Source organism: Pantherophis guttatus, chromosome 7, assembly GCF_059756535.1.
Source record: "Pantherophis guttatus breed Tessera chromosome 7, ASM5975653v1, whole genome shotgun sequence".
Lineage (NCBI taxonomy): Eukaryota > Metazoa > Chordata > Lepidosauria > Squamata > Colubridae > Pantherophis > Pantherophis guttatus.
Genome location: NC_142069.1, coordinates 9,521,451 through 9,593,539, shown reverse-complemented (window position 1 = coordinate 9,593,539; position 72,089 = coordinate 9,521,451). Strand labels below are relative to the sequence as shown.

The 72,089-nt window shown below is 40.8% G+C and overlaps 1 protein-coding gene and 1 long non-coding RNA gene across 2 annotated transcripts; one reads left to right on the top strand and one right to left on the bottom strand.

Annotated features, from left to right (window-relative positions):
• Positions 1 to 22,342: 22,342 nt before the first annotated feature.
• On the top strand, positions 22,343 to 22,955 carry LOC148112767 (uncharacterized). The gene is made up of 2 exons (XR_015728708.1): positions 22,343 to 22,532; positions 22,657 to 22,955. It is a non-coding gene; the product is annotated as an uncharacterized LOC148112767 (long non-coding RNA).
• Positions 22,956 to 36,437: 13,482 nt separating this feature from the next.
• On the bottom strand, positions 36,438 to 71,599 carry ETNK1 (ethanolamine kinase 1). Its single transcript, XM_034442597.3, has 8 exons — positions 71,158 to 71,599; positions 62,956 to 63,215; positions 60,975 to 61,115; positions 60,620 to 60,762; positions 54,624 to 54,707; positions 51,101 to 51,261; positions 43,231 to 43,304; positions 36,438 to 42,193 (listed from the first exon to the last, which is right to left on the bottom strand). The coding sequence occupies exons 1-8, from the start codon at positions 71,326 to 71,328 to the stop codon at positions 42,121 to 42,123; spliced, it is 1,107 nt and encodes a 368-aa protein (XP_034298488.1). The 5' UTR covers positions 71,329 to 71,599; the 3' UTR covers positions 36,438 to 42,120.
• Between the last annotated feature and the right edge of the window lie 490 nt (positions 71,600 to 72,089).

The following is a 72,089-nucleotide window of genomic DNA, read 5'->3' as shown; positions in this document are numbered from 1 at the left end:
AGTGGAATATGATTATCTTGAAACTCCAAAAAAAAGTGGTGTTATTAGCCATCAAACCTCAAAAATACACTTTTCCCAAAACGTTTCCACAATTTTGGCCACTACTGTAGTGTGTATGTGTGTGTGAGTGAGAGAGAGAGAGACAGACAGACAGACAGACAGAGACAGAGACAGAGACCGAGACAGAGAGACAGAGACCGAGACAGAGAGACAGAGACAGAGACAGAGACAGAGAGACAGACAGACAGACAGACAGAGAGAGAGAGAGAGAGAGAGACAGAGACAGAGAGACAGAGACAGAGAAAGAGACAGAGACAAACAGAGACAGAGAGAGACAGAGACAGAGACAGAGACAGACAGACAGAGACAGACAGAGACAGAGACAGAGAGACAGAGAGAAAGACAGACAGAGACAGAGATAGACAGACAGACAGAGACAGAGAGAGAGGGAGGGAGAGGGAGAGAGATTGCTTTAATATTAATAGAGCTATCCAGAAACAGATGGTTTTAATTACTTTTTTACAGATATATTGTTCTGGGACTATGAATTGAACCAACTTTGAGACAATGCTAATTTGCAGAATCATACTGTACATTCCAATTAATGTGCACTTTAAACAAATCATAGCAACTTAGCTATATAAAGCCTAGGTTTCCAAAAACAGATGAAGACTGAAATGGTTTCAACTGTGCTGTTATCCAGAGTGATGGGAACCAGGGGTGAAATGCTACCAGTTCGCACTGGTTCGAGTGAACCAGTAGTAAAAAAAGCTACCAGTTCGGGCGAACCAGTAGTAAAAAAAAAATGCTACCGCTTCATCCGAACCGGTATTTCCGATGATCAGCTGTGCCGCATGATTTATCATGCTTTCTTTTGCTAGAATCCTCCTTTCTAGCAAATCTAAATCGCGCGGCACAGCCGTTTCCCCCCTTCGCTGTTTTACTTACCTTCTTAAGCCTCATTTTCCCACGTGAAGCGCTCATTTGAAGTGCATGTTTGGCGTGCACTGTGCATGCATGTGTAGCATGCATTTAACGGCAAACATCGGAGGATTTCACCACTGATGGGAACCCACCATACTGCTCATATTCTTCGCATGGTCAGATCAGGCTCTAATAATCGAACAGAGGTTCTGAGTGAGTGAGTGACCCTTGAGGGACAGTTGGGATCCTGTCCACATTTTCACTAGAATCCTTCAAATGTCTTCAAATGTCTGAAACAGACAACAGGTTTTGAATATACCCATCTGAGTAAGCTACAGGGTGAAATTACTAGGCATAGTATTTCCCGTCAAATAGGAAGGAGACGTTATCCTCTCTAGAATTGGTCAATCTTTGCTCCACAATGGAATACAACTCAATGGCGATCTAGTCAGATTTCCATCCAAACATTGATTTAAGTCACCTTTTTATCAGATTTGTTACCCCAGTTGTCTTAAGCCCACATTTAAACCTTGGTTAGTTGACCACCAACAGGCAAGAGATATGGCTTCTGAAATTCTTATGTATCCCTTATAGAGTCATGGGAGTTTTATTGCATTTCCTTCTGTTCAATGAAGTAACGCGTTGCTGTGTGTTTCGGTTCTCCATTCATGTCACGTCCTTGGAAATGGGTTTACTGGGAAACCCAAGGCAGACAGCATACAATCTGATCTGGGTCACGTGACCCAAAAGAGGCGGGGAAAGGCCTAGAATGGCGGAATCAGCAATGGCTGGCTGGGGAATTCTGGGAGTTGAAGTCTACTCATTTTAAAGTTGCTAAAGTTGAAAATATCACTGGCCAAGACCATCGTCCTCTATTTCTCCCATCAGTTGCTCTACAGCTACTACAGATCGTCCTTGACTTACAACAGTTCATTTCGTGACCATTCGAAGTTGCAATGGCACTGAAAAAAGTGACTTATGTTATGAGCATTTTTCACACTTTTGACCATTGCAAGCACACTCATGTTCACATGATGTACATTCGGATGCTTGGACAACTGGTTCGTATTTATGACGGTTGCAGTGTCCTGAGGTCATGTCAGGGGTGGGGGGGGCAGAACCGGTTCGGTGACATCATATCGTCACCGCTACCGGCTCGGGAGAACCGGGCCGAACCGGGAGGAACCCACCACTGGGTCATATGGTCATCTTTTGAGACCTTCTGACAAGCAAAGTCAACAGGGAAGCCAGATTCACTTAACAACCTTGTTATCAACATAACAGCTGCAGGGATTCACTTAGCAAGCGTGGCAAGAAAGGTCGTAAAACAGGGCAAAACTCACTTAACAGCTGTCTTGCTTAGCAATGGAAACCTAACTGTAGTCATAATTTGAGGCCTAACTGTATACTGCTTTTGTCGCTTCACTTTTTTTTTCTCTATATATTTTCATCTTTAAGGTAAAGGTAAATGTTCCCCTTGCATGTATGTGCTAGTTGTTCCTGACTCTAGGGGGCGGTGCTCATCTCCCTTTCAAAACCTAAGAGCCAGTGCTGCCTGAAAATGTCTCCGTGGTCATGTGGCCGGCATGACTGAACGCTAAAGGCGCACAGAACGCTGTTACCTTCCCACCAAAGGTGGTCCCTATTTTTCTACTTGCATTTATTTACCTGCTTTCAAACTGCTAGGTTGGCAGAAGCTGAGACAAGTAATGGGAGCTCACCCCATTACGCAGCACTAGGGATTCAAACCGCTGAACTGCCAACCTTTTGATCGACAAGCTCAGCGTCTTAGCCTTTTACCAATTTAAACATTTTCAATATTTTTTTAAAAAAAAGGAAACAAGCACCCACTTTGGGAAAGGTGGCCCCCCCAAACATTTTGGCTCTGGCTCCTCCCCCCATACTTTAGCCCCGCCCTTCCTGAGCAGCCCCGCCCAGCCTTTCCCTCCTTAAGAAAATGGCTTCGATTGGGGGAATAAATCCCATTGCCTCCTTCCTATTGGACCGGTCTACAGGAAGCACCCGTTGGCATGAGATAGAAAGGAAGCAGTTAAAAGACTCTTTTTTTAAAAAAAAAAAGCCAAATGCAGCAAGCAAGCTGTATACAATTAACTGCAATTCAAATATACACCTTGTTCCAATCCGAGCCATTTATCAGATAAAAATAGTCTGCTACAAGAATGTCATGATTAATGAGGTGAGACTCCAGCTAATTACTGTTTCCTCCAGAAGTAATTAGGTTGGCATTGCTAATCAAGATGAATGAACACTCTGACCTGCTTTTTAAAATGTGAAACTATGAGACGCTGCCACCGTAACACCATTTAGTTGTGGCAACAAGAGTCTTTATTAGGCTGGTGGTTTTGATTAAATTATTTTGTTACACTCGGCTTTTGCACAAGCGAAGCAGATGAATCCTGCGATGTTCAAAGAGTTTGTCACCCTTAATTAAAGACTGCAAAGGTTCGGCGGACTCTGGAGGGCAACGCAGACGCAACCGCTCCCCTGTGGATCTCTTTTAAGTACGGGAGAACAGGTAAAGTCACGGAGTTTACCAATCTGCAAGAGACGTTCCCTCCGCTGGCTGTAATTTTTCAAGCAAAGTGGCAAGGACGGGCAATTCGGGGCGGGGCGGGGGAGTAATGCTCCTTCAACTTCAGCCGCAGGATGTCCCAGGAAACGGTGTGTACAGGGGTAGGGGTAAACAAAGCCCGAGTGGTCGCGAAAACCTCAGGGCCGCAAGAATTAAGGAAATGCGCCCTCTTTTTTCCGCCGGAAAGGTCGGTGAAGTCATTTGCCTCTAAGAAATATTCGAACCTTTCCATATAAGCGTCCCATACCTCTGTGGCTGCGTCAAAAGGGACGAACGTCGGCGGCGCCATTCGTAAACTTCCACTCCTTCATCGCCAGTATTATATTCTTAGCGTGGCATGAATTAAACGAGGTTGTGTTTCAACAGAACTCTTTATTTAACAACAGAACAGGCATGGTAACTGCGAACAAAAACTGAGGAAACAGTTTTAAAACAGCGCTTAAATACTGCCCCGCTGTCAGAGGGCTACCAATCAAGGCACACAATAAATCCTGCGTTTAAAAGGCCACGCCTCTTGGCCAATCCCCGGGTGGTGTCCCCAGTTGCCGGGTTGCCGCCGAACACAACACAACGTAGGGCTGAATTTCCGATTCTGGAACGGCGGTTCATCAAGTCCCATGTCCACCTTGCTTCCACTCTAAATAGATCAAGCAGGTACCTTCTTGTAATATTACAATTCTCATTGTCAACTTCAATGAGAAAACGAGTCAGGAAGCGATACGGAAGGAAAATAAAATGGTTAATGGTTGTCCTTTGTTTTTTTTTAAACTTGCCACCTACGTTTCTAGTATAAGAATAGCACTTAGCAATAACAGTTAGATTTATATGCCACTTTACAGTGCTTTACAGCCCTCTCTAAGTGGTTTACAGGGTCAGCCTATTGCCCCCAATAATCTGGGAAGGATGGAAGGCTGAGTCAACCTTGAGTCTTGTGAGATTCGAACTGTCAAATTGCAGGCAGCCAGCAGGCAGCAAAGTACTGCACTCTAACCGCTGAGCCACCGCGGCTCATCATAGAGGTTTAACAGCTGAAAGGGGCATGGAGGTTTTCTAGTCTGGCGTCCCCAAACCAGGTACCAGAGACCAGAATCTGGGTCCTCATTTACAGCCCACTCTGACAGAGTCAGCCTATTGCCCCCAATAATCTGGGTTCTCATTTTACCCACCTCGGAAGACTGGAAGGCTGAGTCAACCTTGAGTCTGGTGAGATTCGAACTGCCAAATTGCAGGCAGCCAGCAGAAGCAGCCTGCAGTACTGCACTCTAACCACTGCGCCACCACTCTTTTAAACCAGAAAGTCCAATTGCCTCTTGAAGAGAAACATCCTTAGAGGAAAGCTACAAAAAGAAAATGGCCACAGTTAGGCCAGCTTCAAGGTTGACACGCCCCCATTTTAATGTGTGCATTAAAAAACAGGCAGAGCTCTGGTTGCGCTGTAGCAGCCAAAGCATTCAAGGACTTCACTTTTCTATCTGTCTTTCCAGATAATGTTCTGTGATTCTGAGCAATTTAATTGATAGATTACTCACATCTTTCAACAGGACGTTCTAGATCTACAGTATAAGAGATTTATCTCATATGTACCAATGTTATATATTTGTGACTTTGTGTTTAATCCAGTTATAAAACATCACTCTAAATGGCAGTCCATAAATGCATTCAATAGTAACTGTCTTGTGTTTATGTGTTCCTACATTTCATTTCTTATATTGTTTTCCAATCATTATTATGTGTTAATTTTACTGTAAATATTTAATAAAGATTTTTTTTTAAATAGTAACTATCTAAATAATAAGAGAGTCTTAACATTCAATAGGAATTTGCTCCCAAATAAATGAAACGGCTGTAAATATATGTCTGATTTCCACATTAATAACAATATACCATCAGAAGACAATGTGATTAGAAAAATCATGGAGTGTGTGGAAATGGATAAGCTTATGAAGGACAGACAAGAAAAAGAAGAAACAGAATACTACCTAGTCTGGGAGAGATGGTATAAATGGTTGGAGGAAAAGGGAAAAAAGGACAAGGAAAGATTAAATAACGGTTGAATTAGGAGTAGAAATATAAGAACAAATGGGAAGAAACAAAAATTGTGGAAAGGAAATTGGGTACACGTTTATGTCTAATGTAAATAAAACAATTAGAAAAATATAATACATTATAGTGGTATATATATGATATACCTGTATTAGAAATATATGTATAAAAGATATACTAGGATAAGAGTGAGAAAATGTATAAATATGGATTACCGACGCGAAACTGTTAAAAAGAAGAAAGTGTTAATATTTCTTTTTGTTTTGTTTTTTTAAATGTTTAATAAAAATATAATTAAATATGACAGTCAATATCTTTATTTTTAATACTTTAAAGATGGGGAGAGGTGTATAATTTCCGTGACCCCCGTCACACAGAGGCTGCGAAAACCTCAGATTGCATTACCAGTGAGAGTTGCTACTTGTGTTTTTCCTGTGACAGAAGGCAAAAGTATTAAAAACATATGGTACAATATTAACCTTCTTTAATCCAATTAAGTGTTTAATTTCTCCCAGCCTTCTTCAGCTTCCATTCAAAAGCCAAGCACAGCCCCCAATCTTTAAAGAGCTGTGTGCCATTTAAAGAACCTGTCATTTCTGTGTATTAACGATTCAGTTGTGGAGGTGATTAGTAGTATCACGTTTCTGGGTGTGCGGCTGACAAACTGTGTGTCATTGGTGAAATGGCCACAGCAGTGCCTGTATTTTCTGCATCGTATGAAAAGAGCACATCTTTCTTCGTCTATACTTCCCACTTTTGATAGAGGGATGATTGAAAGCATCGTGTCGTATTGTATTATCATGAGGTTTGGAGGTATTACTGTTTTGGACTGGAAGGCTATGCAGAGAGTGGTGAGGACAGCAGAAAAGATTATTGGAAGTTCACTTCCTGCTATCCAGGACGTAGCACATAAGCGATGTTTTTTCAGGGTCCGTAGTGTTCTCTGGGATGCTACCCATCCTCTCCATGACCAGTTTTCTTTGTTACCTTCTGGGAGGAAGCTTTGTGGTATCCAAAGCAGAACATCCAGATTCTGTAATAGCTTTATACCATATAGAATCAATCTTGTTAACTCTTGTGACTCTTGTTTTTGCTATGTATTCCAAATTGTTTATGATTAATAGATATGATATAGATATGATATAGATGATATATAGATATAGATATAAGGTAGATACACACAGACACAGTCACACACACACACACATACAGTATATATAGTAAAAAAAGAAGCAGACATACTGCGAACTCCGGAACTTAAGATTTTAAAATTTTTAAAGAATTAAAATTTTCTTTTACTAAGCTTTCGTCAGCCATCTGCTGACATCATCAGAGTATTAAACTACCATTACAGAGATCTCTGCCTTTATATTCCATTAATCAATTTAGCCATTGCGTGTGTAATAGGCCCTTCCAACCGTTTCCCACTTGTAATCAGCTGTGTTGTTTTTGCTGTCGTCATGCTGGATGATGGAGGCTTGATTCCTACTGTTTCCTCCCTCCTAGCTTGCTTATCAGTGGGGGGGGGGTGATGTTAGCCTGTCAGCTACTGCAATTTGCTGCCTTGTCTGTGACCTTGTGGTCAGCCAGGTTTGTTTCTCATTAATCCTATCTGTTGCAGTTTGAAACAGCCCTGCCGGGTTACTCCGTGTTTGGTCAGGGCCAACCGTGCCATCACAGGCTGAGTCTGCATGCCCAGAGGTGGGTGGTGGGTGCCCTTGGTCTCTGCTCACCAATGGAAAGCCATCTCTGCTCCTCCTGCAGGGTCTCTCCTGGCGTCTCAAAGCCTGGTAATCCGGTGGCAGCTCGATATGCCTGTTGATAGAATTGCTATTGGAGAACCAGGCTTCCTTTAGTAGGTGTCCTCCTTTAGTCTTATCATGGGCAATAACCTCAGCCTCTTGAAAATCAAACATGTGTCCGTGCTCCTTCATATGCGTCCAGATCTGTGTATGTGTATTTGTGTGTGTGTGTGTGTATGTGTCTGTGTGTGTGTCTATACATATATGTATATATATATAGACACACACAAACATCTTGATTTATGTAGGAAAAACCCTGACTAGAACAGTAATGCACATATAGACCTACGAAAAAAGAACAAAATAAATATTTGACCGTTACAGGGAAGAGTCATGAAATGAGGGTGTGGCTAACTGATGAGGCCTTATAAGGCCAAAATAGATCTATCTTAGTCTCCCTTAAGTCTTACAGCAGGCAGCATAATGCTGCTTAAATGTCTGATAAAGCCTAGAAAATAGTGATTTGGGATGTCACTTAACTATGGCTATACAAACATCTTGATTTACGTATGAAAAACCCTGGCTAGAACAGTAATGCAGGGGTGTGTGTGTGTGTGTGTTTCTTTTTTTTTTTTGTAGGTTTTATGTGTATTTCTCTTTAGCCAGGTTCTACCTACGTAAACCAAGATATTATGCAGCCCTAGTTCAGTGATTTCAGTGAACTAGAGCTGCATAATATCTTGGTTTACGTAGGTGGAACCTGGCTAAAGAGAAATACATATATATCCCCCAAAATGAGCTACCCCCAGGGATACAACTGATCCCGGACCTCCGGATCTTTCGCCGGGCTCTGAAGACTTTTTTATTTCAGCAAGCTGGGCTGGCTTAAAATTTTTTTAATTGGTTAATTTTATGGGTAAGAGGTTTTAAATTGGGGGAAGCCAATATAGATTTAATTATGTTTTAAAGTATTTTAATGTTTATATTGTATGTTTTTTAATCCTGGCTGTTCATCGCCCCGAGTCCTTCGGGAGAGGGGCGGTATAAAAATTTAATAAATGAAATGAAAATCCCCCAAACTCTGATTACATTTTCATTTCAGGCTTGTTTTATATCAGAAATGAGACAGCATAAAGCCAAGGCATGCAGACAGGCTGGACAGTTCACAGTTATGTCGTCTAACACCTCTCACTCAGCATCGGTAGCCTGAAACAACCGCCTCATACTGCCTAATGGCAGGGTCAACCCTGAATGTTGGCTCTCCTTTCTTCTGCCTTACTAGTTCTGAGCAGCACCAGCTGACCCTGGCACTGCCAATCTCAAAGCATTTCCCTGTGTCCGGAGTCTTCTGGAAATACTTATGGATCTCAGCAACCAACAATCTTAACTTCGAAGAGATCTGAGATGGTAGCAATGCAAACAGATCTGCCTCTTTACCAAATAAATAAGTAGGAACATGGGAAGTGGGAAGCAGCAGGGGATGCAAACATGTCAATCAATGTGTGATAAGAATAGAAGTGTCATTAAGTGGAAAAGCTTGTTTTTACTTTCTGCAACTGAGCAAGAAGAAATATCAAGCAGGTGCAGACGGAGGAATGTAGAATACAGAATAACAGAGTTGGAAGGGACCTTGGAGGTTTTCTAATCCAACCCTGTTGTGGCCCGCCAGCGGCCTGCGCGGATCGTGGCTGATCCCGATGAAGAGGAGGCTGGTGTGGTGTCGCGCCACCAGCCTGCACAGCCAGCGCTCGCGTCGGACAGCGAGGAGGCTGAAGAGAATGTGGTGCCAGAGGCAGAGACTCAGCCAGGGCCTTCAGAACCTCCAGAGGCTCCTTCCAGTGGAGAGAGTGAAGTGGAGGAGCCTCTCCTCAATGCTCGGGCACGTAGGGCTGCCAAAAGGCAGGAGTGGCTACTCAGGAGGAGGAGGTTTACTCGAAAGTAGGGCTTGAGGATAATTGGCCACTCCCTTAGCCTATTTAAGTCGCATGCAGCTAGTGCTTTCTTGCTAGAAACAACATCTCATTACTACAGAGCATCTTGGAGAGCGAGCAACTTCTCATATCTGGTTTTCTGGGCTGGTTGCCAACCTTTGTCGGACTTTGTTCTGAATAACTTTGATAAGGACCATTTGCATGGGAAGCCTGCATTCTTGAAAGGGGTTTGTTTGGAATTAAGCAGTGTTTGCGAAGCTTGGTGTGTGTCACATTCTCTGGGAATCCGAAGCTGGGGCAGAACAAACCCCTTGCTCAAGCAGGCAATCCTATACCATTCCAGACCAATGGCTTTCCAGTCTCGTCTTAAAAACTTTCAGTGATGGAGCACCCACAGCTTCTGGAAGCAAGCTGTTCCGCTGATTAATTATTATCACTATCAAGAAATTTCTCCTTAGTTCTAGATTGGATTTCTCTTTGGTTAGTTTCCATCTGGAGAGTAAGTTGACTCCCTCTTCTCTGTGACAGGCCCTCAAGTTCAAGAAGACTGCTATCCTATCAACCCTACTCCTTCTCTTCATTAGACTAGACATACCTAATTCCCACAACCTTTCATTGTATGCTTTAGCCTCCAGTCCCCTAATTAGTTTTATTGCTCTTCTCTGCACTCTTTTTAGAGTCTTACCTCTTTTGAATAGAATAGAATAGAATAGAATAGAATAGAATAGAATAGAATAGAATAGAATAGAATGGAATGGAATGGAATGGAATGGAATGGAATGGAATGGAATGGAATGGAATGGAGTAGAGTAGAGTAGAGTAGAGTAGAGTAGAGTAGAGTAGAGTAGAGTAGAGTAGAGTAGAGTAGAGTAGTATAGAACAGAACAGAACAGAACAGAATAGAATAGAATAGAATAGAATAGAATAGAATAGAATAGAATAGAATAGAATAGAATAGAATAGAATAGAATAGAATAGAATAGAATAGAATTCTTTATTGGCCAAATGTGATTGGACACACAAGGAATTTGCCTTTGGTGCATATGCTCTCAGTGTACATAAAAAGACAGGATATATTCATCAAGAATCATAAGGTATATATCAGGAGTGAAATCTACTTACCTTCCTTACCGGTTCAGAAATCTCCATTTCCACCCCATTCCTGGGAGAAGGATATTGCAAAATCCCCATTCCCTCCCCACTCATGGGAGAAGGATATTGCAAAATCCCCATTCCCTCCCCACTCCAGGGGAACAATACTGCAAAATCCCCATTCCCTCCCCACTCCAGGGGAACAATACTGCAAAATCCCCATTCCCCCCCCCCACTCTGGGGCCAGCCAGAGGTTGTATTTGCCGGTTCTCCGAACTGCTCAAAATTTCCACTACCGGTTCTCCAGAACCTGTCAGAACCTGCTGGATTTCAACCCTGTGATGTGCTAAAATAATGCTGCCCCCCCCACCCCCAAGACTATCTTTGAAATTAGGTGGCAACAAGGCTGATTTGAGAAGCGAAAGGAGGAATGGAGAGCAGTGGTAAACACCCTTTACCAGACACATAACATGGTTATTTAGACTTAATTCCCATTACAGTTAGTCCTCCTTTAAGGACCACAATAGGGACCACCAACTTGGTCATTAAGCAAAGTGGTCATTCAGTGAAACGGTGCCTGTGCATACGATTTAACTCAGCTTTCTTTTGCTTTACAGACCTCCAAAGATTAGGATTAGGGTAAAGTTATATTTCATCACCATGGCAATGGATGAAAACTGAACAAGGAGAGATTCAACCTGGAAATAAGGAGGAATTTTCTGACCGTGAGAGTTAATCAACCAATGGAACAGAAGTTGCCTTCAGAAGTTGTGGGAGCTTCATCGCTGGAAGCTTTCAAGAAGAGACTGGACTGCCATCGGTCAGAAATGGTGTAGGGTCTGCTTGGACAGTGGGTTGGACTAGAAGAGTGATGGCTAACCTTTTTGCCATCGCGTGCCAGGAAGGGGGGGCGGGGGAGGTTCGCCTGTTTTTCTTTCTCACCTGGCTCCAGATCCTCTCTATGCATCTGGGGAGGGTGAAAACAGCCTTCCCCACCCCCTCAGAGGCCCTCTGGAGGCCTGAAACGGCCCATTTCCCAACTTCCGATTGGACAGGAAGTGATGTTTTTTGCTGTCCCCAGCCTCCAGAGACTCCTAGAGAGTGTGCCAGGAGGGGGGGTCACACGTACATGTGTGGGGGGGCACATAAAATTATGGGTATGGGCACGTGCGCACGTGAACCTCCCCCCCCCTTCCTGGCACGTGATGGCAAAAAAATTAGCCATCACTGTTCTAGAGTTTATTGCTGTCCCCAGCCTCCAGAGACTCCTAGAGAGGCTGAGCTGAGCTGGCGTGCCAGGCAACATGGCTCTGCAAGCCATAGGTTCGCCATCACGGACCTAGAAGTTCCCTTCCAACTCTGTTAATCTATATATATGTATCTGTAACTTCAAATAGTTGCTAAAGGAGACAGATGAGCAGAAGACTATCTGTGTGCAACAATCCTGGGATACAGGTGAGAGAAAATTACTGTCCAAAGTTACGCAGTGACTTTTGTGACCATGTATGGACTTGGCACTAGATCTTCCACTGCAGATCAAAGACTGTAACCATGACAGTGGCCTGGTTCGTTGCTAACTGAAACCTGAAAGTAAGTAGGGTCCACAAAGCATCTCTGTAGGGACCACAAATGCCCTGGAAATCATGAGGTCCAGCTTCACGATTGAGACACTAGTTACAATTAGAATAACAGAGTTGGGAGGGACCTTGGAGGTCTTCTAGTCCAACCCCCATCTTAGGCAGGAAACCCTACACCACTTCAGACAAATGGTAATCCAACGTCTTCTTAAAAACTTCCAGTGTTGGAGCATCCACAACTTCTGGAGGCAAGTTATTCCACTGATTAATTGTTCTCACTGTCAGGAAATTTCTCCTTAGTTCTAGGTTGCTTCTCTCCTTGATTAGTTTCCATCCATTGCTTCTTGTCCTACCCTCAGATGCTTTGGAGAATAGCTTCGCTCCCTCTTCTTTGTGGCTGCCCCTGAGATATTGGAACATTGCTATCATGTCACCCCTGGTCCTTCTTTTCATAGTTCAAAGAAATCAGTGTACGGAGTGTTATTTCAATTCCAACAAGCATGTAGCTAAGCTTGGTTTCATTGTTCATATATTGTATGTGGCTTAATTTCCAGAATACGGTGTCAGAAAAGCATTTCCAGAAAAAGGAAGCCTTTTGTTCCCTTCACTCCACTCCACACCTCACCCCAGGAAATGCAAAGGAATTGGATCATTTGAAAATCAGCTCAGGGGTCTTCCGTTTTAAAAAGAGAAAATATGTATATCCAGGCATAACAGCAAAAGAGCTGTTGCCATCCAGCCAATCTCCTTAAGCTCCAGGTCATTGATTTAACACCCACACTCTTCCTCAAGCTTTCCACATTTTGTGCACTGAGTATTGTGTGGCGTATTCACAACTGATCTCAAGAAAACCACTCTTCTCTGTATTCAAGGCTGTTGATTGCCTTGTTCCAAGTCAACTCATTCAATATGTACACCCAACTCAGCTGGAGTACACCTGCCCTTAAAAACAATTAACAGTCAATTACAGTAAATGGCAACAGCCTGAGAAGATTTAAGTCAAAAGCCATTTAGCTTTTGACTTAGTCCAAAGCACAATCTGTTCTTTTGGCCATCTATACCAGTGGTGGGTTCCTCCCGGTTCGGCCCGGTTCCTCCGAGCCGGTAGCGGTGACGATATGACATCACCGAACCGGTTCTGCACCCCCCCCCCGCGTTATGCTTACCTTTTATTTGGCCCCACCCCCAATCTATTGCTGCCTCCTGAGTCCCAGCTGATGGGCTATAAGAAAAAAAACTGTTTAAACTCTTGCCATGGGGCTTCAAAGGGCCACCATACAGCTGATCAGTGGTAAAAGGCAGTTTGGTGGTAGACCAGTGCCTCCAAAAACAAATGAGTAGACCAGTGCCTGCAAAAATAAATGGGTAGACCAGTGCCTGCAAAGATACATGAGTAGACCAGTGCCTACAAAAATAAATGGGTAGACCAATGCCTGCAAAAATAAATGAGTAGACCGGTAGAGCTCTGCAAGCAGTTAAAAGCCTGGTAGACCAGTACCTCTGCTAAATCCTAAAGAATTGTCACATGACCATCAAGCCATACCCCAAAATAAGCCATGCCCATAGAACCGGTAGTAAAAATTTTTAGAACCCACCCCTGATCTATACCCTTTTTTCTAACCTGACACCACGGGTGGGTTCTACTTATCTTTACTACCGGTTTGCAATGGGGCCCCGCATGTGCACTCACTTCGCTCACACACATGCACGCTCTTCTGCGCATGCACAGAAGCGTTTTGATGATGTTGGGATCGGTGGGTGAAGCCTGCCACCAGTTTTACTATCGGTTCTATAGAACCAGTGCAAACTGGGGGCAACCCACCACTGCCTGACACTCTTTGGATGCGTTCGGACAACAGTCATTCACAACTGTGCCGAGCAGAGGTGGTATTCAGTAGGTTCTGACCAGTTCTGGAGAACTGGTAGCGGAAATTTGGAATAGTTCGGAGAACCGGTAAATACCACCTCTGACTGGTCCCGCCCCCATCTATTCTCGGCCTCCCGAGTCCCAGCTGATCGGGAGGAAATGGGGATTTTGCAGTAACCTTCCCCTGGAGTGGGGAGGGAGTGGAGATTTTACAGTATCCTTCCCCTGCCACGCCCACCAAGCCACGCCCACAGAACCAGTAGTAAAAAATTTTGAATCCCACTGTGGTGCCGAGCCACAGTTTATAAAAACCGTGAGTTGTTATTATTATAGCTTATTTAGGTATTGATACTATAAGATACAAAAATACAAAAGAAAATAGTGGGAAAGATAAGGGAGGGAAAAGGGAAGGGGAAAATGTTGGAAAAAAGAGGAAAAAAGAAAGGCATTGTCTTCCAACTCCCTTTGCAATAGAATAAGATAATAACATCAGACCTCGACTTTTTACTTTTCCATAATTGTATAAACTAGCCATTTCTATAACAACAAACCTATCTGATCAATAAAATCCAAAATCAAACTTTCATATTTTTTTTCCACCTCGAGCACAAAGCCCAGAAGTGGTTTCCAAGTAGAAACAAAAGTAGTTGTGTTTTAGATTAACTGCTTTAATCAAAGCAGTTTAGCCATCTTTGCTAATTCCATCAACTTCTGCAGCCATTCATCCATTGTGGGAATCAAAGCATCCTTGTTCTGACCTCGGCCTCCTGAGTCAGTAAAACACACGAGTAGTCCCAAAAACTTATTTTATTTTAACAGCTGTGAATTCTATTCATTCACAGATGAGTCCCAAATAGTTGTAAAGAGTCCTTCGGGATAAGGCTGATAATCACCCACCTTTATTATCTCCCTTGACACGCTGCCAAAGACCTAATTGGCAAAGCCACCCAGAGTCCAGAATCAAACAGAGCTTCAGACTTTAAACTGCACAGAATGAACGGCGTTGCTTCCTGCAAAAGCCCACGTGCCTTTGCTCCTCTTTTAAGTCTTATGAGGGGCCAATCATCTCCCAGCCCTACTCCCGAGTCATATCTTTTGTTTTAACTGTTCTTGCCTTCTGGCAGCTCTGCGCATGCACGCACTGGGAACAGGCTCCCCCTGTTCCTCTGCCTCGCTGAGGTCCGACTCTGGAGGCTCCAGAGGCAGCACGTACCTCCCAGATGGCCCTTTCTCTGCCTCCGATGCAGAGCCCTCGTCCGAGCCTTCCCCAGACTCCAGGACTGGCCCATGTTCCTCCCCAGCCTCCTCACTCTCCGACTCTGCTGCCAGCTCCACAGGCTGCTGGCGGACCACAATAGTCCTTTCATTTTTGTGCATAAAGTAATCTTGCTGCCACCAACATATATGACATCAAAGTTCCCAATTTTTTTCCCCCAAATCTTTTCCTATTAATCCCAAAAGAAAAGTTTCTGGTTTTATCTTTACATTGACGTTGAGAATCTTCTGTATCAAGATGTGACTCCTACTGCCATATTTCTCTGCTTTGTTCACCACGACCGATCAACTATGACTTGTTGACTAAGCCAACAAAGCTGGGTTAATTCACTCCACTATCACAAACCATGATTTATGATTTTCAGTGAATGGCTATGTATACTGGAGGAAGCCAAAACCAACAGTCACGTTATTACAGGTAGTCCTCAACTTACAACAGTTCATTTGTTGAGCGCTCCAAGTTATAATGCACTGAAAAAAGTGATATGATCATTTTTCACACTTATGACCGTTGCAGAAGCTCCATGGTCATGTGATTTATATTCAGAGGCTTGGCAACGGACTCTTATTTATGACTGTTGCAGTGTCCTGGGGTCATGTGATCCCCTTTTGCGACCTTCTCACAAGTAAAGTCAATGGGGAAGCCAGATTCATTTAACAACCGTGTGGCTAGTTTAACCACTGCAGTGATTCACTTAACAAATGTGGCAAGAAAAGTTGTAAAATGGAGCAAAATTCACTTAACGAATTTCTCACTTAGTGTTCTGCCCCAGCTACGGACCCCAAAGAACGCAGCACACACAAAGTCTGTACAAACCTTAGTTTACTAAATTAAATCAGTCTTTTTCAAACAAAGGCTGTTAATTAACTTTCTTAACAGCCTACAAGAATCCAAAGAATAAATAATTGTAATCTTACTATGGTTGGCAGAAAGCCCAGAAGCAATTTGCAGAGAACTAAGATCAAGATACGAAGGAGAGTGAACTAAAGTTGTTCCCTGCAAATTGCTTCAGTCGGCGTTCCTCCTTAAATAGGCTAAAGGAGTGGCCAATTAGCCCCAAGCCTTACTCTCGAGGAGACCTCCTCCTGAGGAGCCACTCCTGCCTTTTGGCAGCTCTGCGCGCCCGTGCATCGAGAAGAGGCTCCTCCTCTTCTTCCTCTTCACCCATGGAAGCTTCTGGAGTTCTGAAGGCCCTGGTTAAATCCCCGCCTCTGGCACCACATCTTCTCCAGCCTCCTCATTGTCTGACTCGAGTGCCAGCTGCACAGGATGCTGGCGCAGCACCACACCAGCCTCCTCACTATCGGAATCGGTTACTAGCTGCACAGGCCGCTGACAGGCCACAACACTTAGCAACATAAACTTTGGGCTCAATGGTGGTCGTAAGTCAAGGACTATCTGTATTATCCAACATCATGGGTGACCCCACTGCAGCATGGCCGCAGCTGTTTTAACACACCCATTCTGTACATACATACACACAGCCACACCACTGCATTTCCCACCACTGTACATTATGGTGTAATTCCTCCCTAACGCTATTTCCCACATCTGTCAGTGTGACATGTTGGTGGAAAAGGAAAATAACTGCTATTAGCACTGCTCTAAACCTGTTAACGCATATTTTGCAGACAAGTGTGAACTCTCTCAAACGTGCAGGATTTTTTTTTTAAAAAAAAAAAATCATAACAACCACTCAGTGCAATACTTTTCAGCTCAGGAATGTCAGTTGTGGAGAACTCAAATGTATTTATTTCTCTTAGGAATAATCCAGATGCAAACATGTACCCTATTTGGACCTAGCTTAAATATGTTGGTGCCCTCATGAAATATGGAGGCGCCTATTTAGGACCTATCCATTTCCATGATCAGAAAGATATCAGAATTATCACCAAGAATATTTGTGAGCTCAGCTGCTAGTGAAGTTGTGGGTGCTGCTGTGGTCAAGGGATCTTCAGTTTCCATATTCTATGACAGTTTCCCAGCCAGTCTTGCAATCCCTTATTCCCTCCCCCACCCAGCATCAGTCATCTATAGAAAAAGGAAGGGAAGGGAAAAGGAAAAGTGAAGGAAAGGAAAAAGGAAAAAGGAAGAAAGAAAATGGAAAGAGGAAAAAGGAAAAAGGAAAAAGGAAAAAGGAAAGGGGAGGGGGAAGGGGGAAGGGGGAAGGGGGAAGGGGGAAGGGAAGAGGAAAAAGGAAATGGGAAAAGGAAGGGGAGGGGAAGGGAAGAGAAGAGAGGAGAGGAGAAGAGAGGAGGAGAAGAGAGGGGAGGGGAGGGGAAGGGAAGGGAAGGGAGGGGGAGGAGAGAAGAGAAGAGAAGAGAAGAGAGGAGAGGAGAGGAGAGGAGAGGAGAGGAGAGGAGAGGAGAGAAGAGAAGAGAAGAGAAGAGAAGAGAAGAGAAGAGAAGAGAAGAGAAGAGAAGAGAAGAGAAGAGAAGAGAAGAGAAGAGAAGAGAAGAGAAGAGAAGGAGATATTGCCAATACTCCCTCCTAGATTCTAACAAAGCAACTCAATTGGGAAGCCAGCAGGAAGTCAGAAATTGTTCCCGTTCCCACTGCTTACTTGCTCCTCCCTTTGGTTGTTCTGTTTCCCTTCCCACCAAACGTGGTCCCTATTTTTCTACTTGCATTTCTTACGTGCTTTCGAACTGTTAGGTTGGCAGAAGCTTCCCTTACAAAGTGCACATTTTAAAGGATCCATGACAAGCCCATCAGCTAACCTGCTTCGTCTGTTCTGCAGGCACCTATGTTTATGTAATGAAACATAACTGAGGTGGCGCAGTGGTTAGAGTGCAGTACTGCAGCTACTTCAGCTGACTGCTAGTTCAGCAGATCAGCGGATCAAATCTCACTGGCTCAAGGTTGACTCAGCCTTCCATCCTTCCGAGGTGGGTACAATGAGGACCCAGATTGTTGGGGACAATAGGCTATTTAGTATACTGTCTTTGTTGTAAGCCACCCAGAGTCCTCGGAGAGTGGGCAGCATAGAAATACGAAAAAAATAAATAAATAAATAAATAAATAAACATCATCAGCCAGCCAGCCAGCTTCCAACAAGTAAAGTCAAATGGGGGAAGCCAGATTCACTTAATGGCCGCACGATTCGTTGAACAATTGCAACGATTCGCTTAACAACTGTCTCAAGAAAAGTCATAAAATGGGCTAAAGCTCCCTTAACAACTGTCTTGCTTAGCAAAGGAAATTCGGGCATCAATTGTGGTTCATAAGTCAAGGAACCTCTTGCAAGAGGTGGGCTAGCTCTGAATTTAAATGATTTTGAATGGGGAGGTATTAAACGACAAGGATAAGAAATTCCGTCTTTCAACCGTGTTACAATATTCTGCTCAAAAAGGGTCTTTTATTCATTGAATGGGGCCCTTCGGTCTTTACTTTGCCACAGCTCTTCCGAACACGCAGCAGTGAGCGTGCAACCTTTACAATCCAGGCACAGCACAATTGGGGGAAAAGACTAGAGAACGAATGGGCAGAAATCCAGATTCAAAGGGTAAATGCAATGCCGAACGGTTGTGGGTGGGTGTGTAGCAGCTGTTAGGAACTCATTAAAGCACTTTCAACTATTTGTCACAGCTGAGATGGGATGCCAGAAAAAAGAGGAGTTTCGTTTAAAGGTATTCTTTACAGGTGCCATGCGCGTACCGCCATCACACTGTGAATCACATGTTATTACCATTTAAACCCATATTTCTGCACAGCTTTTGGGGGGGGGGGAATGCTAAACCTCACGGACCGGAATGGGACAATTGGCTGCAGTGGCCTGGCCCTGCCTGCTTCACCCCAGCTGCCCCACTGCAGCCAGCCCTCCATGCCCCCCCCATCCCAGCTGCTTCTCCCGGCCCCTGGGGTGGCAGGGCCGGGGTGAAGCGGGCAGGGTCAGGTCTCTTCAGGCAATTGTCCGAGACCCTCACAGATGGGCATTGCACAGGGATGAAATGCTCCCGATTCGGACCGGATCACCCGATCTGGTAGCGATGGCAGCGGGTGGTTCGGAGAACCGGTAGCAAAAATCCCTGCCTCCCCCCGCATGCCCAGCTGAGCCGCACAATCATCAGAGGCTTTTTTATTATTATTATTATTATTTTTAAAAGCATTTTTTCTACAACCTCTTTGGCCGAAAAAATGCTTTTAAAAGTAAAAAAAAAAAAGCCTCTGATGACCGCGTGGCTCAGCTGGGATCGTCAGAGGCTTTTAAAAGAAAAAAAAAGCCTCTGACGATCATGCAACTCAGCTGGGATCGTCAGAGGCTTTTAAAAGAAAAAAAAGCCTCTGACGATCATGCAACTCAGCTGGGATCGTCAGAGGCTTTTAAAAGCATTTTTTAAATAACCTCTTCGGCTGAAGAGGTTGTAGAAAAAATGGTTTTAAAAGTAAAAAAAAAAAGCCTCTGATGACCGCGTGGCTCAGCTGGGATCGTCAGAGGCTTTTAAAAGAAAAAAAAAGCCTCTGACGATCATGCAACTCAGCTGGGATCGTCAGAGGCTTTTAAAAGAAAAAAAAGCCTCTGACGATTATGCAACTCAGCTGGGATCATCAGAGGCTTTTAAAAGAAAAAAAAAGCCTCTGACGATCATGCAACTCAGCTGGGATCGTCAGAGGCTTTTAAAAGCATTTTTTAAATAACCTCTTCGGCTGAAGAGGTTGTAGAAAAAATGGTTTTAAAAGTAAAAAAAAAAAAAAGTTGGCCATGCCCACCCAGTCACATTACCCCCCGCCAAGCCATGCCCACAGAACCGGTAGTAACAAACGTTACATTTCACCACTGGCATTGAACCTCTACTATTGTCAACTCGTAAAGCATTCCAGGCTTTCTTTCAAGTTGCCATAAGCAGGAGGGGGGAGAACTGATGGAGCTGTTCGACTGCCTTGACCAAAAGCACATTCCACACATGCCTTTCTCCAGATTGTATCCCAGGTTACTGGAGCCAGCATGAGGGGTGTGGTTTCTACAGCCTGCCAATGTACTCCATTGGAGAATGTGATTTATGACACACCCAGGGAGGAGGAGGGAAACAGGGTCATAGGGGGCCGTAAATTACGTGGAGGCAGAGCTGACTCTGCTTGGGTAATGGCCGAAATGTTGCTCCTAATAAATAACTGGATTTCTTTTGAAACTTGGCTCGAGGCTCATGAATTAATTAGGGCATCTTTCGGAAACTTGACAACTATCTGAATACAAGTCTGGTTGGATGGGGTCAATCATGTAGCAATAGCAATAACATTTAGACTTATATATACCGCTTCCCAGTGCTTTACAACCCTTTGTAAGCAATTTAGAGATTCAGTGTATTGCCCCCAACAATATGGGTCCTCGTTTTACCGACCTCGGAAGGATGCAAGGATGAGTCAACCTCGAGCCTGGTGAGATTCAAACTGCCAAATTACAGGCAGCCGGCAGTCAGCAGAAGTAGCCTGCAGTACTGCACTCTAACCACTGTGCCACTGAAGCTAATTTATATCTAATTTAGGAGGGAAAAAATGTTGCCAGAATTCAATTCTGTCCCCATCCCATTCACATAAACAAACTGAAAGTGAGCCGTTATTTAAGGGTGGCCAAGTTTTGCATTTCGAAGGAGAAATCATGACGTAGCGAATAATTTCTCCTTCCTTCCTAAGAGGGCATTTTTACAGTGTTACCAAAAGAAGAGAATATTTGTAGCTCAGGATTGAATTGTGGGGTGGGAGGGGGGGTTCTTGATGCGCTTTGAGCTTGGATGTTTTCTTGCAGATGTTTCATTACCCAACTAGGGAACATCATCAGTGCTAGAAGGGAGTTGAACCTCACTCTCTTCTATCACTGATGATGTTGCCTAGTTGGGTAATGAAACGTCTGCAAGAAAACATCCAAGCTCAAAGAGCATCAAGGACCCCACATTTTACAGTGTTACTTGTGGTTATACCAGGGGTGAAATGCTCCCGGTTTGGACCGGATCGCCTGATCCGGTAGCGAAGGCGGTGGTTGGTTTGGAGAACTGGTAGCAAAAATCGCTGCCCCCCACCACCATGCCCAGCTGAGCTGCACGATCATAAGAGGCTTTTTTTTTTTACTTTTAAAAGCATTTTTTCTACAACCTCTTCCGATGAAAAAATGCTTTTAAAAGTAAAAAAAAAAAAAGCCTCTGATGATCGTGCGGCTCAGCTGGGCATGGTGGGGGGGGGAGGGATTTTTGCTACCGGTTCTCCGATAGGTTTTTTCTACGAACTCTTCCGATGAAAAAATGCTTTTAAAAGTTAAAAAAAAAGCCTCTGATGATCGCGCAGCTCAGCTGGGATCGTCAGAGGCTTTTCAAAGCATTTTTTTCTGCAACCTCTTGGCCAAAGAGGTGGTTTAAAAAATGCTTTGAAAAGTCTCTGACGATCCCAGCTGAGTTCCCTGATGGCAGAGAGGCATTTTTTAAAAAGCCTCTCTGACGATCCCAGCTGAGTTCCTGATCAGCAGAGAGGCTTTTCAAAGCATTAGAAAAAATACTTTGAATTTTTTTTTTAAAAAAAAAGTTGGCCACGCCCACCCAGTCACATTAACTCCCCCCCACCAAGCCACGCCCACAGAACCAGTAGTAACAGATTTTACATTTCACCCCTGGGTTATACCACTCTCACTTAAGTCTTAGCTACTTAGATTCTTCTTAGATTCTCCATGAGAGATTCTAGAGCTTAATCAAACACAAGAAAATTCTAGAGTTTAGAATTCTAGACCTTAATCAAACACAAGGAAACAAAATACGCTTCGCTTTCCAGCAGACAATCCTCTATTTGAGGAGTTTCGCTCCCATCTCAAGAAGTATTTTATAAGATTCTTCATGTTGTGTGAATTCTTGCCTCGCCTAGAAATCTTAACTGAAGAATGACTGCTGTTGTGCCAAAGAGATATCGGTTTTGGAAAAGGTGCATATAAGTCCAGAACAAAGCCTTAGTAAAAGCGTATTGCTTCTGATTGTATTGTGGCCCGTCAGTGGCCTGCGCGGATCATGGCTGATCCCGACGAAGAGGAGGCTGGTGTGGTGTCGCGCCAGCAGCCTGCGCAGCCAGTGCTCGTGTCGGACAGCGAGGAGGCTGAAGAGGATGTGGTGCCAGAGGCAGAGACTCAACCAGGGCCTTCAGAACCTCCAGAGGCTCCTTCAAGTGGAGAGAGCGAAGTGGAGGAGCCTCTCCTCAATGCTCGAGCACGCAGGGCTGCCAAAAGGCAGGAGTGGCTATTCAGGAGGAGGAGGAGGTCTCCTCGAGAGTAGGGCTTGAGGATAATTGGACACTCCCTTAGCCTATTTAAGTCGCACGCAGCTAGTGCTTTCTTGCTGGAAACAACTCGTATTTATGATCTGAGTATTTTGGTTTATCATATCTTGTTTTCTCGGGCTGGTTGCCGACCTTTGCCGGTCTTGTTTATTCTTGCTACTTAATAAATTTGATAAGGACCGTTGGTGTGTGTCAATATCCTCGGAAATCCGGAGCTGGGGCAGAACAGATTGGCAGAAGTAATTCTTTCTTTTTGAACCAGGCAACTTAATCCATGTTTTGTATTGCTAATTTAGGTCAAACGAAATCTTTACCAGGGAAAAGTTGATTGCTTTTGATGTCCCTGTATTTCTTATATTCCAGGCCAGAGCAAGGCCATTGATTCTCATAATTGATTCTGATAAAAGATTTGCTGTCACCACCCTGCCCTTCTTCATCTTATCTAATCCCGGTTGGCATTTGAGTCGCCGCGCAAAAGCAGAAACGCCATCTCAATACGCAGCGGATCGCAAAGCCTTTCATTAAAAATATTCCAGTGGTATAGAGTGCTACAGGGGGCACCTAATTAAATCAGAGAAGAATTAAAACTACTGTGTGTTTTCTCTTCGCTCAGGGAGTGAATTAATTGTCCCTAATAAAAAAGATTTGGTTGACAACAGTAAGACGGTTACGACAATCTTTTCCGTGTTTCGTGGTAAGTCAGTAAGGATACACTTGCTTCCCTAGGAGCCTTTGTAATTTGGCGGCTTTGGGGGCAAAGCTAAGACATAGTAAAGGTCCCTTATCCAAGAGAAATTCAAGTTGAAATGTCAATAGAGGAGAGGATCCCAAGGAGGGAAAAGGAAAAACAAAAGAAGCAAGAATGACTGCCATGGCCCTGTAGCAGTTACGACAATTAAACTTTATGCCCACAAATAGGCATAAGAAGTTTACATGAGGAGATTAATGGGAGAGAATTCAGAAGCTATATATGTAAATTTGTGTATATTTTTACACATATTATACAAATTTACATATGTATATTTAGGTGTGTGTAGGTATGTGTCTGTCTGTCTGTCTGTCTGTCTGTCTGTGTATGTATGTATGTATGTATGTATGTATGTATGTATGTATGTATATTTTCTTATAGCACTCTGGATTTCTATCCTCTGTATAAGTCACTGCCAGGTTTAAATATTGATGTTCTTCTTCGAACATTTTATTTGACAAATTTTTATGAAAGTTTTAAAAGAATAGAAAAAGTAATACAAACTGTTAAAGAGTAAAAGGAAGACAGGAAGAAAGGAAAAAAGGAGGAAAGGAAGAAAGGAATAGGGAGGGAGGGAGGGAGGGAGGGAGGGAGGGAGGGAGGGAGGGAGGAAGGAAGGAAGGAAGGAAGGAAGGAAGGAAGGAAGGAAGGAAGGAAGGCGAAGGAGGCTTGGTGGCACAGCAGACTAAAGCACTGTTAAGTAACACCAGCTGCCTGCAATTACTGCAGGTTCGAATCTCTCCAAGGCTCAAGGTTGACTCAGCCTTCCATCCTTTCTAAGGTAGGTGAAATGAGGACCCAGTTTGTGGGGGCAATAAGCTGACTTTGTATAAATATACAAAAGTATGAAGGCTATTGCTTAACGCACTGTAAGCCACCCTGAGTCTTCGGAGAAGGGTGGCATATAAATCAAATTAAAAATAAATAAATAAATAAATAAATAAATAAATAAATAAATAAATAAATAAATAAGGAAGGTTCCAATTTACTTTGCAGCAAATATAACGACAATTACAAAATTATTTCTTATTTTATGATTACAAAAGAAAGCTCACTCTTTAGTATTATCCCGGGTTTTTTTTCGTAATCATTGAAAGCAAAATCAAAACTGCATTATTTTTCCATTTTATGTAAAAAGTCTTTCCAGTCAATCATATATATAGACTTTGGGTTTTTCTCTATAATCAAAGAAGTTACCAATACAGGAAAATATTTGTAGCTCGGTGGGGGGTGGGGGGGAATTCAAATAATTTAACAACAGGTTTTGTGAGCGTGGCTAGGTGGTCATGTGACTGGATGGGCGTGGCTAGGTGGTCATGTGACTGGGTGGGCGTGGCCAACTCGACATCATTTCTTTGCCCTAATTACATCCTGTTTGTTATGAAGGTTTCTGCCATCTGCCTCTCATTCCCAGAATGGCTTTCCAAATTATTTTTCAATTTTAATTTAAAATTAATTTTTATATTATTTAATATTAATTTAATAATCCGAATTTCCAAAGATTATTGAGTGACTTTGGGTCTGTCAGCATAATACAGGTAGTCCTCAATTTACAACCACAATTGAGCCCAACAGTTCCATTACGAAGCCAGACAATTGTTACGTGAGTTTTGCCCCATTTTACGACCTTTCTTGCCAAAGTTGTTAAGCGAATCACTGCACTTGTTAAATTGGTAACACGGTTGTTAAGTGAATCTGGCTTCTCCATTGACTTTGCTTATCAGAAGGTCGCAAAAGGCGATCACATGACCCCAGGATGCTGCAACTGTCATAAGTACCTGTCAGTTGCCAAGCATCGGAACTTTGATCACCTGACCGTGGGGATGCTGCAACGGTCGTATGCGTGAAAAACGATCATAAGTCACTTTTTTCAGTGCCGTTGAATAGTCATTAAACAAATGATTGTAAGTTGAGGACTACCTATATCAGTGATAGCTAACCTTTTTGCCATCACATGCCAAAAGCGGGGGGAGTGCGGTGGGGTCACATGCACGTGTGCCCACATCCATAATTCTATGAGCCCCCCCATGCTCCCCCCCGCTTTTGGCACGCGATGGCATGGTGGGTACGGTAGGCCCGTTTTTTTGCCCTCCCCAGGCTCCAGAGCCTTTCTAGGAGCCTGGGGAGGGCAAAAACGGCCTCCCCCCCCCAAGGCCCTCCAGAGGCCAGAAACAATCAGCTGGCTGGCGCACGCATGCGTGCCGGAGCTGAGCTCGAGTGCCCACCAATATGGCTCCGCGTGCCACCTGTGGCACCCATGCCATAGGTTCGCCATCACGGACCTATATCATCTTCTTTTTAAATAGGCTGTACACCACCCTGAGTCCTTCGGGAGAAGGGCGGTATAGAAATAAAATTATTATTATTATTATTATTATTATTATTATTATTATTATTATTATTACTATTATTATTACTATTATTATTATTATTACCCCATAATCCCTTGCGGGGTGGAGTCCGGGCAGCTGAATGGAGCTAGCAAAGTGTTTTAATGGCCAGATGCCCTCCCTGTTGCCAATGCGGAGTTTTGTTCAGCAGATATATTCTCAATGTGCCCAAAGAGAGAAATATCTGCCTCTTCCTAGGATCGAACTCACAGCCTCCTGATTGTGAGGCGAGAGCCTCATCTCTAGGCCACCACACCACTCCAGAGGACTACCTATATGTCAGGCTTCAAATCCCATTATCCCAGTCAATTGGGCTAAGGATGATGGGAGCTGTAGTTTGCCACACCTTGAAGATGCCAAAAGTGGGGGCAAAAGTGAGAGCTCTGTCTTGGCTGGTTCATTTAAGTTGTTGTGCTTCCTGCACAAGCCATTCTGTTCATTATCTTTCTCATTATCCAAATAGGCGAGCTGATTGTCCCTTTGTTCATTCTGCACAGGTTGCAGTTCTGAGTCCATCTCCGCGCAGCTGGTCCTGGCGGGTGGCCAGTCACTCCATCCACCTACACGTGGTCTTCTTTCTCCTTTATGGTCGTGATTAGAAGGCCATTTCATGCCATTAGGAAGACGGTCCCTGCCAATGGCAGAGAAAGGCGTCTGTCCACTTAAGTATCTAACCTCGTATCAGAAGACGAAACGGAATAGCACGCCATTTTTTTTTTAATTTGGGATCGATCGGCGAGTACCTAAAAGTAAGATGGGTGACTTGTAACCATTTTTAAAAGTCCTATATGGACATCATTTTCTTTTTTTTTCTTTTTTTAATTTGATTTATATGCCACCCTTCTCCGGAGACTCAGGGCGGCTTACAATGCGTTAAGCAATGGCCTTCATACTTGTGTATATTTATACAAAGTCAGCTTATTGCCCCCACAAACTGGGTCCTCATTTAACCTACCTTAGAAAGGATGGAAGGCTGAGTCAACCTTGAGCCTGGTAAGATTCGAACCTGCAGTAATTGCAGGCAGCTGAATGTTAATAACAGGGTTAATAACAGGGTGCATTAAACCACTGTACTACCAAGGCTCCATCATCATGATGGAGAAAACAAATAACATAATAAAGTCTCTTGATTTTTTTTTTATGACATATGTCATCTTCTCCAACTTTGTGTTCCAGATAAACAGTGACTGATATTGCTAATTCTTCGAATTGCATATAATATAGAACAGGGGTGTCAAACTGGATTTCTTCGAAGGCCGGATCGGTATTGTAGTTCTCCTCCGTTGGCTGGGTGGAGGCAGGGGAGATGGGACGGACTCCTCCTGCAGCACCCTGCCAGCCAAAACAGAGCCGGATCCAGCCAACGGAATGCGTAAATCTGACCCGCGAGTCAGATCAGAGGGTCCTTGAAGCACTTGGAGGTTTATCTGTGACCTCAGGGACACCTGAGTGGTGCTCCTGGTTCCCATAGTCTGCAATTTTTTCCTCTGGAATTCCATTCCTACTCCCACACCATTCATCCCAAATTGTATAGCTAAAAGTCTGTAGAGATTCACAGTCATCCAGGTCATGGTGGTCCCAAAAGTGTTTTTTCAGGAGACCACTGAACTTTCTTGTTTTTTGTTCTTTTGAAGATGTTTTCTCCAAGTGCTTCAATGACCCTCTAACAGGATGCAAATGACCAGCTGTCTGCAAGGAATATAAATCCTTCCATTCCCCACTATCCTGTCAGAGCTGAAGAAGCTTCTTGAATGAGAAGCAGGGGTGAAATCCAGCAGGTTCTGAAGAACCGGTAGCAGAAATTTTGACTAGTTCGGAGAACCGGTAAATACCACCTCTGGCTGGTCGGAGAACCGGTAAATACCACCTCTGGCTGGTCCCAGAGTGGGGTAGGAATGGAGATTTTGCAGTATCCTTCCCCCAGGAGCAGGGAGGGAATGGGGATTTTGCATTATCCTTCCCTTGGAGTGGGGTGGGAATGGAGGTTTTGCAGTATCCTTCCCCTGCCATGCCCACCAAGCCACACCACACCTACCAAGCCAGAACTGGTAGTAAAAACAATTGAATTTCACCACTGATGATTAAACCCAAAGATGATATTTTAAGGCTCGCGGTCGCAAAGAGATGTCAAAATGGGCTACCATTTGCTATGCCCATTTAGAAAAATCAAACATCTCGCTTGCACATTCCTCCTAAGATAATTTTAAAAATCATTGCATTTTTATCTGAAAATCTGGGGGAAAATATGCTGTTTTTATAGCACAACACAGTTGGCAATCCTTCACTTTCACAAAATGTGGGCTGGAACGTGCCTGACTAACGATTAATGATGCTCATTAAAAAATGAAGTTCTGGTAAAATTCATTAATGCTTGGCTTGAGTCTTGCTAACAGTTACGCAACATTAGGAGCAAGGCAATTACAGATCTTGGCTGCAACTCATTGGGAGATAAAAGGAGAAAAATAACACTTTCTTCTTAGTAACTCACCCACAAGACATTGAGGTATCTTTGATGGCAACTGGAAAGAGCAGGTGGCGAGAATGACACACAACTTGTCTCTCGCAACTGCTTTCTACCTAGTGTCCTCAAAAGATTTTGGGATTGCAATTCTGGCTAGGACTCCTGGAGCACCTCAGGCAAAGCAATGGAACTCCTTATCCGTGAGAGATTTCTACAATAGTGGCCAAAATTGTGGAAACCTTTTGGGGAAAGTGTATTTTTGAGGTTTGATGGCTAATAATACCACTTTTTTTTTCTTTTTTTGGAGTTTCCAGATAATCCTATTCCACTCCTGGAATGGCCTGGGAATAGCCCAGACCTTAACCCAATTGAAAATCTATGGAGCCAACTAAAGACACTTGTTAGTCAGAAGTGACCCAGCAATAAAACCCAGTTAATCGAAGCAATCATTCAATTTTGGTTTCACATTAGAACAGCTGCAGAACTAAAAGACTTGGTTCACTCCATGGGAAGACGTTGTAAGGCCATAATTCATGCTAAAGGTTACCCAACTAAGTGTTAGCTGACGTGGTGATAATTTTTGTCCATCTCGTTTTTTCTAGGTGATTCACTTTTCTTCTTTATACTGTAACTGCTATTTTAACAGCAAATCCTTCATGAAAGTTATTGCATTACATTCTTGATTAAATTATCTTTCCATTGATATATAATTTTATGGTACTACTCAAAAAAAAAAGAAGTGGTGTTATTAGCTAGTTTTTGAAAATACATTTTTCCCAAAAGTTTTCCACAATTTTGGCCACTACTGTAGAGGACCTCACTTTGTGTATTTTCGATCAGAGCTCAGCAGTAAAAAGTTCACTTCAATTTTCAACCATCCAGATTAACTCTCACCAACCAGCAAGGAATTAGCAAGTTAATGAGACTTAGACATTTGCTCCTAAGACCCTAAAGAATTTATGCCCTAATTTGCAAGCATTTGTTATGCACGTCTTTCCAAGGCTTTTTAGAAATGGATGTGAGTATAAATCAGGGGCGTCAAACTCGATTTCATTGAGGACTACATCAGTGTTGTGTTTGACCTTGGGGGTGTGGGTAGGCGTGTCGCCAGGGTGAGTGTGGCTAGCTCAACATCACTCGTGTCGGGGGCACCTGTGGTGGCCCGAGCGCTCTGCCAGCAAAAACGGGCTCCCGAGCCCCGTTTTCAGCTGCAACGGCCTCCTGCAACCCTCTGCCAGCAAAAACAGAGCTCAGGAGCTCCGTATTCACTGGCAGAGGCACCACGGGCCAGTCATTTGCTGTTTCCAGAGCGGCCCCATGGCTCAGATCCAGGGGTGAGCTGCTGGGGGTTCACAGGGGTTCGGGAGAACCTCTAGCTAAGATTCTGTGCAGTTCGGAGAACCCCCAAATCCCACTCCTGGCTGGCCCTGCCCACCCCACCCCTCCCCTCCCAGGAGTCCCCACGCAGCCCATTTTGGATACAGGTAAGTGCAGGCCGCGCGCAGAGGCTCGGGGAGGGTGAAAAGAGCCTGTAGTACAGTGGACTAAAGCACTGTTATTAACAGATTAACATCTGCTGCTTGCCTTTACTGCAAGTTCAAATCTCACCAGGTTCAAGATTGACTCAGCCTTCCATCCTTTCAAAGGTAGGTGAAATGAGGACCCAGATTGTGGGGGCAATAAGCTGACTTTGTATAAATATTAAAAAGTATGAAGGCTATTGCTTAACGCATTGTAAGCCGCCCTGAGTCTCCGGAGAAGGGCGGCATATAAATTAAAGCAAAAAAAAAAAAAAACCAGGCCCATTTCCAGCCTCCAGAGGGCCTCTGGAGCCTGGGGAGACCGTTTTTGCCCTCCTGGAGACTCAAGGAAAGCCTCCGGAGTCTGGGGAGGGCAAAAATACCCCTCCCACCCACGGTGCAGGAAGCCAACTAGGCCACGCCCACCCAGCAACCGGGCAGAGAACCCCTTGCTAAAATTTTTGAAGCCCACCCCTGGCCAGATCTAAGCACCTTGCGGGCCCGGATCCAGCCTGCGGGTCTTGAGTTTGACACCCTGGTATAGATGATCTTCTTTATGTCCCATATATTGCTTTAGGTGCATTATTTCTTGAATGTAATCAATCTTTTAGGGCAGACACTGTGTAATAAACAGCGTCACCAAATGTTTCTCAACCTTAGCCACTTTAAGATATATGGACTTCAATTTCCAGGATTCCCCAGCCAGTGTGGCTGGCTGGGGAACCTTGGGAGTTGAAGTCCACATTATCTTGAAGTTGCCAAGGTTGGGGAACGTTTTAAGGTGACCCTGTGTTTATTACATTTTGTGTCTTTTCACACCCTTGAAAATAGATGCTAGGAAAGATTTCCAATTACAGATTTCAGTTTGTTGTTAACTCTCTGGTGCAAATGTCTATGGAGATTCTCAGTCATCCAGGTCATGTTTGTGCCAAAGGTGCTTTTTCAAGAGGCAACTTGGACTTTCTGGTTTTTCTTTGAAGACATTTCGCTTCTCATCCAAGAAGCTTCTTCAGCTCTGCTTCTTCAAAGCGTCTTCAAAGAAAAAACAGAAAGTCCCGTCCAGTGGTGAAATCTAAAATTTGTTACTACCAGTTCTGTGGGTGTGGCTTGGTGGGGGTGGTGGGGGTAAAAGAGCCTTGGTAGCACAGTGGACGAATGCACTGTTATTAACATCTGCTGCTTGCAATTACTGCAAGTTCAAATCCCACCAGGCTCAAGGTTGACTCAGCCTTCCATCCTTTCAAAGGTAGGTAAAATGAGGACCCAGATTGTGGGGGCAATAAGCTGACTTTGTATAAATATACAAAAGTATGAAGGATATTGCTTAACGCATTGTAAGCCGCCCTGAGTCTCCGGAGAAGGGCGGCATATAAATTAAAGCAAAAAAAATGTGACTGGGTGGGCGTGGCCAATTTTTTTTTTTTTACTTTTAAAACCATTTTTTCTACATTTTTTCGGCAAAGAGGTTGTAAAAACATGCTTTCAAAAGGCTCTGACGATCCCAGCTGAGTTGCCTGATCGGCAGAGACTTTTTTTCTTTTAAATGCCTCTGACGATCAGGCAACTCAGCTTGGATCGTCAGAGGCGTTTAAAAGAAAAAAACCCTTTTTTTCTTTTAAATGCCTCTGATGATCCAAGCTGAGTTGCCTGATCGTTAGAGGCGTTTAAAAGAAAAAAAGGGTTTTTTTCTTTTAAAAGCCTTTGATGATCCCAGCTGAGCCGCGCGATCATCAGAGGGTTTTTTTTTTTACTTTTAAAAGCATTTTTTCTGCCGAAGAGGTTGTAGAAAAAAATGCTTTTAAAAGTAAAAAAAAAAAAAAGCCTCTGATGATTGTGTGTCTCAGCTGGGCATGGGGGTGGGAGGGCAGGGATTTTTGCTACCAGTTCTCCAAACCACCTGCATCCATCGCTACCGGATCGGGTGATCCGGTCCGAACCGGGAGCATTTCACCCCTGGTCCAGTCGCTTCTTGAAAAAGTACCTTTGGGTCTCTTGTGAAAAATAAAACTTTTTTTAAAGCATGTAAATTAATTGCCTTAAATTTGTGGTGTGGTGAATAAAATGCAGTAGGATTGGGGTGATTCAGTTTTCAGTCTGTTCTCAACCATGAAAATGTCTGGATGACATATCACTTTCCCAGCTCAACTTAATTTTCAGGGTTATTGTAGGAAAAATGGAGAAGGGAGTGCCGCTGTATGCTAGTTCAAGCTTCTGCAGTGTATGAATCTAATAAATTATGCTGAATGGGTGGTGTGCCATAAAATACCTTTTTTGTTCTTGTTTTGCTATAGGTTACTTCAGTGGTGGGTTCCTCCCGGTTCGGTCCGGTTCGGCCGAGCCGGTAGCGGTGACAATATGATGTCACCGAACCGGTTCTCCCCCCCTCGCCCTCCCCCCCACCCCCTCACGTTATTCTTACCTTTTATTTGGTCCCACCCCCAATCTATTGCTGCCTCCTGAGTCCCAGCTGATGACTAGAGGGAAAAAAACTGTTTAAACTCTTGCCGGGGGGCTTCAAAGGGCCGCCCTACAGCTGATCAGTGTTAAAAGCAAATAAATGAGTCGGGTTGTAAGTGCGAGGACTGGTTGTAAGTGCGAGGACCTTCCAGAAATGTCTCTGACCAGCTAGCCACGCCCACCTAGTCACATGACCTCCAAGCCACACCCACAAAATAAGCCACGCCCACAGAACCGGTAGTAAAAAAATTTAGAACCCACTCTTGGGTTAATTGCTTGGTATTTTATGAAGTATAATGATTTATTGGCACCTGGTTAGTGTTTGGTATCCGCCCAAGTTATGGAGGATTAATGTAATCACTCAGACAATTATTCAAGAAGTATTCTGTTACTTGCAAATTACATTTATATCCAAACCTTTCTAAGAATTTAAGGTGGTGTATATGATTCTCCTAACGGGAGAAACATTTTCTGAATATTTTAAGCTTGAAATACTGTAGTAAACTTTAATGTTCCGGGCTGAAAATATAATAACCTCCAGATTTTGATCTTTGTCCTGGGTTTGGAACAAACTTAAGGCATGTTGTACGGTACTATATTACTTTAAGTGCTCCTCTGATTTAGCATTTTGCTTTTAAAAGACATTATTTATTCCAAGCCACAATGTCCTGGAAAATGCATTACTCAACAAAACAGCCGCCCCAAATTGCTCTGGATAAATTACCAGTTCATATTTGTAACAATATCATTTTCAGGCATACTTTTTCGTATCCTGTGTCAAATGCAAGTATATATATATATATATATATATATATATATATATACAGAAACGTCGCCAAGACACTTCCAATTTTACGTGGGAGAAGACCCGAATAACCAAAGACCTACATACAAACACCCGCAAAAACCTGAGAAAACATATATATACAGTATATATATACACTGTACAGCTACATGAGTTTGCATGCTGTATGGCTAGGTTGTTGAACTTTCAGCTTATCATGCCCTCGTCACCTCTCGTCTGGACTACTGCAATGCTCTCTACATGGGGCTCCCCTTGAGGTGCACTCGGAGGCTCCAACTGGCGCAGAGTGCGGCCGCGCGGGTGGTTATGGGAGCGACGTGGAGTTCCCATGTAACACCTCTCCTGCGTGAGCTGCACTGGCTCCCGGTGGTCTTCCAAGTGCGCTTCAAGGTTCCGGTTATCACCTTTAAAGCGCTCCATGGCTTAGGACCTGGTTATCTACGGGACCGCCTGCTACCACCAATAGCCTCCCACCGACCAGTACGCTCTCATAGAGAGGGGTTCCTCCGGGTGCCGTCGGCCAAACAATGTCGACTGGCGGCGCCTAGGGGGAGAGCCTTCTCTGTGGGGGCACCTATGATCTAGAACGAGCTCCCCCCCGGAGATACGGAGGATCCCAGATCTGCGCACCTTCCATCGCGCGCTTAAGACTTTTTTATTCCATCAAGCTGGCCTGGCCTAAATCTTCTCCCCTTTTTGAATGTAAATTTTAATTTGTTTTAAATTATGGGGTATTTTAAATTCAGCCAAATTATTTAATTCGTTTTTAATTTATTTTAAATTTTTGTATTTATGTGTTTTATCTTGTGGCTGTTCACCACCCTGAGTCCTTCGGGAGAAGGGCGGTATAGAAATTTAATAAAATAAATCAAATAAATCAAATGTGAAGCTGTGTTGCATTGTTTGTTGAGCTTTGCCGACTAGTGTCACGCACAAGAAATTACCCACTATACACGGGGCACTAGGAAGTTCAAAATAGCCAGAAAATTTGTTGTTCTTAGATTATATTGAAATACCAGGCTCTCTTTCACTGCTGTAATTAAACTACTGGATTAGAGCAGAGAGAGGTCAGGTTCTAAGCAAGCCTTGGTCATTGAACCTCACTGAATGACTATGGGTTGGTTAAAAAGGTAAAGGTTCCCCTTGCACATATGTGCTAGTCGTTCCTGACTCTAGGGGGCGGTGCTCATCTCTGTTTCAAAGCCAAAGAGCCAGCGCTGTCCGAAGACGTATCTGTGGTCATGTGGCCGGCATGACTCAACACCAAAGGCGCACGGAACACTGTTACCTTCCCAGCAAAGGTGGTCCCTGTTTTTCTACTTGCATTTTTTCCTTGCTTTCGAACTGCTAGGTTGGCAGAAGCTGGGACAAGTCACGGGAGCTTACCTCGTTACGCGGCACTAAGGATTTGAACCAGTAGTGGGATTCAAATTCTGGCGCTACTGGTTTGCTATTGGGAGCGCGCGGGAGCGCACGCTAGCTTTGCGAGCGTGTGCTGGTTCTGCACATGCGCAGAGCATTTTTGATGACGTCTGGGCGGGTGGGTGGAGCCTCCCGTCACCACTGCTACCGGTTCACCCCACCCACCTTTCGATCGACAAGTTCAGCATTTTAGCCACTGAGCCACCTCGTGGTTTGAGAAGGTGGTTACTCTTTCTCAAAGCAGCCTACCTGATAAGGATGTTGTGGAGAAAAATATAGGAGTGTGATCTTATTGTTCCTGTGACTGTTTTGTTTGGAATTAATTCCTCCTGAATATTTTATTCGAATTATTTCCTGAGCTGTTTTAGCTAAATGATCCATTGGAAGCATTTAATATACTAGAAGAGTCCAGTATATTGATAATAATTTTTTGGGCGGGGAGAAAGAATCTACCAGTAAGCCAGATCATAATCACTCCTTTTTGAATGAAGTCAGTTTTGAAGCGTGAGAACATAGAGACTGAACTTGAGACGAAGTTTGTTGTCAATGGCCAACCTATATCCAGAGCATGGAGAACTTTCCCCTATATTATTAAAAGCTAATGATCTTGTATCTATAATATACATTTATATCTGTAATCTCTTTTGCCAAGCTTTTAAAAGCAGCAATCATTTTAGCCTTTTAAAAAACACACCGCCAGTTCAAATCAACTAGAATGAAGTAACTTATTTCAGCCGAAAGGTAGAACTTGCAAATTTTTAGGACTATTGCCTTACTCTGGCTGCGAAGGTCTGCCTTTCCAGTCTTTAGCATAGCAAAAGGTAACATTTCCTCTGCCCAGTCATGTCTGATTCCAAGGGGCGGCGTTTATCTCGGTTTCCTAGCTGAGGAAGCCAGTGTTGTCTGAAGACTCTTTCCATGGTCATGTGGTGGCATGGCTATATGCCAAAGTACACGGAACAGTTTCCACCAAACTATTTTTCAAAAATGAATTTTTGAGAATATAAGACACACTCCCCCCCCCTCAAAGAGGGTGAATATTTGGGTGCATCTTATACACTGAATGTAGCCCTACCCATGAGGCCAAAATTGCGAGGCACGGTGGTGGTGATGATCTGTGACAAACCCTACAGCCTGGAACAGCTGATTGGGGGTATTCCGGGAGGCCGATCCACCCAATCAGCTGCTTGTGCTGAATCAGGCTGCAATAATATGCTGAAGCTGACCTGGCTGTTTGCTATTTGCTGCAAGGACGTGTCAGAGTTTGCAGCAGCAATCACATCCAGAAAGCACACACAAGTAACTGATTCAGCAGGATTCAATAACTTCTCTTTATATATAACATAACACATGAAGTAAATATACAATACCAAAAGCAGGTTTTCCAATGTGGTAGTAAATACAAGCAAAACACAAGCAGAGGAGAGTGTTTCAGTTTCAGAGCAGCATGCAGCTTTAGTACAGAACACTTGAGCTAAGCCACGCCCAGGCTCCTTGCCATCTCCTTGTTGCTCACACAGCAAATACTGTTTCAGTTTCCAAACAGCCCTCAACTCTCACACACTGACAGGACACTACCCAGATGAATACCGATGGATACTGGTAGGCAGAGGCATAATTTTTTCTTCTTATTTTCCACCCCAAAAACTAAGGTGTGCCTTATACACTGGAGCATCTTATACTCCCAAAAATATGGTACATTTGCATCCTTTCCAACTGCTAGGTTGGCAGGAGCTGGGACAAAAACAGGAGCTCACCCCGTCATGTGGTGTTTGGGTCTTGAACTGCCAACCTTCCAATTGACAAGCCTAGCACCTCACCTTCTGGGCCACCGCACTTAGCGGTGTCATGTCTTTTCCCACGAGAAGACATTCTTTAATAAAGCTATACATACATACAATTGAAGGTTGAGCCTTGAAGTTCTGAGCTGCTGTTTCTCCCCAGGGAAGCAGTTGAGCGAAGTATGATAATCAGACGAGGATTGAGTAGTTTTAGGCAAGTGAAAGAAAATCCTACTGATGAAGAACTGTCAGTTGTTACAAAAGCGTGAGACATCGATTTAATATTTGCTTATAGGAAAAAAAAAAAAAGGTGCTACCAATATTTCAATCTGGGCTTTCATATCAGAAAAATACACCTGAAAGCTCACTAGTAAGCATGATTCATTTTTTCTGATATTAAAAATAACCAAACAGAGAAGGATTTAGGGGCCAGAGTTTGAGTCAAGGTATCAATTTATTTCAGAACTAATCTTGAAAAAGATTCAGAAGTCAGGAAATGGTTGATTCTGAGAAACCTTTCCCCCCCAAAAAAATTATGAAAAGTAAAACGACAACTAAAATGCAGTTAAAAACCAGCTTTATTGTTACAACCAATTTTGAATTATTTACATAATATAAATCTCTTTGCAAGATACATTCCTTCATTGAAATCAATGATAAAAGGCCTTAATATAGAGCTTCAACAATGCTTAGCTAAAAAAAAAAAAGTTCACTCCAGTACAAGCCAATGAACAGAAAGCACAATTTTTAGTTCCATTCATAACATACAGATTAGGGATTTTTCTTCTCCCTTTCATTGGACAGGCAACCCTTCACAGGACAAGACTGACTCAACAAACAAAAGATTTAAAATGCAAGGAGAGAAGAGAGAGCCAAAGGGGTGGTCTGCTCCTATATGCTGTTGTTGTTGTCATTGTCACACATGGATGGTCAGCCTTAAGAAATGAATCCTTGTAAATGCAAAGTTTTTAATTACCCCAAGATGTTAAAAAATATTTTATCCCGCTGACACAATTTACAATTAAGGATAAGGCTTCTTATGCAACTAGGATCCACCTCTGAAAATAAACAGGATATATCAGAAACACAAGAAGCTTTAACCGTACTGAAATTAATTAAGCCCAGCAGTAATGTTGCCACTCCTTGTGACCGATATTTTTAATCGGTATTTTCTCAGTGGAGCCACTGTGTTTGCTGGTCTGCGTTAGTATTTGTCTTCAAACTGCAAGAGTTGCTTTTGCTGTCATTTATAATTTATACAGCACTTTCCGTCAGCAAAGGCTTACAAGTCATTTAAGTGCTTATTTATTATCTCAATCAACCTATTAATTAGCACTTACAGTATGGAGACGGAGAGCCAAGCCGAAAAGAACGTGCTCCAGATTGGCCACCATACTTCGACTGGGTTTCAGGACATTGTCAAAATGGCAGGCTCCCCCAAAAGGCTTAAGATTTTTTTTTACATATATATCCTAAAACAACACAAATATCAATTCATCATTTAAAGCACATCGGATATCAATGTATTCTACTATATGAAGATCTTATATAGCAATATTTCAATAGCAAAACCAAAGTAAGTGCCTTCATCTTTGGAGAATGGGCAGGGGGAAATTTTTAACTTTGCTGGAAAAAATCACCAGAATCAGAATTTGTTTTCTGCTCATTTATTTCAAACAGGCATGGACTTGGCAATTCATCACTATGCCACTATTTATTTTGCAAATAAAAACGTCAACTTTTCTTAGCATTGTTATATGCAAATAATTCTTATGGATCTTCTCTCTCCCCGCCCCCGTCCCCCTTCCCAGTCTGCATACAGCATTAACTGGTAGGCACCATCGAGTGTTACAGGGCTGCACTACTTCGGGAAGTCTCTAGTTCAGTGTTTCTCAACCTTGGCAACTTTAAGACGTGTGGACTTTGAATGAATTCTGGAAGTTGAACTCCGCACAAGTTGCCAACTTTGAGAAATGCCGCTTTATTAATTTATCATCTATAATGATGCAGCTGTCGACAATTATTTGTCCATAATGGGATCAGATTCCTGAGTCCTTCGGGAGTAGGGCGGTATACAAATCTAATAAACAAGATTCCCTATATGTGGCCAATCTAACTAAACAGAAACTGAATTCTAGGCCAGAAAAACTTTAAGTATTCATTTCAAGCCCTTGCAACTTTTGTGTGTGTGAAGGAAATTTTAAGAATCACAGGTAAATTAATTTTTAAAAAGTAGGCTCGACAGAATACAATTTTTCAAGAACACGTACCAGGACTAACAAGGACGTTTCACTTTTAGGGGTAGGGTTTCTTTAAATCAAAAGGAAAACTAGGAGAAATTGAGAAAAATGTTCAATTTCATCAGTTCTACAGGCACCCTTGAATGCTTGCAACCTGAACAACCTTCAAGGGTGTCCACAAATCCTCTTGCTTCATGGGTACAAGTTTGTTTGGGGAATGTCAATGTATCAAGAGGGTGCAAATCCAGATTTTATGAAAAGCTCAGAGTAAACCAGGAATAAAACTAAGTTCTTTTAAGCATGTCTTACTGAAATTTCTCAACTATGTTAAGGACTTGAATGTATCATTTGCTGCTGCAGCTTTATATGTGTGTACCTTTCGTTTGCATGAGCTATTTTTCTATTTGCAACAGTGGTGAATTCTATTTCTCTTTCTCACATTTTGATGATGTTGTTGTTTAATATGCAGGAGCCTCCACTGTTAGGAATTTGTACAAGGGTTTTTCAAAGCAAGAGTTACCTGTGCATGACCAGCCCAACTCGGAGTGGACCTTCATTATATCTCAGGAGAAAAAATGGTTTTTCTTCTAATTAGCCAACTGCTTCCTACTAGAATGGATATTGTCACTTAAAAGCAATCGTTGTGCTAACTCATGTTTAAGATTGATTAGCTCTTCCAACGAAAACACATGAATACTAAGGCAGACACTACAAACACCATGAGAAAGACACCTTATGTAAGCTAATATACATCCTCAGGTACTGAACCCTATTGTTTTCCAACTGGGAATTCCCTTGAAGGCAGCCTATTTAACAAAAAGAGTTCAACAGATGTCAAGAACTGGATATTTGGTTTACATCCGAATTCTACAAAAAGGAACATACAACGAAAATACATAAATGCGAGGTACCATACAATTCACACTAATTTACAAATGGTTATTTACACTATTATATATACACAGTCAGACCCGGTTACCATAAATTGATTAGCTAATCCTTCTACAAAATTCACATTAAGAACCCCAGGCCGAGAGTTCAAAACAATGCCAATTTTCTTTTAAATCCGCCACCATTACACCAAGGAAGCTTCGATGTCTGAATCCATCGGGTAGGTTGATTAACCTGGTCTGATTGCCAGTGTGATGAAAAATTCACGCATTTCTGCTTTACAAAAGCTACTAGGCCACTATGGTCTGTAGGCTTATGTTTACAGTGTTGAGTGCTGTTTCTAGTAACTCCCTATTTTTCACTACATTTTACAACAATGTCACTAGTGATGGCATTAGGATCTTTTAGCTTAAAAGTACAGGCAACAGATTAGTTTGTTACCAAGTCACAGCCAGAATTACCTGAGGTTGTTTTCTAGAGCTCTGGAAAATAAAAGATTCAAGTACTTGAAAAATGAGAGCAAGCTGGAAAGTGTGACAAAGTCACCTCAAAAATCCAAAACAGGAATAAAAAAGTGGAGAGCAGAAAATGGCAGCTTCTGAAATAACAAAATGTAACTACATTAAGCTACATGTACTATTCTTTAAGGTAAATGGACATTTTCTCTTAAGATGACTTAAAACCACTAATTATGTTTATACATCTTCAATGTATTCAGAAACACACTGTGCTGGAAAATGTTCAATCTAACACCATTCTGGCAAAAATGGAAACATGATTGAAATCCAGCCACTTTGGAGACTAAGCCAAAATACATCTCTTCTAAAGAGCTCATTATTTTTTTTACGGAAAAACTTTTAATTGGTTCATATTAAGCTCAGTTGAAATGTAATAAAAGTTTATCAATATTTGCAGATTCATCCAGTGAGGTGCATTCTTCTCTATCCAGCTTAACAGAAGAGCTGAACCATCATACTTTGGATATCATTTTTTATGTAACAAAAATAAGGGAGATGATAATAACCATTATAATGATGAACTAAAATAACCTTTCCAAGTATTACTAAGCCTTAAGCCTTGCCAGGGTAGGAAGAAAAAAAACCTAGCTTGAAAAGTAACTTTTACTTTTTTCCAACAATCTATAAAGGTTTAATTAGAGAGTATTTTGAGCAAAGCAGTTCTAGGCTTTTGAAAATTAAATTAAACTGAATTCTGCCTAATTCCTAAGGGCCTCACCGTAAAATGGCATTAAAGAATATGTAAAATGAATACAGAGACATAAAAAGGAGCTGTTTTCTTATTTTCTAGAGCTCGAGCAACACCCTTTTACCTGATAAATTACAAGTTTTCTTTAATAATTGGCTCAACACTGATCATAAAGAGAAGCTGCCCAATTTATGTACAACTGTGGTAAGAGCTGAAATGTATCTTAAAAGTAAAACTACCCTTCTCCATGTGAAAGTTTTAAGTACGAGTAGAATATAATTCCTGTTACCTTGCTGATAACCTGGAACCTCAGAACCACACAATTATGTTCATCACACCCATTCAGCATCACACTGGGGAAAACTGACCACAGAATACAGATTGTACCCTACTTTTTCTAAACTAATTTCATTGTTGAATAATGGGACGTTTGAGGTTCCACTATTCTAATTTGGGGCATTTAAAGACAATAGTTTTAGAAATATCTCCAAATGTATCTTGTCACGTTTTTATTTCTGTAAACAGATGTTGTCAGATCAAGTCAGGTTTATTTTTTAGCCAATATTTATTTTACAGAGTCCTATAAAATATTTCTGAATAAATATTTTACTGAGTCTGGGCAACAGGTTCCCCACTTCATCCCTGTTTAAGGTATATTTGCCTTTACACATAATGCATATGAACACACAGACTTCGCATATATGGGCACTTAAGTGACCAAAATGTACAAAAAAAAAAAAAAAAGACCAACAGAAACTATTATTGAACTTAATGTCGCGACTTTCAAAGTTTAACGCAACTTCCCCATTCTTAAACACACATACTCTCACACATACACTAGCTAAGTAAACATTGTTTCATTTCACATTTTTTGAAATTTCAACCATTCTTGGTAGGATGGCTTTTGAAAAAGAAGATTAAAATGTCTGTGACCAATTCTCATTCTTCAAATGCCACTACCGTTTACTAAAGAAAGGAGGACGAAGGAAGTGGAATCAAGGTAAGGAAGTCAACGAAGAAAATTATGAACACTCACCAAGCCTAAAGAAATAAAAATTTAAGTGGTACACTTTTGCTCCCAATTATTACAGGACTGCTCAACAAAAACCCTCTTGGTTTTTACTACAGTTTCTAGCTAATATCTTTAGTCCTACATTATATAACAAGGTGTTCGAAGGTTTCAAAAAACTTGTTAGGGAGGAAATTACACAACACCTGGATGAGTGGTCATTTAAAGCTTACATTTCAGGATAAGATCCCTCTTCAAATTAAAAGCCGAGAGAGAATGGGTATCATTTCCTTAATGCAGTGAGCAGGCCTCCGCAAAGTTTTTGCTTCCACTATATACAATCCACGCCTCCCCCCTATACAGCAGCTTGCTAGAATTGAGAGAAACAAGAGAATGAAAATTATTTTGTTCCACCCTGATATAATCTCCAGTCAGCACCAGTGGCTTGAGTACAAACTGGGATCTGTTGTTGTGTAGATTCCATGTGGTTCACAGTTAAACAACTGAATGTTGTACCAATCTGAGATGTAAAAAAGTTTACAGGATGATCGCCTGCACCCGCTCCCTTAAGGAGGACCGATAAACAGCAGCAACGGAATGTTAAACTCATAATAAATAATTCATGTCTCACATTAAAAAAAAAAAAAAAACAAGAAAAAGGATTAAATTTTCTCTCCTTGTGTTTCAGAAATCCATTAGCTTCTAATCCTTCCACAATATCAGAAAAGACCTTCATTTGAAGTTACCATTGAAAGATTGTTATTTAGAGGCAATGAAAAGCAATAAAAAAAGAAGAAGAAGAAGGAATAATACAAATGTAGAGCTTTTCCTATTATGTACTCATGACAAAAACAGTAAGGAATCTTCTCAACAGGCGGGTAACCAAGTTCTCAAATTCTACTCAGGAAGTTTTAATGCCATTACTTCATTCTTCATTTTGAAGTACTGATTGAAGCGAACAACTGCATACCTATGTGAGCAAACAAAAGCATTCGGTGAAATATGATTTTGGGTGCAGTTTTCCATGAATCACAATATTTAACTTTTATACACACTTATTTTTAGTTTTTCCTGCCATCTAGTGGTTATGTAATGTTTTTGTAAAAATTGCCAGAGATATGCACATAGCTTTTCCAACTTTTTAAAATACATGTGGGCCAGATTATATGATATGGTAGCAGATTAAGGTTATTTTTCCAGACATTTCAATCTAGTCCCAGGTCAGCTTGATTAGCAAATCTAACCCATTCAGTATTTATGTTTTGATTTCATGTAGCCAAAAATATTGATATTTATAAGCAGCATGCTTACCAAACCTTAATAAGGTTAGGATCATGGTTCCAGTAATCAAGGCATATATCGGGACTTCAATTCCCATGTCACTTCAGCCAATGTGGCGCATAATCATGCTGGCTGGGGTATTATGGGAATTCAAATAACACATCTAAGGGATACCAAGTTAGGAAAGGTTCATGCACTGAATTTACAGGAAAAAGAAGCATGAAAATTGGACAATTCCTGCATTCTCGCTCTCTTTAATCTATTTAAATTAATTTAATTCAAAATGATTTAAATTAGACTCCTCTTGTTCAGTTATAATGGGTTTTTAAACATTTTAAAAGTTAATTTGGTTGAGCTGCAATTCTCTGAGGGGATAAAAATAGTTTGTATTCATAAATCATTAGCACTTGATCACAAGCAACTATTCATCACACTTTTGAATAAATGAAATTTTAATACTTATAATCAAAGAAGCAGCTCTTTATGTGTTTATGCTTTACTATTTTAGTTTTATGCAACTGACTATCCTGACCAAAAAAACTGTATCAACAAAAATCTATTTCACAGTCAGTTATGGTTATTTCAAATGTAAAGATCTGTACCTTAAACCAAAAATGTTTACAAAAATATTACTTGAAAGATGAAGCCAATTCATTTTAATATAAAATCCTATGAATACAGAATATTTTATATACCTAACATAAGGTGACTCTGTTAATTACTTACCCTAGAAAATCGAAGTCAATAGTGGAGTATTTGGCTTGAATTAGGGCCCACAATCCCCAGAAGAAATGAGAGGCCTGCAGAGGAAGACAAATAAATTAGTCAGAATGGTTTTGTTTTCAGAGACTACTTAGAAAAAGCAATGCAAAATAACGAACGCTCATACTATGATGTTAATATTGCATCCATAGTATTTGAGTTTATGGCGATTTGAGTTTATGGTAATTTTAGCCAACAAACTTCTAAGGCCAAGATTTATAACAGTCTTCCCCAAATTCAATTCGCACAGACAACCTCAAATTCTAAAGGCTCCAATTTTACTATACTTTTGTTTCATTTGAAGAAGGATTTAAGACTTCTACAAAGAAAAAAATACAATTAAACAGAAGACTCAAAAACATTTGTCCATTTCTTTATTGAAGAAAATCATCTAAACTTACATATCTGTGGGGGGCGAACGTATGTGAACCTCTAGGATTATCAGTTTATTTGAACAGGAAATTACAGCCAAGTGTTTCAATCTATGGGAGGATAATCAGGTGCAACTGTAGGAAGTCCTGCCTTACGGGTGGAGTTAGAGGCAGTCCCTTACCTGCTCAGGGCTGGGAAGGACCAGGCCTGGAATGGATTGGTGTGAATATGTGGCTAAAGATCAGTAACATTCGCTTAACAAAACTACAGTTATTGCAATCACTAGGTCATGTCTTTATGTGACATCTTACTTTATGACTGCACTGTTAGTGACCAAAATTCCAGCCCAATTGTGGTTAAGTTGAGGGCTACCTATAAAAATTACGTTAAAGGAAGTTCATGAAAGGAAGTCAAAGCTGCTGTGTAAGGAGGAATGGGCTAAATTCTTCTATGATGTCCAATTTGATTGGAATTGGAATTCTTTATTGGCCAAGTGTGGTTGGATACACAAGGAATTTGTCTTTGGTGCATATGCTCTCAGTGTACATAAGGAGAATAACATACATTCATCAAGAATAAAAAGATACAACACTTAGTGATAGTCAAGGTTACTAATAAGCTATCAAATCTTACTAGGAAACAAGTAAAAACATTATAAATTGAAAGATACAAGCACATGGTTATAGTAATAAGTGGGAAGAGGTAAATACTAGTAAGGAAGAATAACAGTAATACAGTCTTAGTAAATTATTTGACAGTGTTGTGGGAATTAGTTGTTAAGCAGAGTGATGGCATTCGGGAAAAAACTGTTCTTGTGTCTAGTTGTTCTGGTGTGCAGTGCTCTATAGCGTCGTTTTGAGGGTAGAAGTTGAAAGAATTTATGTCCAGGATGTGAGGGGTCTGTAAGATATTTTCACAGCCCTTTTTTTGACTCGTGCAGTATACAGGTCCTCCATGGAAGGCAGGTTGGTAGCCATTGTTTTTTCTGCAGTTCTAATTATCCTCTGAAGTCTGTGTCTGTCTTGTTGGGTTGCAGAGCCAAACCAGACAGTTGTGGATTATTTAATCAACAGACTTTGGAAATGTTTAATTGCAGTTATTGCTACCCAAACTGTTACACCACTTACTGAAAACAAAAGCTTTTGCCCCACACAAACATGTAGCTTTGATCATTTTCAATAAGTAAGTGAATACATTTGATGTTTTTGACCAATTTAACTGGATTCTTTGCCTAGTTTTAAGGCCCGTGTGGAGAAGATATCACGTTTTAGGTCATATTGATGCAGAAATATTGAAAATTCAAATGGGTTCACAAACTCCTAAGCAGCTCTGTATGCTAGCACTGGTAAGTCATCTTCCCTAGGAGTATCTGCATCCTTTGGAAGGCCTACACACTCGTTCTGCTTCCCATTCAGCCACTTTGCTAGTGACCCACTGCTCAGATGGGGCCAGCTTTCAAAGTTGCTCAGTGAGTCGTGAAAAGGATGGATGGATTACCTCTTGAAGAGAGGTAATTTGTTTCTTCTAACACACTACGTAGAGCACCTCTTTAAAACACTTTGTAAAGCCCTCATAAATGTAAGACAAGAATGTATTTGTAACAATAAAACAGCTTTCAAGTAGCAGAAGATATTCAAGCACTTCCCGGTATAGGGAAATGGCCTTATTCCTATAGCCCTTTACTGTACTAGCTATTTTTAAGCGAGTTTGCCATCTTGACTGCTACAGCATTTTGTGGCATATTTTACTTAATGGTATAGTTCAGTATGGAATTGCACGGTAGTCTTTGACTTACAACAGTGGGTCTAGTGACCGTTTGAAGTTATGACAACACTCACAAAAGTGACTGTTTTCCACACTTATAACCATTGCAGCATCCCCATGGTCCCATGATCAAAACTCAGGTGCTTGGCAATTGACATGCATTTATAACGGTTGCCGTGTCCCAAGGTCATGTGATCGCCTTTGTGGTCTTCTGACAAGCAAAGCCAAAGGGGAAGCCAGATTCACTTAACAACTGTTACTAACTCAACAACTTCAGTGATTCATTTAACAACTGTGGCAAGAAAGGTCATAAAATGGGGTACAATTCATTTTAACAAATGCCTCACTTAGCAACAGAAATTTTGGGCTCAATTGTGGTCATAAGTCAAGGACTACCTATAGAGTAGTCATCCTCTAATACCACCTATTTTATGAATAACTAACAACATCTGTCTGAAATGGTATGTATGTATGTATGTATGTATGTATGTATGTATGTATGTATGTATTTATGTATTTATGTATTTATGTATTTATTTATTTTTTAAATTTGTATACCGCCCTTCTCCCGAAGGACTCAGGTGGTATAGGGCAGTGATGGCTAACCTTTTTGCCATCGTGTGCCAAACGCGGAGGGAGTGCGGGGGGGGGGGGTTCGCACATGCACGTACACATACCCATAATTCTATGCCCCCCGCCCCCCACGAGCTACCCCCCCGGCACTCCACCCGCCTTTGGAGCACAATGGCACGGTGGGCCGGTAGGCCCGTTTTTTGCTCTCCCCAGTTGGGAAATGGGCCGTTTCCGGCCTCTGGAGGGCCTCCGGGTGGGAGGCAGTTTTCGCCCTCCCCAGGCTCCTCTAAAGACTCTGGAGCCTGGGGAGAGTGAAAAATGGGCCTCCCCTGTCCCGGCGGCCCTCCGGAGGCCGGAAACAGCGTGTTTCCTGACTTCTGGTGGGCCCAGAAGGCCCAAAAATCAGCTGGCAGAGCTGAGTTCGTGTGCCCACCGATCGCCATCATGGGTATAGGGTTTCCTGCCTGAGCAGGGTGTTGGACTAGAAGACCTCCAAAGTTCCTTCCAACTCATTCTGTTTTTCTGTTATTCCAAAAAATTTGGTTCTGTGGTCTCACAATAATGGCAGAAAATAGAGGCTAGTTAGGAAGGTCCTTAGAAAACAAGCCAACGTGGTTAGCACATGTGCATACTATGACCAGAATGGACAGGGTGGCACCTGATAAAGGCCTAGAAACTATTTTTCCCTCTGCAAATGAACAGTGTACAGATTGTAGTAAACGATTAAAACAGACCGATTCCTATTTTCTAAGGATACTTTGGTTTTGACTGGAAATAGGTGCTTTGGAACATATGGCAGTGTAAACACAATTGTCGGTGACAATCATTAAAGTAGCGGTGTTTGTATCCATACCCTGGAGCCTCACAGCAGCTGCACAGTCCTGGAGTCAGACACAGCTGCTTTAATGATCATGAAACAGATCCTGTGTACTCCTAAATTACTTCTTCCCAAACTGCACAATCCTACTTTATTTTATATATGCATACAATGCTGTAAAATGCTTGTGTGTTCTGTGGTGAAGAAAAGCAAATGAATTACTTTTAACTGCACTTATTTCAAGTCACCTGTGAATTCACACATTATGCCCAGTGGAGGAGTCTGTTTGACATTTTCTAGAATTGTATGGCAGGATCTTGCTGTACCATGTAGCTAAATAGGACTCTTGCCTGAATTCATTATCTAAGAGTCACACAGGAGATCTGAAGGAATAGTGAAACCATCTGAGACAAATGTGGCAGGAAGATGTGCTGTCTTAATCCAAACGTAACGCTTGAGAAAACTGTGGTTATGGGTAATAATAAGTTGTCGTTCCCTGTAGCTTTGGTGCTTGACTAAGATGAGTCAGTAATAAACTATTTGCTTGGAAAAGAATAAGATTGTATAAATCAACCAATGGGAGCGTTGCTCAAAGATTGCATATCTCAGGCAGGAAGGGAAGACTGAGCGTATGTGTCTGCCAACTATAATTCAACTGGGAAAGGAGCTCAAGGTTGCTGATATGACCAATCACACTTGTGGAGCAAACATGCATCCAGAAGGGAGCATTTCTGTTCGGCAAGTTCATAGTAAAGTTTGACTGCTACCTCTAACCCATTTAGCAAGTTGTTTGCAGAAAGATCGCACTCTTTGGACAGACTTTTGAAAAGTCTGAAAAATCAGGATTTAAATGCTGGTACTGGTAAAACAGTATTGTAGGATGATCACGATAAAAACAAAACTAAAACGGGCATGTAAGAAATGAAATGGTGCTTCCAATGTATTACAAGTAGTCCTTGGCTTACAACCACTTGTTTTGCATCTGTTTGAAGCCAAGAAACTGGAAAAAGTGACGTTATGAGCATCTTTTCATAATTACAATCGTTGCAGCATCCCCAGGGATGCTGATCAAAATTCGGACGCTTGGCAACTGACTCCTATTTATGACGGTTGCAATGTCCTGGGGTCATGTGATCATCTTTTCTGGGCTTCTAACAAGCAAAGTCAATGGGGAACCCATATTCACTTAATAACCATGTTACTAACTTAACAACTGCAGTGATCCACTTAATAACTGTGGCAGGAAAAGTTTTAAAATAGGGCAAAATTCACTTAACTAATGTCTCGCTTAGCTACAGAAATGTTGGGCTCAATTGAGGTCGTAAATCAAGGACTACCTGTAGAGGGATCCTAGTGTCACTATCTAACACTACCTATTTTATGAATAACTACATTCCAAATAATTTGGTTCGGGTCTCACGATAATAGCAGAAAATAGAGGCTGGTTAGGAATGTACGTAACAAGCCAACATGGTTAACACTTGTGCATACCATCACCAGAATCGACTTGGTTGTACCTGATAAAGTAGTACACAGAGTAGGAGTGAGAGGAGGAATTATTTTAAGTCGATGCAGGGGAGATGAAACGTATCATCACTGCTGGAGCAGAGCCAGTCACAGTGATGCAGTGTGACAGAAGACACCTACCTTTGACTGCTGAATCAGCAGTCATCTTGAATCATCTTGCTCCTTGGCAAGATGTCCTACTTCCATTAGACAACTTGCCTCTTGATCTCCAGCAAATGATAGAGCAAAGGGGTTTTGTCTCACACAAAAAGTTGATGCAATTTTATTTGATTGAAAATATAGAGGGTGGGAAAAAAACATCTGGTTAAGTGTAACTTGCATCTGAAACTGCAATTTTCAGCCTTCCTTATCCGTGCATGCAAAATATGGTGAGATTATGGTGAGAGCTTGAATAAAACGTATCCAATATAATATCTGAATTTCGTGCTATAAGAAAAAGCACCCCTCTACTTTATTAATCAAAATTTGTACTGCAAAATCAGCAACACAAGAGGTGGTTTCGCCTAGAAGATTTTAGGGTCTAAATCTAAAATCTCTTAGATTAAGGTCAGCAAGACTGAAAGTGCTAGAATCTGGAGAATGGGAACAATATCATCTTAAACTTAGTATTTCATCCTCTGAGAAGACAGCAAGAGAATTTGTTTGATGTAGGAACAGATATTCTAATCATTATAGATCAGGTGATCAGCAAAAGTTCTGCTTAGAGATTAATGGAGCAGATCCGAAGAATTGATGGCAATAGAAAGAATCTGAAGCCTACTTAGTAGATGCAGCTTTCACTAAGGATAAGAGCCAAAAGAAAGTTGGTTGGATCTCAAATACAGGATCTGTCTGAATAAAAATTCCTGTGACCTACAGAGAGATACTTGGAAAAGTTATCAAGTGGTTAGTCAAAGGCATGATTGGGCAGCAGTCATGCCTTTGACCAAGAATATGGAAGGAAATTGGACACACCTGCTTCTTTCTATCTTAGGCTATTTCAAAGAGGTTGAAATTGGGATTGTGAAAGAGAACCTGGTGGGCAGGGAGGCAACTGAACTAAGAGAAACTAACCCTTTAGAAGCTGAATAATCATGATTATTTTATTCTTCTTTATTCTTCTATTATTATTTTATTTTAATATTATTTTATAAATTATTTTATTATTTTATTCTTCTGCCAATCTAGCAGTTCAAAAGCACGTAAAAAATGCAAGTAGAAAAATAGGGACCACCTTTGGTGGGAAGATAACAGCGTTCCGTGCGCCTTCGGTGTTTAGTCATGCCGGCCACATGACCACGGAGACGTCTTCGGACAGCGCTGGCTCTTCGGCTTTGAAACGGAGATAAGCACCGCCCCCTAGAGCTGGAAATGACTAGCACATATGTGCGAGGGGAACCTTTACCTTTATCTAATCATGAAATGGCCAATTACAATCTTGATGATCACATTATAACTTAAGGGAAGAGTCTCAATTCTGACTATCCTGATGAGTAAGAAAGTAGTCCAGAAGAGATCATAGCTGTCTCAGACCTCTTTTCTTAGATCAACTCTTAGTCTACCAAAAAAAAAAGGTAGTGAGGATTGAATAATATAAATTGGACAGTCTTATGGTGGAACTGGTGATAATGGAGTTGGAAGTCACTACGAAGGGGCTACTGGTGACTAGCACTAATGATGTTACCTAGTTTGGGTAATGAAATATCTGCAAGAAAACCACCAAGCTCAGAAAGCACCAAGGATCCAAGATACAGCACAAGGATGATCACCTCAAATATGAATGTCCTGAGAAAGTAGTGGTCGCAAACACACTGAAGTTTGAGTAGGAAGCGTGGAAGGCTCCTACCAAATAATTTCAACAAATCTAGAAGAATCTGAACAGGGCTTGGCATAAATACATAAACAATATGTGCAAATCAAAGAGACCATGCTGAAAAACCTACTTGTTCAGTATTTAAAGAAAATATCTGAAGTGCACTAGGCAAGGTGGACCTCCTACACATACCCCCACAAAAACAAAATCATATAGTTCTTGCCAGGAATGCCATGATTTGAACCATTTCTCTGAGACAAAATCCCCAACTGTAATGTTTATTTTTGCTCCTAGTTAAGGACAAAAAAAGACCAACATTTTCACAGAAGTAGCAAAGATTACAAAACCATAGCACTTGTGAATTTGGTGTGGCCGACATAAGAGAGAAGTCATGAATGTCCTTTTTAGGGGATATGAAAGGTACTGTCCTGGAAAATTTGAGAAAGTTTTATTTTGCTTTTGGACTGTCATTCCAGAAGTAATTGGAAGAGCCAAGGTGGTGCAGTGGTTAGAGTGCTGTACTGCAGCTACTTCAGCTGGCTGCTAGTTCAGCAGATCAAATCTCACCGGCACAAGGTTGACTCCGCCTTCCATCCTTCTGAGATGGGTAAAATGAGGACCCAGATTGTTGGGGGCAATATGCTATTTAGTATACTGTTGATTGTTGTAAGGCGCTCAGAGTCCTCGGAGAGTGGGCGGCATAGAAATATGTTTTAATTAATTAATTAATTAATTAAGCAGTTTTTGAAAATTATTTCCACAAAAACTCCACAAAGCACCCCTTGCACAACAAGTATGGTCTGGAGGAAAAATCAAACATTCCACAATCCTACAGAACATTCTTTTCCTGGTAGGTTTTGCATGTAGCAACTCAAATCTAGGAGCAAAATCATTGAATTTTCACTGCCATGATGAACAAGAAGATGTAAAAACTTGTCAAGTTCACTTGCACCCAGTCCTGGTGTTAGCAAAATAAAATCTAAACTTACCAGAGCAAACTGGTTCACTTGGACGTAAAGCATCTCAACCTCTTTTTCAGTGACATCTGTTCCAAATCCTTTATATTCCTTGTAAGCTTCCAAGTAAGATCTCAACCATTGTTCTTGCAGCTTTCTGCTTGGATAGAGGTTATAATCAACCTCACTCACTCCTACAAAACAGTAACTCGTTAAAAAGAAAAAATGAAATTTCAAAAATAAAATAAAATAACAAATTCTGTATTCCTGTGTTCAGCTTTGTTCTTTTATTTATCTCAGAATCTGAAACAGAAATTATGCACTCATTTGATCCATGTCTTGGCACCTAGCATTCTTTAGTACCCATCAAACTTCCCACTCTATTTTTTTTAAGATTATTTGTATTTAAAAATAGATAGGAAAAAAGCAAAATAGTAGCCTTAAGAGTACTCTTTTTTCCCCTCAATAATTCCTTAGACATCCATGAACATCCAAGAAACATTTGTATAAAATGAAAATGCAAGCTGATTAGCCAAAGCTTTTTTTTTTTTAAAGCCTCTGGTGCATGGGGGATTTCTGACTGGAGAGAAGGGGGGAGGGGGGACAGGGACAGAAGAGCAGTTGGGAGGCAACTGCCACACACAAGAAAGGAATAGAAAGATAAATATATTCACAGCTACTCTTTAAAGATTCCAAGCGTGATCTCATTTCAAGTTTCACTCTGTTTAAATATTAAATTATAATGTCCCACAAAAGAGATTTAAGTCATTTTGGTTTTGCCTTCTCCAATAAACTAGTCTGGAATGAGAGTCTTAACTGAGGAAATTTAGGAACCCGTTTTCTTTTCTTATACAAGAACTGCCCCCTTTATTTCTCATCCAACATTCTTATTTGAAGGCCAGAGGGGAAATAGCAAACTTTTCAGGGCCTTTTTTGAAGGTTTCAGGGGTTCTTACAAGCCTGAATAGAGAGGTCTAGCAGTTTTTTTTTTTTACGTTTCACTTTCTCTCTGCCTTCAGCTTGTGCTCTGCATCCCCGTTCCTAATCCTGAGCCCTCTTTTCAAAGTCTCTATAGACTTCAGGCTCAGAGACTCAAAATATTCACCCCCTAAAGATGAGGTTTCCACAAAAGAAGCTAGTGATTTCTCTTCACCACAGCCGTAATTACCATACCAGCTATTTTGTGAGAGCAATAGTACATAGCATGTTCTTTACATAGTTTTCTTAGTTAGAGATGAAAACTAGGTTAGCAGCCTTAATGTAACCCGCTGTCATATGCAGCATTCCCTACTACACACTACCAAGTTTTGACACAAGTTGGCCAATATAGCACTACCAAAATTAAGTTTTACTCCAGGATTGCTTACATATCCTTTGCGAGCTTGGTATTCTAAGCTAGAGGATATATTAGCAACAAAAAATAAAATAGAACGCTTAAAGCAGCATATGGATTTAAGTTTATTAAATTAATTAAATTTAGTGCAAAGATGGCTCTTAAAAATATAAAGTAGTGAATAGTATGGATATAAACTTGATTTAGGTATTATTTTTTCTCACCTCGTTCATTTATTTTATTAATTTCTTCAATTTGTATAATATTGCACGGCAGGTAAATATACAGTACATTTACTGTCAGAATTTAAAATGTGCCCAACAATACCCCAAACCGACATAGCAAAAGATGCAAGTATTAGCAATTAGTTTTAAAAAGCTGACCAGCAGTCTTTGTACTATTATACTGCAATTCTCATAACAATGTAATCCTTATCGCTCTTTACTTAGCAAAATACTCAGGCAATTCTGATTTATTTAAAAAAAGCTTTTATTAGTATGGTTCAACTTCAATGAGCAAAGCCCAATTTTGCTACACTGTTGGTAAAACCAAACAGACTTTGATTACATCATGATCTAGCTGTAAATTATGATGTTTTATTCTGTTTAATTTGCTGGAAATTATTTGAATTCTGCTCAATGACCATAATAAAGAATTAAAATGTAGTTCTCCCAAAAGATTTTTTCAAAAAGGATTTTTAAGATCAATTCAAGGTGCCAATGCAAAATTATCTAAAAATTCGAACAGCTTCCCCAGATATAGAAAATATTTTTAGGACACATTGTACATTGGCACAAAAGTACCCTAAGATATCCTTGTGATATTTTTAAAGAAAAGACAAAAAGATGCCATTTTACAAATGGAGATTGAGACACCTTTAACTATAGATGGGAACTAAATCCAAATATTTCAAGATGTCTCTCCAGCAATGCTAAGAAAAAGAATTTACATTTGTCCCGGGAATACCAAGAAGTAAGCAAATCAGATATAAATGGAAAATTCCATTTGTTCTGTAAGTCATGTTGGAAATTAAAAAAAAACCCAAGTATTAAAATGAATTTTTAAAAACCATTTTGCAATCCAGGTGTTTCTTTTTCACAGATTATATTCCTTCCTCTAAGTAAATGGAGCACGAAGTGCAGATAACTATAGCTTCCAATTTTACATAATTTCACATGCATTATGGCACAATTTTCATAGCTGAAATTGGTGTATTAAACCCTAAAGAATGCCTTGTTAGAGCATATTCATACAGACTTTCATATAACCTTAATTAAGAGTTTTAATGCTTTAGCAGGAATACCTATTAGATTATCTCCTTGTGGAGCAAAAAGGGAACATGTATTCCTTCTTCCTCTCATTTCCCCCCACCATTCTATGGGGGAGGGCTGTCCCCGTGAGCTTCTGCAACCAAGGATAGCCCACATCAGTGATGGGTTCCTCCCGGTTCAGCCCGGTTCCGCAAAGCCAGTAGCGGTGATGATATGACATCACCGAACCGGTTCTCCCCCCCGCCCCCCCCCGTGTGTTATTCTTACCTTTTATTTGGCCCCACCCCCAATCTATTGCTGCCTCCTGAGTCCCAGCTGATCGGCTAGAAGGAAAAAAACTGTTTAAACTCTTGCCGCGGGGCTTCAAAGGGCTGCCCTACAGCTGATCAGTGTTAAAAGGCAGTGTGGTGGTAGACCGGTGCCTCCAAAAACAAATGAGTAGACTTGTACAGCTCTGCAAGCAGTTAAAAGCCTGGTAGACCAGTACCTCTGCTAAATCCTGAAGAATTGTCACATGACCACCAAGCCATGCCCACAAAATAAGCCACGCCCACAGAACTGGTAGTATAAAAATTTAGAACCCACCCCTGGCCCACAACCTTTCTTCCCATGAATTCAAAATCTATATTAAATCTTAAATGGAAGACTCCCCGCTGCCACTATAGGCACAATGAAGAAAGGGAAATAAGGAAGTCCAGGGACATTTCGGGCTGACAAGAGAGAGGATTTATTTTAGGTCCTTGAGTCTTCTTTCCAGGAAAGCAGTTATACGTGCGAACACACGGAAGCCGTCGGAACAAGTCTCAAAGCACTTGCACACGCCTTGCAAAAGATGCTTTAAGAAATCTGAGAAGAGGTTCTATTTGTACAGCTGCACATTGTGAGGCACTCATCATCCAATCCTGATGCAGTGCTAATGTCCAAGCCATTAGCAGCCAGGTTACTACCATACCTGCAAACTCATTGAAGTGGTTCCCAATATCATAAGCCAGGTAATTATATCCAGAGTACTCGTAGTCAATGAACTGAACATCACCTACACGAGACACAAAAATAAAATTGGTAAGAGTAAGAGCTGAGCGCTGTGAATCTGCACTGTGCCCCTTAATGCCTGCCAGTGTGTTCCACTCTGCTGTGCTCTGTATAGCATGCATTTTAGAAAATTCCAAGATTGCATTTATTTTGTTTGTTTTAACGAACAGAATAAACTTCTTTTATCAAAGATACCTGTTCTTAATTTCTTAGGGATAGAACCTCTGCTTTTGTACCACAGGGGGGCATCAGTTATCTTAAGTTCCATTAGTTAGAAGGCCTTGGTCTCTGAATATAATATTCAAACCATTTTTAAACTATTCCTCATCCAAGGTTAGCAGGGCTGAACACAAAATAAGTTAGTACAGTTACAGGCAAGGGGTTCTTTAATTTGCAAAAGGGGGTACTGTATATGTGCTGTTACTTTTGCTTCCTTTATACAAAACGTGGTTCATTTTGCTTACATTACAGCACATCTTCCACAAGTGTTTACCTACTATCAGAACAACATCTGCATGAAGCCATATGGGTTGTATTCAAATATGAATTCATATTGTCATTAAGTCTCTCCTGACATATATCTCAGATTAAAATATGAAAAAAGGAAGCAGCACTATATATTTCCAAGCAATAGAGAATGAACTTTGAACCCCTGAACAATTAAACTGCTTTTCTTTACCTCAAGTGTGTTTAATATATCACATATGTGGCGATACAATCATAAAAAGTAGTTTACATTATGCAGTGCAAGGAGAGGCATTAAATGTTCTCACTGCTAGAATATATTGCCAGCAATCCTCATCAGTCATTCCAAAAAAGCTCTGGGAAATATAGTTCCATAAGAGGGCTGAGGATATGTCGGTCTATATTCCAAATATTCTACCTACCATTACATATTTCAGGACTCTTTGCAATTATAGTTAATTGAGAAAAATTCACATCAGATACATAATAAATGTGGTCAACTTTAAGATGCCACAAAACCTAGGATATTTTTTAGTTGGGGTGGGTGGTGGTGGAACAAACTAATATAGTTAAAACATATACAGAGGCTTCTCACAATAGTATCTTACAAGCCAGGGAGTAACTTTATACCCTAATCAGAAAATATTTTAGATGGCCCCTAAACAAATCCTGTTTCCCAAATCACTCATCTTATAAAGATGATTCAGTAAAAACAAATGCACCCTCAGTTTAACTCTTCTTTTGTCATCCAATACAGCTAACCTTTAACAGAATTATACTTTATCCAAATGTTTGCAGTTAAAAAAAATAAAACCAATAGATAGCAGGTGAAAGACCTGCATGCACAATACTAAGTAAATCAAACATGATTTGTATTCAAGATATACTACGTTAATTATGTCTGCAATGCTGTTATCACCATACGTTAAACCCCTTGCTAACTTCCAGTTATAATTAACAATATTACAAAACAAAAACAAAAAGACAGAAAGAAAGAAAATGAAGCTAAGATACAGATGAGGCTGTTACCAGGCTCCGTGCTCTCCTAGGGGGAGGTGCATGCGAACAAGTGATGCGATAATACCTCCAGTCAGTGCCTGTAAGTAGCACGGTGCACGCCGCCACTTGGCAGCAACAATGGCATACCTAATCTGTAGCAGATGAAGAAAATTTGGCAAACTCATATTTGACAAGACACAAAACTTTAGAGAGAAAAGTTCTGCATTTCACCGGTCTTTCTTTTGACAGACTGACATTACAGTGGAACTCAGCCTTAAATTTAAGTTTTGCAAGAAATTCAATCACTGCCGTCAAGATGCACGGCTCCGTTTCATTTTGGAGTTTAAGGAAATAGGGGCTTCTGCCAGACGTAATGTTATCATTTGGATGCAATATTCTTCGTTTGTTTTTTAAAATTCATATAATGAATCATAATTACAGGCAAAGTTGTTTCCCAAATATTCATGGGAATGGCGCGTAGCATGGTCCCCAAAAATCCTCAGAGTAATTAGAGCCCCTTTAAAAATCCTGATTAAAATTCTGTTTATGGTGTCTGACACATTCAATGCAAATGTGAACATTCAGCAAGTAGTGAAAGAAAAGGTTTATGCAAAAACAGTTTGGGCTAATTGCCTTTGTCAATTACTTCTTACAGAGCAGGGATGCAAACAACTATACAAATAACATGCATCTGTAGTCAATATATATAAAACTATGACAGTATTTCTTCAGGAAAATTAAAAACTGAATGTCAAAATTAGTCTTCTACGCCCACTTCTTCAAAGTTTTGAGTACTTGCTACTAATTGTGAAGCTCTAATGCAGTTTTGCCTGTTATTTTTTCAGAAATAATTATAGATGTATTATGTAAGCCAAGGTAAAACTATTTAAAAAGTGTTAATGCTAGCTTGAATTCATAAAGTACCAAAGACCAGATTTAAAAGGCACATTAAGAATATATTTGGTTTATTATATCTTTAGAGTTCATTAAAAAGTATTAATTTTCAACTGGGTAAGCTACAATGACTAAATTTAAGAGCTTAATGCACTGATAAGCTTTTATATACAAATGTAATCAGAAAGGATAAATTTAGACTGTTAACATCAGATGTATTGGAACTGGAATTGTATTTGAACACTTCGTTATTATTAAGAAGAATGCAATATCATTACGAATAGCTTTTTCTGTTTTATATAATTAAAACTATAAGAGAATATTTTAACATTAAAATAAAATAATCTTCCAGTAGGAAGCTTCAGAAAAGTTATACTACAACTCAAAATTAAGACATCAAATGCTCTTGAAAAATGATTGCACATTCCTCTTTAATACTAGTTAAATTTCTCTTCAAATCTGCCACCTAAACCTTATTTAACAGCCTATTAACTGGATTCAATTATAACATTTGCAGGAATTATTTACTTATTTATTCTTAAGGAAGACTTACTTCCCCCCCTCCCATATCCCCCCCCCAAAAATTAAATTTCCAAAAGGAAAAGTCATTTTCTAATTTGCTGAGATTATAACTTCAGGCAATTAATTTTTTCTTAATAATTGGGGCAGTGGTTACACATGCTTATAATCACTTCAGGTAACTACTGTAATTGTAGTTGTGCTATACTTTTAAAAGGTGTTTATAAGTTTTTATGGACAATCACATTTTGAAATGATCTAGTAACATTTTAAGTTCAAGTCCTTTGAGTACAAAAAGTGCATAACAAGACTAAATTAGAAATTAAATGTTTCCTGCAGTTGCTTTAATAAATGAGTCACAACAAATGTGCTTTGATTCTTTTTTCCTTGTTGCTGCACTACAGGAGGAAGAGGAAGTAATCAAATTAAGGTTTGTTTAGCATTATATCTGAACTCTTTGCTTCTGTCTCAATATGAGTTGGGACAATTTGTAATTAATTTAAAAAACATGACTCTAGATCCAGATCTATTTGTACAAAACCATAGATTAAACAAATCAGTTTGTTCAGATTCATACTCCTCTGCAAGACATTCTTACATTTCTTTAAAAAATATCTAAACAATTTTCTCTGGAAAAGATTTGTAATGACACAAATTAAGTCAATAATAGAAATAAAGAGAGCACCGTGCATCTTAAAATATTTTTTTTCAAGTAGCCTGTAAAACATTTCAGCAAGAGTGACATATTAACAGCACTGTGTAAAAATTTACTTTCTACTGCACAAAAGTTAAAGTTAAAGCTGAGTTTCCACTGCAAAAATAAATGGTTCCTCTATAATACTGTTATGTACCAGTTTCATAAACACTGTTGCCAAGTACAAGACAATACACAGTTTTTTTTCCAGTTTACTTATTCCAAGGTTAAAGCAATACTCCATACTTCAGCAATGCAGAAGTCATAAGCACCATTAGGGGTTGCTCACAGAATCAGAACTAACAAATAATAGTTATGCCTATTATTTGTTAACTTCGACTACCATAACATAATCAACTTGTACTCTTGCCCTAACTGTGTATGTGTTGTGCTGCAACATTTAAACACGTCAGCTTTAATGGTACACTCTAGCTACTATATGCGCTTAGTACTTTCCCCCCCTTTAAAAAGTTGCAAGCAATTTTACATATTGAGAATTCTCCCTCTCCCCCTCCCTGTTCCCAAATACTAAACACTCACACACTGGTTTTTGTAGAAATGCTCTTAAATGATGTACTGCTCTCACTGATTTATTCTCCATTCTGTTCACAAAAGAAAATGACAGCAGATTTGTTTCAAAAGTAGGCATGTGACGCCTAGAAACTTCGATAGTGTTCTGTTTGTCAAGATACTTGTTTGAAAAGAGTTCCATCAGCTCTACAGAAGAGACACTTTCTTCAGATTTGATGAAATAACTCTCAATAATATGAATTAAGTTCACATCTCTTATTTATGCAAGCATACATTAGGACTCAAAGTCAAATCTAAGGAGAGTAATCTGGACAGATGGCCAATAAGTCACATCAGTGTATCAACGGGTAAGGGTCTTGGCTGCAAGAGAAGAACTATCAGGTATTTAATTTCTGGCTGTGATTAAAATCTCACAGATGAGTCAAAAGAAAAAGCAATAATTTCACTGGTGTCTCTTTAATGTAGAGTTTGGATTCAATTGGGAAAAAAAACTAAAGTAACTGTCATTGTATGGCTTGCTTAGAAGTATAATTTCCACACAGGAGAAAGTTATCAATACTTGAAGTATTTATAATTACTTGAGAAAACTGAAGTCATATGTTCAACTAGGAATTTCATATACTACTTCAAGTTTTTAAGGAGCTGCTTGTTTCAATACCAGTAAAGAAAGAGAAAATATTAATAAGTTCCATGCACTTTACTTAAAACAATTTACGGGGGACATTCTATTTATTTTTATCCCCTGATAAAGCAAGCATCAGCTTCAAGGCAGAATGTTCTATGATTTATGTCATCCCGTCCAATTCCTACTTTTTTGAATTTTGTTGATTTATTTAATTCAGACAAAGGTCTTAGTCCAAGTTAATGCTGGTTAAACAGAAGTTGTATTTTGAACTTGGAATGGGAAATCAAATTTCCTCCAAAGTAATTTCCTTCTCTATTCCAGTATGAACTGCATTTGTATTGATTTTAATGCAAATAAAGATAGCTCAAATAGTCTTAAGAACTCCAAGCCATGCTTTCGGTCTTCGGTTTATATTAAGACCATAATCTGAATTGGGATATATGCAATTCAAAAATATAATGAATATGAAAGGAGGGAGGGAAACAGGCATGCATTGCTAGCTTGTCCACATTATTATCAAATAATCAAGTTATGTCACTGAAAACAGTAAATGTTGAAATATTTTAATACCATTGGACCATGTTATAAATTATAGGCAATTCTGACAACATAATTATTTTCAGGTTGAATGCCTCTGAAACTGATGGCAAATTAAATCAAAAAGCCAATTTTCAAAATACTTCCAACAGAAAATATATTTACAAACAGATGCTCAACTTTAAGGATACCTATGTACCTCATCAGCAGGTATAAACAGAGACTTGGAAAGTATCTTTTCAGATACTTCACCATGCAGAATTCCTCCAGGGCATCAATATATCTGATAATTCAGAATACAGAGATAATACACAATAACCTAGAGACATTTGCTCTCAAAGCTATCAGAAATAACAGGTCTCATCAAAGATATAGTTAAACAACAATTTATGCTTAAATTGCTGCTGTCTACACAGTACTTAGAAAATAATATTCTTTACTATAGAATATGGAAAATAATATTCTTTACTATAAATATTATAAATCTTCATATATTAAAATACCAGTTTTGGCTACTAAAGCAATTTATAAGCAACATTTAGAAATACTCTAAAATAGATTTGAAATTGTCCACCCTCCACAAGCTGTTGTTCTATATCAGGCAATATAAAACAATTTTTAAAAGTTACTTACAGCTGTGTTCCATACCTACCTTGTTTTCCGTTGTAGATGATATTTTTACACAAAAGATCATTATGACAAAGTACCACTGGTGAACCTATGTTAGAGAGTCTCTCCTTCATCCATGCCATTTCATCCTGTAGAATTTGACGACTTGGCACATCTTGTAGAAACCTTTTAGAATTTGAGAACGGTTAAAAAAAGTTTCAAGGATACTTCTCAGAACTTTATGAAGATTCTCTTATTTCGGTGGTGCAAGTTAAAACTTTCTGAGCTCCACATATTCTAAAATTATACTTTCACTTTACATTTTTAAACTAGAGAGGGATACCGAAATATATTCATGTATGAGCTCAGAAATAATTGTCATAGTTGAAAGTACCTACCTCTTATGCAACTCCTCATCTACAAATTCTGTCGGTGTAAGAGAGAAGTACTTTCCCATCTTTATCCATAAATTCGACTTGGGTATCCATCCATTGTGAGCATGAATAGCATGTATTTTAGCAAGTTGTCTTGCTATCAGTCTGAAATACAGGTAATCCTCGAGTTACAACAGTTCACTTAGTGACCTTTCGAAGTTATGCAATAACCCTAAGTGTTTATGTCGAAGTCCCAAAATTATGAATGTTGCAGCATCCATTCTCTGCAAAACTGGATGGGTGCCTGAAGTCACATGAGATCACGGCCCCAGAACATTTCACTCTTGGCCCAAAAAGCATCTGTAAGCTGATTGGACGCTGGAAGGGAAATCGTCCTGCTCTCCTCTCCCTCAAAGGCAAAGAAGCTGTGGCAGAGAGGAGACATATCTTTGCAGAATAAAATGAGTCCGGCACAGCAGGATGGGAGAGGGGAAGCATGAGGTATCTCAGTGGGTCGGGGAGGCTTGGGTGGCCTGTTCCATCACTAGCTCCCCCCATGGCCTTCCCACCCCGAGATACCTTGTGCACTTAACGACCCACGCATTTGATTAGCAAATGCATGGCTGAAAGCAGGGAATGATCACTTTCAAGTTACATTATTCATTCCTACGAATCCTCGAATTACAAATGTAATTAATAGGCAGGCTCCGTTACATTCATAACTAGAGAATTACCTGTAAAATGAAAATTACACAAAAAAAATCATTGTACTTACAAACACATTGTCTTTTACCAATTTCAGCTCAGAACAATGAGAAATCAGTTAGCTGTATATTATTAGGACAGCAATGGCACAGAAGACGGAAAATAGCAAATTATTTTATTTTAAATGAGAAACTTCACAGTACAAAGTTTTTTTTTAAAATCTTGTATGCTTGATAGATAGCTGCATGAAAGAGGATGTTGAACCAGAAAGGACTTTAATTCAACAAGATTAACTTCATGGGTGTGTATCTTGATGGCTGGAACATCACCTGTTCCATTGTGAGAACTTCCACAGTGTTCAGAAGAGTTAGGTTAAGATGAATCTGTATTCTCATCACCTGGCAGCCACCTAATAAAAACCTGAACTATAGGCATGTAAGTTTTTTGCAGAATGCAGCTACAAAGGGGGACAGGAATACCATTTTTCTTCTTGAAAAGGCAGGGGTATCAACAAAAGAGCAAGGCAGTATTACATCCCAATAGTTCTACAAACCACAAAAACCAAACTGATTCTCTGCAGTAAAGCCCATAAGAAATTTATTTTTCTAAAGTCAGCTGATTCAATCACCTTGGAAGAAATTGTATATAGTATACATAATGTCAACTATGTATATTTGAAGAGAAGTATCCCTACTTATGTTCTGGGATAATTTAAAGCTGGGGCAAATGACTAAGAAAAAATATACTAAGAAGCTTTGAGTATTATAAAGTACCAATAAAATTCAAAAAAAATATGTTAGAAGATAAATAAAGCTAAATGAGGAAAGTCCCTGGCAGATTTGCTAAATCAAATTAAACCTTTATTACAGCCTTTGGATCAGAAAGCACAACAATAAAATCTATAGATTCATAATTACTAATAAAAATTTCAAAATGCAATAAAATTATGTAAAATACGAAGTTATTTCAAGACATGGTCTGAATAAAAAAAGCAAAAATATTTGACAACAAAATTACATAAAAGCTACACTATCACTCAATCACAAAACAGTACTGCAGAACGAAGATGATACGAATAATTGTGTAAGATGTTTTATCAATTAATGTCTACACCATTAATTAAGATTTTAAGCTATTAACGAACTGGATTTTAGAATAATAATTCACTTGTAGGAATCAAATTGATTTCTCTGGAAATTGAGAAAAAAATATTTAATCAAAAAACACTACAAGCACGGTATTGCTGCTAGCAACCTCTTTGAATAAATTGTGTGTAAAAGAAGAATTCCAAAATGCTTACCGAAATATCTCTGGGTTGCAAACATGTTCTGGATCCAGAGCTTCTCCTGGCATGAACTCATAGCACAGACCATTGCTGAAGGTGCAATAAAGTTGGGGTGCACAACCATGGGCCTGCAGCACACGGAAACTCTTCACCTCCTCTTCTCGATCAACTAGGAGTTCTGTCTTATTCCCGTAAATTCTAACAAGGACAACATCATCCATTTTTTCATCCACGTAACAGCCAATGAGTTTATTTGTGATTCCATCTGTAAATATCTGAAAAGAAAAAGCAATGATTTTTAGTTTAGTGACATAGCTGTATATCTTAAGTACTGTTATGCTATGTTTTGGTTACGGCCTTGAAAGAAGTTTGTGTGGCAGAATTTGGTTGACCTTTCCCAAGTTCAGAAGGTAAACTGGATTGGGCCTGGCTAATACAAGTAATTCTCGATTTACACCTATTCATTTAGTGACCATTCAGAGTTACACCACCACTGAAAAAAGCGATTTATGACTGGTTTTCACATTCATGACTGTTGCAGCATCCCTTTAGTCATGTGATCAAAACTTGGTTGCTTGGTAACTGGCATTTATTTATGACAGCTGAACTGTCCCAGGGTCATGTGATTGCCATTTGTAACCTTCCCAGCTGGCTTCCAACAAGCAAAGTCAATAGGGGAAGCCAGAGTCGCTTAACTGCCATGATTCACTTAACTGTGGCAAAGGTTGTAAAATGGGGTGCAACTCACTTAACGGTCTTGCTTGGCAGCAGAAATTTTGGACTCTCTTGTGGTCATAAGGCAAGGATTAAGAGGGAGACTTTAGGTCATTTGTTAACCAAGGTTGTATGCTAATCAGGAAAGTAAAAACAAAACAAATCATTTCCATGCTCTTCCCAAGATGGATATGGATATGTCTGCATAATCACTAGTATGCTTAACTTGTCTAAGATTTAACTTTTCTCAACCAATAACACAACCCACTTTGAGGGATACAGAACAGCTGAATAAAATTACTTCCTAATTTAAAGATGTCTCAGCTAAATTTAAACATCTTTGTAAATGATGGCACTTTAGAGTCCAGTTTATCATAAAATTTATTACTCTAATAGAATAACCATAACTCAATAGCAATAAATGTAATTAAAGAAAGATTCACTAAGTGTGAAAGTATGCTGTCAAATAAAGAGAATTATTTTATTAAGAGCAAAAACAAGTACCAGTAAATAGAAAGAACAAAAGAAAAAAGAAAAGAATGCTAACAACCAAGTCATTAGGCAAGGAAGATAATGTAGTGAAATTCAATACTTGAATCAAACATAAATCCAATATCAGTATAAGTTTTAATGTATTGGCTTTCAGTCAGCCCATTAACAAATTTAGATATCTATTCAAGAGAGCCTTAGTTTAGATCAGCGGTTCTCAACCTGGGGATCGCGACCCCTTTGGGGATCGAACGGCCATTTCACAGGGGTCACCAAAGCCCTCTCACCCCCCCCACCCCTTCACTCACCCTCACCCTCTGCCTCTGTTGGATCGCCGGTCGCCGACTGTCCTCACATTTTACAACTGTCCTCACATTTTACGTTTTTTGCCCTATCTTATCACCATGGTGAAGAGAAGCAGTTGTGAAATGAGTGACATGGTTGTTAAGAATGCTGCACAGGCATAAATGTGAGGATGGCCATAAGTGTGAGGACCAGTCAAAAGTGCGAGGACCTGTCAGAAATGACTTTTTTCAGCCCTCTGAGTAGTCCCTATACACATAGCCATGGCCACCAGGTCACATGACCAGCTAGCCATGCCCACCCAGTCACATGACCTCCAAGCCACACCCACAAAATAAGACACACCCACAGAATCGGTAGTAAAAAATTTTAGAACCCACCCCTGGTTGGGGGTCACCACAACATGAGGAACTGTATTAAAGGCTCGTGGCATTAGGAAGGTTGAGAACCACTGGTTTAGATAAAAGTAATAACAGCAGGAACCATCAGGAAGCTGATGATGCCACATCCCAAAACTAGATCTCTTCTCCAGTGGTTTCACTTAACACAACCATGTTGCTAACTTAATTGTAGCGATTCACTTAACAACTGTGGCAAGAAAGGTCATAAAGGGGGTAGGACACACTTAACTGTCTTGCTTAGCAATTGTGGTTGTAAGTGAAAGACTACCTGTACTCTATCTACTTAATACAGAACATGTTTGTAACACTTTTGCAGAATGTATTTCAGTATCTCCCCCCCCCCCCCATGGCAGTTAGATATTTTAGACAGCAGAGGCTGCTGTGGTACTTTTCTGACTATCCCAGTACTATGATGTCAGCAAATCCAAGTGCAAGAACTTCAAAAAATGGTTGCCAGGAGAGAATATTAATAGAAGAGGAAATAATGGGTTGCTGGTATAACCTGCCTTGTGAAACATCAATCTTGACATACCCCTATCTTTATATTACAGATAGCAAGCATTTCCATAGGAACCTACCTATTTCTCTTTCATACACATACAGAAAATATAATTTGTTTTCTCCCTTATTTAAGATAATAGAATCCCAGGCTTTATCATAGTTATTCTTTTACAGTAATGTCCTAGGTATGAATGAGCTACTCACAACTACTGTAATAACCATATTTAGTAATTATTAGTGCATCCCCGTAAGCTATGCAAGAAAACTTAATTCTCTCCTGCCTCCAATAAGTTCAAATTCTTCATTAAATTTCTATACAACAGTTTGGCATTAGCCAAAGTCAATCAAGTAACACTATCTTTCTTTGTGGTTCTAGTATATTGAATTCTAACTGCATTTTAATTTTACTACTGCACTGCCAGGGCAGCAATGATGTTGGGAACTGCACATGCAGAAATTATATGTAGAAATGATTTCCGCCTATCAGAAAGAAAACCTATCCCCTCCTAATACAATTGTGACGCCTATCTATCAAATTATAAATATCGGTTTAAGAAATTAAATGTGCAATTATGTTTCACTTGGATGCTTATGTTCCACATTTCGTATAGCATACCATAGATTTATGTCAATTAACAGAGTACACAAAGCTTACAAATGAATTATAAAGTCTGTCTGCAAAAATAATTTTACCCAAGAATGCAAAATTACAGCTAAAGATGCTTGCATCAAATGAACTAGAAACTACTAAAACTAACTCATTATATTTAATATATATAGATGCATTTAAATTATTAATATTTCTAGCATTTGCTGCCTATCCAATAAAAATAGGACGGTCATTTTTAAGCATCTTCTGCTATAGAGCTCCTTTTCTGGATTAGTTTAACTCTGAAACAAAGATTTCCTACCTCTCTCGACATACTAGAACACAGTCCAGATCTGAAGCTCTTCTTCAGGGCTTATGCAAGCTGTTCCTCAGGCTGGAGAGAGGGCGCTTAGTGAACCAGTGTTACCCACCGAGTTGTTTTAAGTCTAATTATTATAACTGGAAAATTACAGTATTAGCTGCTCAGCAACCTTTGGGCTGAAAAAAATTATCCAATTTCTATACAGATAGTCCTCAACTTACAATCGCAACTGAGGCCAAAATTTCTGTTGCTAAGCAAGACAGTTAAGTGAATTTTGCCCCATTTTACAACCTTTCTTGCCACAGTTAAGTGAATCACTGCAGTTACTCCGGCAGTAACGTGGTTGTTATGTGAACCTGGCTTCCTCACAGACTTTGCTTATTAGAGGGTCACAAAAAGTGATCATATGACCCTGGGACACTGCAACTGTCATAAATATGTTATTTTTGAAGTGTCTGAATTTTGATCATATGACCATAGGGATGCCACAATAGTTGTAAATGTTAAAAATGGTCATGTCACTTTTTTTAGCACTGCTTTAACTTCGAACAGCCACTAAATGAACTGTTGTAAATCGAGGACTACCTGTATTGCCCATCTCACCTGTGTGACTCCAAGCACAAATCTTTACAAATAAAACATATAATTCATTTTTAAACTATGTTCTCAATTTGTGTATGTGCATATGGATAAACTCCCTACGCATCAGGACCAAAAATTGCAGTGATATCATAAGAAGATCAGGGCCAACTCTGTGGAATGCAAGTTTACAAGTAAAATTGGTAGTTTCTCAAGGTTCTTATGCTCCCATTCCCACCTTTACATTGCAGTTTCTGACCTAACATCTGCCTGCTGAGATTTAGCTATAATGATGGTGTGATTTAGGATTGATGAGATTCTTAAAGCCTGCTTTTTGGGGGAGAGTTTTTTTAAAAAATAAATAAAACTAGCTTATCATCTTATATTAATTCATCCTTAACCGAAGAGTTTACTATAGCATTGAAAATGAAAGGTCATTTGCTCAAGCCATTCTCTTTCCCTTAAGGCTCCTTAATAACATCTCTTTCATGCCATCAAGAATCTTAACAGCTCTTATGATCCTTGCAAGCCAATTTTTTTTCTACGTGTACATTCATTGAAACAATGAGCTCCTGTCCTCGCCCCAGCTCCTGCCAACCTAGCAGTTCAAAAGCATGCAAAAGCAAGTAGATAAATAGGACCACTTCGATGGGAGGGTAACAGCACTTCATGAGGTCATGCTGGCCACGTGAAATGTTTTCAGACAGCGCTGGCTCAATGGCCTTGAAACAGAGAGGAGCACTGTAGTCAGCAACTAGTGAAGTATCATTCACCTTTTTTATTTTATCATTAGTCCTCAATACAAAGCCACATTCATTGATGGATCACCTTTGTGCATCAAATCTAAGAGCATGAAAGCCAGCTGGGTGACCTTAGACCAGTCACCTTCAATCCAACACACCTCATAGGATTATTGTTGTTGTTGTTGTGAAGAAAATAGGAGGAAGAAGGAATATTATTTGCTTGTTTATTGTGAACCTCAACTTTGTGATGACTTTCAGTTCCTTTTGGCAGAACACAGCTACAATTACAATATGCAACCTATTTTTCTATCGTTATATTATTTGTTTCTGCTGCCTCTCAGCAAGTGTGGCCTAAAATCTAGCTGAAACCAGTAAAAGAATAGATAGTGCCCATGCTCATAGTAACACTCAGTTTCCTAAACTGATATAATTTAGCAGAGTATCCTTTTCCAAAGTAACCATGTTCATTATCACCTATCTAACATAAAAAAATATCATTTCTACTTGGTATCTTTTTCTAAATATGGTCATTGAAGCATAGAAGCAATTACCACTGAAACAGCAATATGAATGAACAAATGCAATTAATTAGTGTTGGAACAGATAATGTCTGCTTGTAAAAGGAAGTGCAAATGTATCTATTTCAAACATACCCAAACTTATACATGTTCAATTTTTAGATGTAAGTGAAAGCCATTGTTTGAGATTATAATGTTTTGGGGCTTAAAACCAACAGGAAAAATGTTTGGACTATATGCTTTACAAAGTTTTACTTTCCTTCAGAGCACCCTAATTAAAATGTTTTTAGCACTTAAGTGTATGAAATCAGTGCTCCCTATATTATGCAACATGGGTAAATTCTTCAGTATATTTGATGGTTAATTGGCTCACTTAAAGTCTACTATTACATTAAAAATATTTTGTATTCTCAAAAAGGTTCTACAAATATTGATATCAAAAAATTCATAAGTATTTTGAAACAATGTGGTTAAAAAACAAATCATTAAAAAGTTACCACAAAGCTCATCATAGTACTTTTTAAAAAATACATCTTGCTGCATAATTTTTGTTGCCTATGAACTACATTTATAAACCTTTTTCCCAAATCCTGAAAACATTTTACTGCAAACTCTAATTGTAGTTTCAGAGTTTTATTATGCACTATCTTTAACTTTCAAAATATAATTGCTATATAAAATAATTATATACCATTTAAAGTTTCATTATTACTTTACCGCCAATATGAATTTTTACTGACAACAAGCCACATTTTAAGAAACATTTTTTACATGTAGAACAAAAGAAATTAGATAAGTGAGGTTCCTTGAAAAGAAACTGAAGGAGGGAATATAAGGCTACATTTACAGTCAGTCATTTTCAGGCTATGAGAGGCTAGGAATGCAGCTTTCGTCCATACAAGGCACATCTGCAAGAAATGAAATTTTAGTGGAACAAAGGTGATGGCCTAAGCTTACCCAGGTGCTTAGCTCCTGGATGGATACAGCTATCTCTGGAAAGGCCAACATTTTATCTTGAGAAAATAATTCTCGCAGTAAGCATTCTAATATACATTCAATATCTATACCATTATAACTTTAATATATAGAAGGATTCATTTTGTTGAGACATTGGTGCTCTTTGAGCTTGTCTGTCTGCAAATGTTTCATTACCCAACTATGTAATATCAAATCACCAAGCCCAGAGAGCACCAAGGACTCCATAGTTCAATCCTAAACTACACATATTCTCTCTTATGGGAGAGACTCATTTGCATCAAAGACCTATTTAAAGAATCAGGAAACCCTGCATTCATCATCATTCACACTGAGTTACGCCAAGATGTGCACGTGTATGACAATGGCAGAACAATAGCTTTAACGCTTAAAGATTAACAGCACCAGCACAAATCTAGAAGCATCTTAAAGATTAACAGAGCTGTGATACAAAAGCTGAGGCATACTCAGGCTTGGTCAACTGCAGAAAACGGTTCAAACTCCATCAGAACCAAATACTTAATGAAAGAGAGGTGGCTAATCAGGACAATAAATAAATAAAAGAGAATTGTGCATTTACACCATACTCTCACTTTCGGTCACTTTCCCTAGAAACATGATAATAAAGCTGCTGGGATGACACTCCCAGAAGCCAGCATATTGCTAAGCTTGTCTTCTCACCACTAACAGAACTGGAATGCTTGGGGGGGTGGGGGTGGGGAAGCAAAGACCCCACATTCATTCCTCCCAAAATGTGTGTGTGTGTGTGTGTGTGTGTGTGTGTGTGTGTGTCTTTTCTCACCACTAACAGAACTGGGATGGCTTGGGGAAGGGGGGAAGCAAAGACCCTATATTCATTCCTCCCAAACTTTCTGTGTGTGTGTGTCTTTTCTCACCACTAACAGAACTGGGATGGCTTGGGGAGGGGGGGGAAGCAAAGACCCCACATTCATTCCTCCCAAACTTAGCCTGTGTGTGTGTGTCTTTTCTCACCACTAACAGAACTGAGATGCTGGGGGGGAAAGGGAGAAGCAAAGACCCCCCACATTCATTCCTCCCAAAATATGTGTGTGTGTGTGTGTGTGTGTCTTTTCTCACCACTAACAGAACTGGGATGGCTTGGGGAAGGGGGGAAGCAAAGACCCCACATTCATTCCTCCCAAACTTAGCCTGTGTGTGTGTGTCTTTTCTCACCACTAACAGAACTGAGATGCTGGGGGGGGGGGGAAGGGGGGGCAAAGACCGCATTCATTCCTCCCAAACTGTGTTTGTTTGTGTGTGTGTGTCTTTTCTCACCAACAGAACTGAGATGCTGGGAGGGAAAGGGAGAAGCAAAGACCCCCCACATTCATTCCTCCCAAACTTAGGTAGGTAGGTGTGTACGTGTGTGTCTCTCAAGCTACATCATCCTTTTCGAAATGGATGGGAAAAGCCGTGCTCAACCTCCAACCCTCCCAACCAGTTTGGGCGGGCGGAGGGGAAGGAGAAGGAAATCTCTCCTTCCCCCCCCCCATTTTTTTTTTCCTTTTCCTTTTCTTTTCCCCTTTGCGGGAAAGCAGAGGAGAAACGGGAAAGGCGGGTTACAAGCAGAGCCGCTCAGTTCCCCACCCACCTCCAGACACGCTCCCTTGACACGCGTCTCTCGCAAGGCCGGCCAGAAAGACGACGACGAGGCGTCCTTCCTCCTCCTCCTCCTCCTCCTCTTCCCGGCGGACAAGCCGAGCCGGGGGGAAAACCTTCCTGAGGAAGAGGGGAGGGTTGCCTCCTTCCTTCCCTCCCTCTCCCCCGCCTTCCAGCAGCGCCAGACTCCCAACTCCCACCGCACCCCGTTGGGGCGGGAGGCGGGCATGGCCGTTCTGTGAGGGGCGCTCGAGTGGGGCCTGGCTGGCTGGCTGTGACGACCGAGGAGCAGGAGGAGCAGGAGGAGGGAGAGAAACCCGGCTTTGGTTCAACCCGGGCCCGCCCTTCCCTTCCCTCCCCTCCCCTCCCCTCCGCAGCCCCTCACAGGCCGCCAACCGCCGCGCCCCCCTTCGCAGCCGGCGGACGGCCGCCGCCCTGGGCTTCTTTTTTTTTTTTTTTTTACCTTCAGCGTCACCTCCTCAGGTTTCCAATCGGGCCTAAGCCGGCGTAGCAGCTCCAGGGCTCCGCGGCGGTAACCCGGATTGCCGCCGCCCGAAGGGTCCCTCTCGGTGACGAAGATGTCCAGCTTAGGTACCTCAGGAGAGCCCGACGGGACGTGGATGTAGTTGGCCATGGAGACGACGAGAGGAGGAAGAAGAAGAAGAAGGAAAAAAGAAGAAGAAGAAGAGCGAGCGAGAGAACGAGCGTGAGGCGCCTGAGGAGAAAAAAAAAACACGGCGACGGCAACGGCAGCAACTGCGGCGTCACGCGAGCGGCGCAGCCGGCAAATGAAAGGCGCGAGACCGGCGGGGAGGGGGAAGGAAAAAGGGAGGGGCTCGCTTTTTTTTCCTCTCTCTCTCCTGCCCGGCCCCCTTTGCGCTACGACGGGAAGCTCCGCCCCTTTTAGATTGGAAAGCACCACGCAGGCGTCGCCGCCGCCAAGTACGCTCCCGGCGCAAAGCAGCCTGGGTAAATAAAATAAAAAAAAAAAGGAAGGAGGGTGGGAAGGAAGGAGGAGCCGGCGCCCCGCCCAGGCTTCCCGAGCTGCGCATGCTCTGTCGCCTTTTTGCTGCAGAGGGTCTTGGTTCAAGCGCGGGGGAGGAGGGGGAAATGTGGCGTTCTCTGGTAGAATAGAATAGAATAGAATAGAATAGAATAGAATAGAAACAGAAGAAATTGGAATAGAATAGAATAGAATAGAATAGAATAGAATTCTTGATTGGCCAAGTGTGATTGGACGCACAAGGAATTTGTCTTACCTGCGTATGCTCTCCGTGTACATAAGGAGAATAAAATACATTCATCGAGAATAGAAAGATAACAACGCTTAGTGCAGTGGTGAAATCCAATTTTTTTATACTACCGGTTCTGTGGGCGTGGTGTGGCTTGGTGGGC

What these genes read in the sequence shown, in the direction of transcription:
- ETNK1 (XM_034442597.3), bottom strand. Translation starts at nt 71,328, where the DNA reads ATGGCCAACTACATCCACGTCCCGTCGGGCTCTCCTGAGGTACCTAAG. An exon ending in CCACTTCAATGAGTTTGCAG is followed by an intron (nt 51,262 to 54,623) that starts GTATGGTAGTAA and finishes ACTGTTTTGTAG; the next exon opens with GAGTGAGTGAGGTTGATTAT. An exon ending in ATTGACTTCGATTTTCTAGG is followed by an intron (nt 42,194 to 43,230) that starts GTAAGTAATTAA and finishes TTGCTCACATAG; the next exon opens with GTATGCAGTTGTTCGCTTCA.